This window comes from Lycium ferocissimum, chromosome 5 (genome assembly GCF_029784015.1).
Source record: "Lycium ferocissimum isolate CSIRO_LF1 chromosome 5, AGI_CSIRO_Lferr_CH_V1, whole genome shotgun sequence".
In the NCBI taxonomy this organism is placed as follows: Eukaryota; Viridiplantae; Streptophyta; class Magnoliopsida; order Solanales; family Solanaceae; genus Lycium; species Lycium ferocissimum.
The window spans coordinates 15,973,234-16,045,322 of record NC_081346.1 but is presented as its reverse complement, the minus strand read 5'-3'; the positions used below and the strand labels follow the sequence as shown (position 1 = coordinate 16,045,322).

Below are 72,089 nucleotides of genomic sequence, written 5' to 3'. Positions count from 1 at the left end.
ATGCGAAATTGAGCAGATATACCTTTCTTAATTTTACTTTTGCAATTGGTTTTACTTCTTCATCATGAATACAGTAAAAATATCTGGAAAAAATTATTAACGGTGACTATTGTAGGATTAAAGTTTTGGACCAAATAAGATAACACATTAGTACAAGTTAAGATTAACAAGACTCATGTGCAGATGTTAGACAAAATTGAAAACTAGCAGACAAAGAAACAAGAAACGATGCAAAGGTTAACCTAGTTTTATGAAGCTTTTCCTTTTCACACTAGAAACTAAGTGGGTTCTGTTAATATTTATTGTAATGTATTCTTAAATGGTAGAAGAATTTGCTTACGTGAATCGTTTTGATTACAGAGAAGGTGAAAATTGGTACTGTACACAATTGCTTCTTTGTCAGTATTGTAATATTTTCTCTTGGATGGTCGGTGATATAACTGCTGGTGATAATTATAATGTTGACCAAGTCGTTCATAGTATTAGTTATTTAAATAAATAATATTATCAATTCAAAACAATTTTATCTAATCAATTTATACTTAAGTGAATTGAGACACACATTCATTTGTGTTTGCCTTAACTTAAAATTAAAAATATTGTAATAATAAACTCAATTTTAGTGTTACCAGCTTTAAGGATATTTTTGTCATTTTAACAACAAACAAAAAAAGGTATTTATCGGCACATTCTTTCACAACACATCAACTTATTTTCAGCTTCGACACCTAAAAAGTGAATTTCACAACATGATGTTTAGAAGCTACTTAAATTCAACTAATCCAAATGAGCTCTAAGCATGATTTTCTTTGCTAAGTGAATAAATTATATTTTCATCTAGTAGTACGCACATACAAAATTTCAGCACCAAGTCTATTTTAGTCTTGGATTAAAGGAAAAAACAAACACATGCATATACCGTACTATGTACTTTCACACCAATAATTCAGCCTTTTCAGCCGATCGATTTCAGAAGCTTGTATTTCGTGAACTCCCCTTTCCTTACACATATATAGCAGTAGCTTTTTCCTTACCCTTTAAATATTTATTTAACAGTATGTGAGCACCCCTATAGTCCGCATCTGTCGTTAATTAGCAATACTATACTACTGTACCTGCAGAGAGATCGAAAAGAAACTGCGATACAACTCAAATTATTCGACTAATTAACCCATCATTAAACACATTTAATTTGTCTCTCAAATTAAATGTTTCCAGACGAACCTGTAAACAGTCTCTACTGCTTTTGTCTATGTGGGCACATGTGGCACCACATGATCTCATGATGAAAACTCCTTGCATTTACGCTTAATCAGGACGCAAGTCTGTATCTTTTGCACTTTAATATGTCGCTATAAAAAGTACTTTTGCCGAACCTAATTTGAAGGATTGGTTTTTGAAATAGTAGGTGCTATAGTTGGTTGTCGATTACATGGGGAAGATAACATTCAATTTACTTGCTAATCTTTCCATCAATGGAATAAGTTATTACTGTACTAAAATAAGTTTCCAGACTTAGACAAATATAACAAGCCTCGCTCTCATTGGCAGACTGTCACGACCCAATCAGAGGGCCATGACGGGCATCCGGAGCTAACCTACTGAGTACCTCTAAGCATACGTCTCATAATCATTTCTGGTTGGACCCCAAAGGTAGCTCATGGTTGTCATAACCTGTAGGGACATATATCACAACATGACAGTGCATCTCCATATAATCATCAACAATTATGGCCATCATCACCAGCCAACAAGGCTACCAATATATTATACAATAATATGAATCAGTGGAGCTATAAACATCTAACTGTACACACACGTCTACGAGCCTCTACATAGAATACAAATGATCATAAGGACCAATACCAAATAGACTGTAGCTTTGAAGTAAGTGGAGTGCTCCTGAGAATCCGCTGATAGAACACCTACGGGTCTGATCCGTCTCCCCTGCCTACCTGCGGGCATGAGCACAACGTCCACAAGAAGGGAAGTCGGTACGAATAATGTACCGAGTATGTAAGGTATGAATAACAACATAATATAGATATAAAAGGTAATATGGAATAAGAGAGATAACCTCGTTCATCCGGATGCCTCATAAAGCAAGGCGTGTCATGCGTGCTTAGCCTTTTTTAAATATATATATATATATATATATATATATATATATATATATATATATATATATATATATATATAATCATCATCATAACGTACCTGGCCCTTTTCAGACTCGGTGTGTAACGTACCCACTTTTCGGGATTCGGTGTGTAGTGTGCCGGCCCCTTTCGAGACTCGCCGTGTAGCGTACCCGGCCCTTTCGGGACTCAGTGTGTAATACCAACTGATCAGTGGTTGCACAATAGGTGTCGTACACGGCCGACTATAGCGCGGCTCGGTGTGAGAAAATGCATACATATATATATATATATATATATAAAGCATGCATAAATAAAGCATGCATGAGCATGAGACTAAAATAGATCCATGTTTGAATCTTTCCTCCAATTTCCTCTCCTCCAATCTTAACATCATTACAAAATAACTCATAAGCATGAGACTAAAATAAAATTTTACTTAATCACAACTTCCTTTCAATACGAGTATGCTTCCTTCTTTAAGTCCTTGGCTCTCCTATACCAGCGGCTAATTGAGACTTAACTAGCTTCCATTCTTCTTCAAATATTTGTTGTCGTCCCCACACCATTTTACTAGCCATTTCATCAGGACGATTATTTATATGGTCCTATGACATATACTCTCACAATTTAATATAAACGGTGACTTATGATTTCACGACACAGGAGATATTTTCTAGTCTCAGGTTGTACAGTTGTCATGCTATCCATAGGCATACTGTCTTCCTTTCTTTTAACGATCATTGAAATTCCTAAAAACACCCCCCCCCTTTTTTTTTAAAAAAAAAAAAAAAAAAACCCACCTCTTCTAATGCTACGATTTCTCTTTAGTAATCCTAACTGTCCCTAATACTTTTCCTTGGTCACTTGTAGGCCTTCTCACTTCTTCTGTTACCTTTTTGGGGTACATTTGCTGCATATTTAATTGTAACCAAAATTTCTCTGGTACGAGCGATTCGAATCATAGCCCGGAACACAACGTATCGCATTGACAAAACTTATTCCCTTTGATTTGCTAAGCCTTCATCATCTTGTCATGCCTCCCTTTCCATATCTGTCTCATAATATACTTGCATTTAGTCCATTTTCACTTTCCTTTAGCACATCCTTGCTATATTAGTTCATCTCGAATTTTGACTTCTTCAAGCCAGTACATTTCCTTCTTCTATACTTGGGAATATTGCAATTCTTCTAAGAAAATTCTCATATACCAGTAACATTCGAGTATTAACAGTCTTTGGTAGTCATCTGGCCGACCCTAGCGATCCTTCAACTCCTCTGTTCCATATAATGCCGGAGTTACTTTCATCGCATGGTTTGACTTATTTCTCTTTTGCTAACTGAATTCTTGTATCAAGTCAAATGTCCACATATATTGGACACAATTCAAACCACTTCCTTCCTTCATGCCTAATAGTCCCCTAGGTTAATGAATCAATGGTGACATCGAAATTCGTTAGGCTCCTTATAGAATGCCCGACTATACCATGCTCCTTGCCCGCAATTTTCCTTCATAGCTATCCTTTCACTAGTACCCTTGAGAATCCTCTCACTCTTGGTTCCCAATTCCGAGTTGGGTATGTGCCATACCAGTAAAAGTCGATACTCTCTCTCATTCATTCTCACGATTCGTCCTTTCCTTAATTTAGCTCATAGTGTCCCATAGTTTCTCTTAACTAAGTGTTTGCATCATAATCATGCGTCATAATCCTTCTAATGTCCCGCCGATTCCTGCTCTCATCATGAAATTTTAGTAAAATACGCCCTTTTCTTTCTTCCTTCGTTCATTTCTTATTTCCCTTTACGATACCATAGCTTGCTCGTATGTATGTCTATTCCTTGTATATTCGTCCTATTTCTTTTATAATCGTATCTCTATTCCAAGTCCACTGTCGTATGCCATCACTGTCTACCTTTGGCCAACCTTACTAATTTATTAAACTTCCTCTTACCGTTGACAATCACGTAACTTCCTTTAATCAATTCATAACTGCGCTTTCTCGTACTTCTGTCCTCAAGGTCCTCCTTGGTTTCCTTTACTCTTAAAGGGATCTTTCCCATTTTCCACTTACTAATATCTACCCAGAAGTTTGCAGAACATTCCACTATGAGTACAAACCCATCTTGATCTCGTATATATATATTTATATACTTCTAGGGTGGAACTTTCCTGTACTCGTTAACTTTCTTTTCCATATCAATATCTCTTTGTTATCTCTTACTAACCAATCAAATCTATAAATTGTAATACCGTATTTGAGTTCTTAATGTCAACTTTCTTTATGTTTCCAATAGGTCTCAATCCTACGAAATCTCCGATGCAACTCATTCAGCTTTCTTTAACTACTAATCATTTTTCCCTTCAGGGTTCCTCCTTTAAATTAAATTAAAATCACTCTAAAACTTCTCTTTGAAAGCGTCTCATAGTTGTTCCTTCAATCATGACTTACCAAAAGGCTAATGGTCACATTTTCCCTTTACTCTTTCTCTATAAACATGCAAACAATTCAATTTGTAAAAATTTCGGCAGAGTTTCCACTATAATTCTTGCTACCTCATTCCTGCACACAGCCCAAGAAACACATCCAATGCCCCACAGAGCAATCACAAATACCCATAATATCTTGCTCAAGTTCTTATATCAACGTCTATCCATATTAATAAAACAGGAAACATACCTTTCGAACGAACAACTTCAATTCTCAGCAATTACCTCGTAGTGGCATAATCAACGGCTTATCCGTGATCAAAACATTTGGGGTTAGAATCAGGGACATCATATCCTATGATTTAGCTCTATGGCACTATCTAAGATAAGAAAGAAAGGTCAATGGTTCCTAAATGCCCTGCAACCTCTTGTTTATAAGTGTGGCGCGCTTCACACCACTAAATAAGACTCTATTGGACACGGCTCGTAGACATTCCCTAGGACGAACTGCTCTGATACCACTTTGTCACGACCCAACCAGAGGGCCATGACGGGCACCCGGAGCTAACCTACCGAGTACCTCTAAGCATACGTCTCATAATCATTTCTGGGTGGACCCCAAAGGTAGCTCATGGTTGTCATAACCTGTAGGGACATATATCACAACATAACGGTGCATCTCTATATAATCATCAACAATTATGGCCATCATCACCAGCCGACAAGACTACCAATCTATTATACAATAATTTGAACCGGTGGAGCTATAAAACATCTAACGGTACACACACGTCTACGAGCCTCTACATAGAATACAAATGATCATAAGGACCAATACCAAATAGACTGCAGCTCCAAAGTAAGTGGAGTGCTCCTGAGAATCCGATGATAGAACACCTACGGGTCTTATCCGTCTCCCTGCCTACTTGCGAGCATGAGCGCAGCGTCCACAAGAAGGGATGTCAGTACAAATAATGTACTGAGTATATAAGGCACGAATAACAACATAATATAGATATGAAAGGTAATATGGAATAAGAGAGATAACATGTACATATGGATGCCTCATAAGGCGGGTGTCATGCATGCTTAGCCTTTAAAAAAACTTTTTCACACACACACACACACACACACACATATATATATATATATATATATATCATCATAACGTACCCGGCCTTTTCAGGACTCGGTGTGTAACGTACGCGGCCTTTTCGGGACTAGGGTGTGTAACGTACCCGGCCCTTTCGGGACTCGTATGTGCGCGTCCGCCCTTTCGGGACTCGGTGTGTAATACCAACTAATCGGTGGTTGCACAATAGGTGTACCCGGCCGACTATATATATATCGGTGTGAGAAATATATATATATATATATATATATAAGCATGAATGAGAGCCAAATAAAAGCTACAACTCTATCGGAGTGACGTAAGGTCGGTAACCTCCGATTTTTATGGAGCAATCATCATCGCTATATCTCACCTTGAAGGAACAATTATTATAAGGTGAGATCAACAACAATGAATAAAATCGAGATAATCATGAAATAAGCTCAATAATCTCATAATAGCATTAAAATCATAAGCTTTGGAATTTCTAGAATTAAGATCATCATCATCATATTCATCATAGAAAACATCTCATCTTTAGTATCATAAGAAGCTTTTAAGAATCATGAACTTCTAACTTTTGGAAGTAAGAAGGTTATGGAAACGTATATGGAGAAGGTTATGGAAACGTATATAGAATCATAACATAGGAATCATGCCTTTTGAACAAAATCATAAGATGAGATCAACATCAACAAATATAATCATAAATCTTGAAACCATCTCAGTAATCTCATAATGACATTAAAACCATAACTTTGGAATCTTCAGAAATGGGATCATCATAATCCTCATCATGGTCCTTATAGAAAACATTCGTCTTTAGCATCATAAGGATTTTGAGAATCATGAACTGCTAATATTTTCGTAAATAAGGTATTATGGAAGTCATGTATGCATTCATAGGAAAAGAATCATGCCTTTAAAAGAAAGAGGAATAGCCTTAATATACCTTTTGGTCTCCTTAACTACTCAACATTTATCCTTCCAAGCTCGTAAATCTACATGTAAACCATTCATACTATTGTTAGGCTCATTGTCACATGCTTATCTTAAGCCTTCAATTTAAATTCATTTAGAATCTGCCGAAATTCGGGCAGCATCTCCCCTGTTTATATGCCTAGCCCGAAATCACAATCCAATCACCAACAACAACAACAATACCAATATCACAACAACATTATCAACACCAATAGGCTCCATAAAACATCCCACATGATGTTTTCCAAGTTTCTCAACTAACCAACTTGTTATACGACTATTTAATAACTTTTTCTCCGTAAATAAACTGAAATTAATATTAATAAGGAGAGATTCATACCTTATTCTTGCTAGAGCAACAATATCTTCAATATTTACTTTGAATCCAAGCCAATTCCAACGGAAGACAAAACTATAATCGCGACTACACGTTACCCGGACCTCGATTAATACTCCATCACTTGAAATTACTCAAAATCCTCACTTTTATGTTGTATGTATGCTCCCTTATGTTGTTGAGTGTTTTGGGAAATTATTATGGAGAAAAATGGGGGGTTTTAACCCTTATATAGTGGGTTGAAGTCGGTGGCACTGTAGCCCTGTAGCACTGTAGCAGCGCGCGACACTGTGCGTCCGCGCAGTGCAGTCCCCTGCTCTGCCCACCTAACTTGTAACGTCCATAATTCTCTACTACGATGTGGTATTGATGAGCGGTTTATTGCATTGGAAACTAGACTTCATGAACTTCAATTTAGGCTTTTGCTTTGCTTCAAAACTCCTCATATACTAAAAGATATTCTTTCTCAAAGTTGGACCAAAATTGCCCCTCATATTTTTCCATAAAATCTAACAAACTTAATTTCCTTGATCCACTTGCACTCCAATCCTTCCGTAGCTTATTATATGAACTTAAACCCTCGTAACCATGAGATAGGTGCATACAATCTCATATATTCTTGAAGGTAACTCCAGTGTCCATATTTAAAACAATCAACACTTATGAATCTCAACGTATAAAACTACGGGGTGTAACACAGACCCAAGATTTTAAGGCCATGTTACTGCCGATCAAATAGTATAAGGGTAAAACTATTTGAAAGAACTACGATTTGTCAAGATTTGTTTACCATATTAGATTAAGTTTCTAGTTAGCGTTAGACAAATATAGAAGGCATTGCTCTCAGTGGTGGACTCAACATTTTAAGATTGTGGGTGCTCGCAACTAAAGTCGTTACCAATCAAATAGTATAAGTACAGCGCAATTATTTGAGAAATCTACGATTAGTCAAAATTCCTTTACCATATTAATATAAGTTTCTAGCCTCCTGACAAATATAGCGAGGCTCACTTTCAGTAGCGGACCCAGAAAATTTTAAGATCGTGGGTGCTCTCGACTAAAGTTACTAACAATAAAATAGTATAATTGTACAATTATTTGAGAAAACTGCGATTTCGTCAAGATTTATTTACTGGAATAATGTAATTACGTTTCTAGCCTTGAACAACATTGTAAGCCTTGTTCACATCAGTTACAGACGCGGGATTTTAAAGTAGTGGCTGGTGCTTATAGCTAATGTTGCGACCAATCATAAAGTATAAGTGTATAACTATTTAAAAAAACTGTGATTAATATTGTCACTACAGACAGAGACTTCTAGTCATATTCACAACGAGAAAACTACGGTAAATTAAAAAAGACTTCTAGTCACTAATTCACAACTGTACTCAACGACATTTTATATTTTGAAACGATAATTAATAATATCATTGCTTACTGTTGCAAATATCTTATATGCTCTACATATAACAAATTAAATAACCATCTAAAAATCTATCATCGATACTGCTACAAAGTTTCATTTTTTATGTAGTTCATGGAAGAGAGAAACAATACAAACGGGAAGAAGAAAGAAGGGAGTTGGAAAGAATAAAGAGTCGTCAAGCAAAACACAAGTGAAAAAAAGAAAAGAGGAAACAGCAACTGAAAACAATTAGAAGTAGAGAAAGTAAAATTAAAAAAAATAAAAAAAGAGAAGATCAGCGGCAAAAAAAGTTAAGCGTAGAGGGAAGAAGAGAAGTCAGCAAAAAGAAAAATAAGTAGGCTTTGGACATGAGTTGAGTGATAGTTGGAAAAAAATACAGTATAGCGTTTGAAGATAAACATATTATTTAAAAATTGAAGATGTGTTTGAATGATAATTTCAATTTAAAATTAATTTTATAAATTGGGCCTAAAAAGAAAATAATATACATACGAGACGCATAGTCATTAATTGTATCTAAAGAAGAAATAAGAAAATACAAATTTGAGGTAAAATATACGTGATTTATGAAGAAGAAATACATAACTGAACCAAATAAGTAATTGTCTATGATCCTGTGACAATTAACAAATGAAAAATACTCCACTTAGAACTTGATATTTTAATCTTTTTTAATTTTCACACTCCTAAATGAGAGTGACGATCCTTATCACATCCACGTCTAAAAAAAAGAAGGCTATCAAAATGCCAAACTTAAAGGTGATTAGGAATAAAATGAAAAAAATAATATATACAAAATAAATGATAATCCCTCCATTTCAAAATACTTGTCGTGTTTTTCATTTACACTCCCCTTAAGAAATTAATTACGAGAGATTTTTGATTATTTTATCCTTATTTATGTCTTATAACATAATCTCTCTTCATTGTATATTAATTTACTCTAATTATGTGTCATAATTGAGGTGTCTGTAATCTTCAAAAATAATTATTACTAAGAATAAATTGAAAAAAAATAATTAATTATATTTTGAACTTCTAAAATCACTTATTTTGAGATAAATAATTTTAATAAGGACGGTAAATATTTTGAGACGGAGAGTGTCAAATTCAAGAGGATCCACAGATATAGTAAGATTGGATTTTGATGTGTGCACTCTAATCCGGCGGAGTGGCACGCTGGATTATTTTTGGCTCCTTCCTTTTTTTGTTTTTGGATAAAGTTACTTTTGTAGTAAAGAGCACCTTGCTTTTTTTCGTTCTAAGTTATGCATAATGTAAGCGACTGTGATCTCAAGGATAACAAAATGTTCTTTTTTAAAAGTTTTTTTAATTACTCCCTCCGTCCCAAAAAAAATTGTCTCACTTTCCTTATTAGTTTGTCCCAAAAAAGATTGACACATTTTTATATTTAGAAACAATTTAACTTTATGAGATGATTTATAACCACAAATATCTAAGGCTTATTTTGGACCACACATTTCAAAAGTCTTCCTTTATTTGTTAAACTTTATGTCAAATCAAACTAAGACAATCTTTTTGAGACGGAGGGAGTATTATTTTAGGAAAAAGAAGAGAAAAAAGAGAAGGAAATGCTCTGCTACCTTCCGCTTCAACTATAGGAGATAGAAAGGTTATTAAGTGAGATAGACTCAACCCTGGATAACCAGATATTAGCTTCTGAATATTGAGAATTTTTCAATCCTTCTCTATTTCGTTGAAAAGAAACCTCCCCATTCCTAGTATTAATCTTTGCTAATGTTTTTAATAGTGTTAATGTAGGATTTAAGCTATATACTTTTATTTTTTTAAGCAAATACCTCTAAGTTAGCCAAAAGAGGTTTGCACAAAAGAAACTACTCTTAAAAAAAAAGCAGTAAAAATTGCAATTACTATAGGTCCTGACTATGAACTGTTGCAATTGCTTTGTTTCCTATTTCCTTGGCTAATATCATGTAACACCACCTCAAACTTTCACCAGGTACTATGAGTCTTAATGAAGGTTTTCATATTTTGAAACAAGAACAAAGATGATGTACCAGTTAGCAGCGGAAGTTTTGCACAAGATCACCACAAAAATTGCCCCAAATCTGACTTCGTCTCACTTGGAAACGGAGTACTTTTTCACGAACTAGATGTCTTTCACTTCTCTCTTTTCTTTACTGTGTGTTATTCTATTCTGTGTATCTATGGAGAATGCTGGAGTATTTTTCATATATAGAAGAGGAGGTTATGTTTTTACGGTTGATAAAGTGAAAGAAACCAACACGAGCACATTCCCATAATCTTATCCCACTATCATGTTCTTTTTGTGTTGGTAACTTCTCAAGGACTTTTTACTGTGTTAGTAACTTCTCAAGGGAAGTTAATTTTCATCTTATCACTTCAGAATAAAAAATCGGGCCGGGTCAGTCAACATGGGCGACCCGCGACCCATAACCAATATCCAACATCTCTCACTTCGCATATGGTGGACTGGACTCAAATCAGTACCATGTCAATAACACACATAATTCATACTGACAAATAGTTCGTGCGACCTGCGAGCTTCAAGAGCTATAGCATTCCAAACCTATTAAGGTTGTACAAGAGCTCCACATAGAAATCCAATCACATACGAAAGGGATTCACTACTAACACAAGGATCTTATTACTCGCAATACCCCAGACATCATTCGCTACTCCAGTAGCTAATTATCCGATCCCTCATCCTCTAAAGAGGTGAACTCGAGTTCATGTTTAACTTTATATCCACAATTACACTTGATACCGTTATGGTAAGTGTAATGGCCGGCCTGAGAATACAAGTTAAATTAATAATTTTAATTGTCTTCCCTTTCGACTCGAATCTGTCTATTCCAAATCAACTGCTTTCCTAGACATACACTTCATTACCGAATCACTCATGGCTATTAGTAACATACTAAAGTAGCAACACTGATTAAAACTTCAAGAAACAGCCAAAGGTCAAAGGGTATTCCTTTGAAAAGTTAATGTAACTTTTCGGGGTCTCACACAATGAAGAAGCAGGGATCCATTCTTCCATTAACCCATTGGTCGCTTAGCACACGTGGTATGAAACACGTGCTACATTGTTCTCACCTTATATTGGTGCGTGTGTCTCATTCTTTTACTCATTCAACACCGTACAGATCTTGATCTAGACATCTCCAAAATGTCTAACCTGAGCTTTTCTCTTCAATGATCCTCAAATCCATCTTCTTAGAGAAACTCATATCTGGCTTACAAAACAAGTCATAACATGGTGGTGGAACTCATCTCTTTACGTTACTGAATGTAAGAGGCGATTGCTCATGTGAGAGAGCCAATCTCGCGACTTGTTTGACACACTTTATCAATAAATTACATCATCTCATGCATAGAAGATATGAACACAAATTCAAGAGTCAAATATTGATGAAAATATCGTAACAACCAAGTCATTTTACAATACAGAAATATAATCATATCCTATGCAAACCTAGAGCCATAATATGTTTCTCAAACAAGTCTCTAGATATCGCCTTTGTAAAAGGATCAGCTATCATTTCTCGCGTAGGTATGTATTGTAAAGTTACTTCTCCACTTGCTACTGTGTCTCTTACAAAGTTATACTTGATGTCAATGTGTTTGGTTTTGCTGTGATACTTAGGATCCTTTGTGTATGCAATAGTGGCTTGACTATCACAATGTAAAATCATTGATCCTTGAGAATTCTTTGCTACGTCCAAATGCTCAAAGAATTTTTTTAACCAAACAGCTTCTTGTACTGTAGATGCGCAAGCCGCAAACTCAGCTTCCATAGTTGAAAGAGCCGTGCAAGTTTGTTTCTTACTTTTCCATGAAATAGCACCACCATTATCATACCCTATTTCAACCTGAGTCAAAATAGTTTACAACATCCGGGTAATTCCGGGGTTATTTAAAGTTAAGGAGTCGCCACCTAATTATTTATGGTGAATTAGGGCACCTAAAGTAATTAAAGCAATTATCTAAAGTTGATTTTTATTTTAAAGTCTACGAAACCGAAAGATTCGAGGTAAGGGTTCAACTAACCTAGAGGGAAGGTACTAGGCATCCTCTAAGTTCCATTAATAATGGTTAATCCGACCGGACTTATGATTAGTTAGGCTAAGTGTAAATATAGTATTCTAAATGTTTGGGAAATAACTTATAAATATTGCTAAAGTTTTAAAGGAGAAGGTAATAATATTAGTAGAAACAAGACTTGTAAAAAATAATAATTTGTATAAAAGAGTTTAGTTGTAAATTGGAGGAGCGGGGGGAATATATATTTGAAAATAACTCAAAAGCGGGGAAGACTTTAACTAATTTTGTTTAAGAATACGGACGAGATGGAATTTTCCCTTCCTTCTTTATTATGTTTGTTAACTATGCATAGCTGAAAATGTACGTGACTGATTTCAAGTTGGAGAGTTATTTATAAAATATACTTGAATTTATATTTGTATATTAGTAATATTTTGAGGTTTTCGATATAATAGGAATGAAAATATAATTCAAAATATGTATTCATGGCCTTACGCCTTTGAAAATCGATTGCTTTAATATAGATAGATACTAGAGGTACTATAAATAATTTAATACGACGGAAGGAAATGAAACTATGAGATTAATTATTTGTTTCCTTAAATTAGCTATTCATTATCAAAACTAAACTCCATTAATTTCGCTAAGGTTCAATCTAAATTAAGAAATAAAAAGTATTAGTCATGCCATACAAATAAGAATACACAACAAAAATGGAATAGAAGGGAAGAGGAGCAAATGGACAAGTCCATTTTGAGGAATACTGCTGCAGTCTATGTGCTATTGGGCTTTGGCCCAGAAAGTCCATTTTTTTTTGTTGCTGCGGACTGATCGGGCAGAGAGAGGATACGTTGGGCTTTTAGCCCAACACCGAATGCGGAGGAAAACGAATCCCTTGGACTCGTGTGCGATGGTCATGCATAAAGACAAAAGAAAAGGATTAGTAGACGTCTAAATATTTATACTAAGGCATAAACCATTTTACACTTAATCTAAACAAACACACAAGTTGGGCAAATGAATCACTAAGCGGTAGCGTAGCATTCAATAGAAACAATTAAGGCCCAAGGAATAACAGACAGAGAAGTCCAAAATCTATATGGGTCACTTATAAACATTCGGCCTAGGTATAGCCTATGTTCGAATCAGTAAAAAAAATCTTAAGTGTAGCAATCTGTTCTTTTAATTCAGCAGCAACTCATAGTAGCGGCTATTCCATCAAGTGTTAGTATATATATTCGTTTCAAGCACCAATTTAAGTCGCAAACCGAGGCTGCAGCTCGATCACAAGAATGTGAGAGTCAGCTCATAGCATCTGAATGCTTCTTTTAAGAGCAATACAGTAACTGATGATCAAGCTATAACAAACAATGCCAATAAGCAAACAGAGATAGCAAAATGCCAAGTAGCAGCATGATGAAACAAACAAAAAGGCCAACTATAGGCAACCATAAGCAGTACTTTGAGCCTCAGACAACAGCAGTTACATCAAAAGATAGGCCTATCAAGTGTAGAATTTGTTGGCTTAAATCAACAGCTAATCCATCAAGATATAACACTTTAAGATCAGCAAGCGTGGCAGCAAACAACATCGACAAAATGGTAAATAGGGAAACAGCAAGTTTATCCTAAAGTGTGACAGCAACATAGAAGCCTCAAAATACAGCAACAAATGGCCAGAAATGCAGCAGTTTTTGGTCCTTAGAATACAACACCAAATGGCCATAAAAACAACATTCTTTAGCCTCAAAACACAGCAACAAGTGGCCAAACTAATTGATATGGCGGACCGAATGAAATGTAATTTTGGATGTGAAATGGCCAGCTCAAGAAATGGAAAATCAGCACATTTAAATAACACGAGGAATGACCTATCTTTCTTATTTATCTTAGTTACTAGACTGAAATCAGTGGGAAAGTATTTAAGCATAATAAATTATGTGATTCAATGATAGAAGCAGGTATTCTAACACTATATCGACCAAACAGATCCTTAGAGACAAACAAAAACTAAAGCTACGAAAAGGAGGGTGATTGACTGAAAGCAGAGTAGATGGACTAGAAAAAAAAACTAAAAGAAAACAGAAACTTCATCCTCTCTTAATAACTGAGAAAAACTGTGTAAATGAGACAAAGAAAAGCATGTTTTACTCATCTAGACAACATTGACAGTTTTCAAATGACTGCAACCTTCCTAAAGCAAGGTATTGTCAATATTCTAGACAAACTAAATACTCAAACCTGAGGGTCTTATAACTCGCTGTAAACAGCAAAAGGAAAATGAGCGTGGACTATTCATTTAACTTCTAACAGGTCTGATCTTCAAAACCATACCATGTTAATACTCACAGACCCTAACAGATTCGATGTCATTCTAAAACATAATATTATGAAGCATACATCACTAATCATATAGAAATGAAACTAAACTTCTTATTACCATAACTTAACAAAGCCAATTACTAGAACTTAAACAGACAAGTCATACTACTGTACATTGAGAGAGTGTAGGCATAATCGCATGTTTTCTACTAACGAATCCTTAAAGAAATTCCAACCTTAATCACATAGCCAGTAAACTTTAATCATACGAAAAAAAGAGAAAAGGAAAAAAAGAAACAGAATCTTAAAAATGCATGGACAAGGAACATTATTTGTCTAATTCTAACAGCATTCTATAAGCTACAAAATCGAAAACACACAGAGCTTAACAAATGAGAATATAGCAGAGAGGAGGATGAAATCACCTTTGTCGGGTGCAGTGAACAGAGGTATGGAGGTCTCAAATCTACTCTCGTATTGATAGATTCAAGACTCGAGTCGACAAATAAAATGCCTTTGTCGTAGTTAGAAATTTTTGCCAAGCAGCGACGAAAGTTAATCGAATCCTCGAGAACTTAACCTTTCATCTCAAATCTCATAATTCAACAAAAGTATTTTCTGGTTTAAAATGTTCAAGACCAGATAAAAAATAACTTAAAAAGAACTTTTCAAGCCAACCCCCCCAAAAAAAAACCCCTTTCGGCTGAATGTTTAGCGATGTATTTATAGGTGTAAAGTCTAGGGTTTCAATTTGGGCGAGATCTTTTGTGAATAGCCGTTTGAAAACCCGAATCAAATCTTTAAAGTTGATCTCCTGTTCAAAAATTTCAGAAGTATTTTTGGCCCTTTACGTTGACCACATCGTTGAAGATGAGCGAGGGAGATATTGCACGAAAATGGGGTAAACAAAAGTCTGCGATGGTGAAAAGGAATTTGGGTTTTCACTGGAAATGGAGGAGAGAGGAAGAGGGTGACGAGCGTGAAGAGAGGGGAAAGGGAAAGGAGGAGGAGTGCATGGCTGTTTAATCCGAAAATGGGGATGGCAAAATCTGCCATTGCTAAGGGGCAATTGGTTCTTAGCTGGAAGAGGGAAAGAATGAGAGAGATTAGAGAGAGGGGAGGTATGCGGCTGAATTGTTGAAGAAAGAGAGAGAGATAGTTTAGGTTTAAGTGAAGTGGGCCGGGTCGGGTAGAAACAGGGATGGGCTGGTGACCGGTCTGGTTGGGCTTCATTTGGGCTACTAAAATTGGCCGAAAATTGGGCCATTTGTTTGGGTGAAAACATGGTCTTTCCTCCTTTATTTTAATCATTTTTTTGGGCTTCTAACTTAATAAATAGTACACTATATATTATGTGAAGACAAATGGTGATTAATATGTATAAAGCAAAGATTTAATAAAGCATAATTAATTTAACGAGAACAAATCCTAAAATGAAGCGATGACGAACTACTTAGAATTTGTGATAAAGTAATACTATTAATGTTGATAGTAGAATAGTGAGGATGAAAGTAATGACATTAATACTAGAAGTAGTAAAAAGAAATAAAAATACTTAGCTCGTCAATAAATTTAGAAGCCCGAGGAAATAAATTGAAATAAAGGAGGGGCAAAATTGGGTGTCAACAACCATTAAGTAAGAAAGCATAACCGGATGTCGATTTTCTATCGTTCCGGTCACCACCCCAATCAGCATTTGTGTATCCTCTCAAGTGTAAATCATTTCCACTATAACATAGTGAATAATCAACAGTTCCTTTCAGGTATCGGAAGATCCTCTTCACAGCTTTCCAATGATCTCTTCTAGGATTGGACTGATACCTGCTAACCAGACCTATGGCATAACAAATGTCAGGACGAGTACACATCATAGCGTACATCAAGCTCCCGACAGCACTAGAATATGGAACTCGAGACATGTCTTCTTTTTCTTTTTCAGTCTCTGGACACATTTCAAGGCTTAAAGTTTCACCTCTTGCTATTGGAGGATCCATGGGTTTATAACTATTCATTCGGAAGCGTTCCAAAATTTTTCTTATATAAGTTTCTTGAGATAGACTCAAAACTTTCTTGGAACGATCTCTTTGGATCTTAACACCCAATATATAGTCTGCTTCACCCATGTCTTTCATGTCGAATGACTTTAAAAGCCATGACTTGATAGTTTTCACATACTCCAAATCATTTCCGACTAATAAAATATCATCCACGTAAAGGGAAAGAATTACAAACATTCCATTGGACTTCTTCACATAGATGCAATGGTCTTCATCGATCATGGTGAAATCATATGAAATCACCTCTTTGTGAAATCTCAAATACCACTGCCTTGAAGGCTAGCCGCTTGTGCCATAAATAGATCTTTTTAATTTGCAAACTTTCTTTTCTTGGACTATAACGATGAAACCTACAGGTTGTTCCATGTAGATTTCCTCGTTTAATTCTCCATTGAGAAAAGATGTTTTCACGTCCATTTGGTGTAACTCTAGATCCAAACGTGCAACAATAGCCAAAAGTAACCGAATTGAGGTAAACTTCACAACTGGTGAAAAAGTTTCCTCATAATCTATTCCAGCTTGTTGGGTAAAACCTTTTGCGACCAATCGTGCCTTGTATCTTTCTATTGACCCGTCCGCTTTACGTTTAACCTTGAGAACCCATTTATTCCCAATAGCTCTACGCCTAGAAGGATGATCAACCAGATCCCAGACTTTGTTGGTTCTCATGGACTCCAATTCTTCTTTCATTACTTTCATCCATTCATCTTTTCCAGGACTTGCCAAAGCCTCAATCATAAAATTAGGCTCATCCAATTTTGTGGGAGACACCAGGAAAACGTAATCTTCAATCTCATAAGATCGTTTAGGTACACTTTTTCTGGTACACTTATGTTGTTGAAATTCAGATTCCTCTAAAGGATTTTGGGATTCAAAACTCCCACTTGGACCAGGAACCGATCCTTGATCTATTTGACTATCAAACATGTCCGAAGACATTGTTTGATCATCTGAATTTAACATTTTGTAAAGAGGCTCTCCTTCTTTTATTTCGCCCTTTTTGGGAAAATCATTTTCTAAAAAAGTGATATCTCGTGATTCAATTTCAGTTATACTTCCATCTTCTAATTCACCAATGAACACATACCCTTTGGAGTGTTCTGAGTATCTTATGAAGATACATTTGTTCCCTTTTGGACTCAGTTTTCCAAACTTACCAAAACGATCCTTTACATATGCAGCACAACCGCAAGGTCGTAGATCATTCAAGTTCGGTTTATGACCAGTCCATAGCTCATAGGGAGTGGAAGTAACTGATTTAGAAGGCACTTTATTTAGTATGTAGGCTACAGTCAATAACGCATCTCCTTAGAAGGAGATAGGTAAATTTGCCTGCGCCATCATAGATCTTGTCATGTCCAATAATGTTCTATTCCTCCTTTCTGCTACACCATTCTGTTGAGGTATGTAAGGAGTAGTTAACTATCTCGTAATGCCTTTTTCATTACATAATCCTTCAAACTGTTTTGATAAATATTCACGGCCTCTATCGGTTCTTAAAGTCTTTATACTTTTATCTAATTGATTCTCAACTTCATTCATATATTTTCTAAAGCATTCAAGTGTTTCAGATTTATAAGAAATCAAATAGACATAACCAAAGCGCATGAAATCATCAATAAATGTAATGAAATACAAAGCACCAGACCTTGCCCTCACATTCATTGGACTACAGCTATCAGAACGGATTAATTGCAATGGGGAGTCTGCTCTCTTAGCCTTCCCAAATGGTTTACGTGTAATCTTTCCAGCAAGACAATTTTCACAAGTTGGCATTTCAATTTTGGAGAAAGGACCTAAATGCCCTTCCTTTGCCAATCTACTCATCCGGTCTTGCCCTATGTGACCTAATCTTGCATGCCATGTAATAACATCAACATCACTGTTACTAGAATAACATGTCATTACACAACGGTCAACGTAATAGTCATAAGTTGAAGGATTACAATCTAAAACAATAAAACCATCATAACGAAGTCCAAAACCATAAAAACATTGTCTTGAGTAATTCTAACACCATTGCCACTAAACTTTAAATCGAAACCTAGATCTAGAAGAACGGACACGAGATACTAAATTACGTCGGATCTCGGAGCATATAGAACGTCATGCAACATCAAAGTTCGGCCACCACGCAAGTCCATTTTGCAAGTGCCTATCTCTTTGACTTCAAGCTTTGCATTATTTCCTACATATATCCACCTTGATCCAGGTGAGACTCGACGAAACTCCACAAACGCTTCTCGATCACGACTCACATGGTCGGTGGCCCCTGAGTCTACAATCCACACAGGATAAGATTCAGTTAGTAAAACAGTGCTAGAAACATATGTAGCACTTAGAGATGCGTTTTGAAATGCTACCTTTTTCGGCTCGGGACACTCATGAGAAAAATGCCCTGGAACATGGTAGTTGTAGCATTTCATCTTACTCTTGTCTTTCTTCTTGGAAAACCGTTTTCCCTTATTGGGATTTGGCTTGTTCCTTTTCTTGGAAGGTCCTTCTCCGGTCTCCTTACCCTTTCCGCCATTTTTCCAATTTTTCTTGCGCTTGAAGCCAGAAGACTTTGTGCCACTTGATTCTGTCACATAGGCATTAGATACAGTTTTGGCAGCACCAAGACGCTCGACATGACGGGCAACATCAGAAAATGTTTTGATGCTATCATTATGGGTTAAGTTAACCTTCAAGTGTTCCCAACTATTGGGAAGAGACCGGATCACCGCCCGAACTCGTCGCTCATCGGGGAGAGAACATGACCAAAGACTTTTGAGTTGAGCAATCATGTTAGACATCACCCTAAGGTGTTGCTTGACATTGTGATCATGACGCTTCTTGTAAGTGTCAAATTTGATAGTCGCCGTCTAAGGCGGGTCACAAAGTGGTACCCCCATAAGTCTCTCGTAAGTGTGACCACATAGCATGAGCAGTAGGGTATTCTTCACATTCGTGAATGAGATCATCAACGACAGAACTTACAATAATTTCACGTGCAGTAGAATCTTTCTTTTTCCACGCATTGTAAGTTTCCGCATCTCTTCTCGTGCCGAAAGTTGTTACCCTCTTCTGGGTGAACCAAAACATGGTTAATACCTTCTAGAGCATCTTGCTCTTCTATTACATACCACATTTTACGACTCCAGATGTCGTAATTCTCGCCATTCAGTTTTTCACCTTTGTTTAAGTCAGCAATGATACTCTTAGATGCCATATATGTTGATTGAGACAATTAAGCAAGTTCTTATTCATCAATACTTACTTTAATAAATTTATGCATGTGATATTCACACTCAAGCAATTAATTCCCATAAATGACTTCACATTTAGTATAAAATCGAAAGGTCACAAAGTTTCCGATCATCATCTACAGTCTAAATGTTTAATCAAAAATGGAAAAAATAAATCTTAGCGTGAATTTTATTTAATAACTTTCAATTATATCTCAACCCATTTAAAATAAATAAATAAACGGGATATAAAAGAAAGTTAAACAACATAACCATATATTGAAAAAGAAATTCACAATTCAAATTACAAGTTCATAATCTCCCACTCCACTTCAAGTTCGTGAACATACACCTCAAAAGGTTGACTTGGAAAGAAATCGTGATAAATATTAACTAAAATACCACTCCAAGGCTCTCGGAGGGAATCTACTAAAATTGCTAAAGCTTCCCAATCCGAGATTTCAATAAAATTAGCCAGTTCTTCTCGTTTCAACCGAAAAAGTTCAATATGTTCAGGCACTGAAGTATTAGGAGACATCTTAAAAGCTTTAAACTCTTTGAATTTCTTCTCTCCTTCCCTTCGTATAGCCCTTTGATCCCTTAGTAGATTTTGTGTCGCCCTCGGAACATTATTCCTTATGACTTCACGTCCACGGAAATGTGTCCCACGACGACGTACTCTTCTACATTGTCTCCTTGCTCGATTTCGGGAACTCCCACTTGGAGTACTTCGAGCTTGTCCCCTCGTCCACTCATGTCGAAATGGGAACAATGAAACAATAAGAATGGACATACCATTCAATATGACAACACATGCCACATTACTCGTAGAAGACAAAAAATACGTCAAGGATCATATACCAATATAATGGCATGGCTATTAGGAGGTTAAAAAAAAAATACTAAAACAGCAACCATTCTAGTCTTTAGCAACTTCATCGAATAAAGAAAATAATTTTATTATATTTAGGCAAGTTCTTTGCCCCTGATGTCACGTTAATGCCGGGTGGTTTCTCAATTGTAGAAAACTCCATACACTAATGTGTATTGAGAATATGACATGACTTTTTAAAAAAAACTTGTTGTATCTTTTTACACAATAAAGAAATACATTAATCAAGTGGGCCACTAAGTCAAAAAGACATTACTATTAAAGTGTGTCTCTGCAAATAGTACGAGTACAATAAAGTACTTCTCTTTTCCTTTTTGCTGTTCATGTCATACTCAATAGACATATAGGCCTTAGTAATTCAATAGTAACCACACGTAATTCAATGACAACCACACATTTTACTTTCTGAACACTCACCTTTTCCATAAAGTGTTGCAACTTCACTCTTTATTTATAAAGTAAAGACCACAATATATTGAAGAGCAACACTTTCTTTTTCACACCCAAACAAACAAACAAAAACACGGGAACCAATTTTAAAGCGGTTTCTTTCTCTCTCTCTTTGTTTGTAATAGATTAGCAAAAAAAAAATGCAACAATGATTCTTTTCTTAGCAAATCTTTTGTAGCGTTCTATTATATCGAAAGAAGAAAAAAAATAACAACGCAGATATTTCAAGAGAAAAAAAAATACTCAGACTGTGAACAATTAACAGTAGCTCTGATACCATTGAAGGTTTTCATATCTTGAAACAAGAACAAAGATGATGTACCTGTTAGCAGCGGAAGTTTTGCACAAGATCACCACAAAAATTGCCCTAATTAAATCTGACTTCGTCTCACTTGGAAACATAGTACTTTTTCACGAACTAGATGTCTTTCACTTCTCTCTTTTCTTTACTGTGTGTTATTCTATTCTGTGTATCTATGGAGAATCTTTGGAGTATTTTTCATATATATAGAAGAGGAGGTTATATTTTTACGGTTGATAAAGTGAAAGAAACCAACACCAGCACATTCCCATAATCTTATCCCACTATCACGTTTCTTTTTTGTGTTGGTAACTTCTCAAGGACTTTTTACTGTGTTGGTAACTTCTCAAGGGAAGTTAATTTTCATCTTATCACTTCAGAATAAAAAACCGGGCCGGGTCAGTCCACATGGGCGACCCGCGACCCGTAACCAATATCCAACACTTAAGCCAGTGAGTAACTCTCAAGAAAACAAATTAGAATCTCACACACACTAGTACATGTAGTCATGGTCTGTAGAGGTTGCATTATTTATTCTGTCATGGTAGTTTAATATGTTAAAACAGGTTACTTTCATTTTGTTCGAAATTATTAATTGATATAATTATGTTTTAAGTGACTTGATTATGTAAATATTTTATATGCAATTAAAGATAAGAAGTCCTCATGAGCAAGCTCCAGGCTAATCACTCATATGCTGCTTTGGCAAATTATCAGTGTATAGTGTAATCTATTGTGCTCAATATTTTGATGATGTACTTTCTTAGTGATAATATGCGACCAGCTATAGATTTTATTCATTCTTCTTTTCAGTACAGAGCTTCGTGCATATCCGCACTTGATTTATCCAATTAATTAAAGGAACAAAAATGACCAACAAGGGTCCGAGCCCTAAGTATGGATTTGTTAGGGAGCGTTTTAATCTCTAATTTGAGATTTCTCGACGCAAATTTAGATTTAGTCAGGCCTCAATGCGTGTACCAGATATCAAGAGAGAAACCAAAAAAAAAAAAATTTAAGGAGGAACAATAATGCTGCGTTATAATTACTTGATAATTTGATCTGTCGCTGTGCAACAAATTTTAACTACTACTTAGCACTTGAGAAAGTGTTGATATATACTTCAAAAGTCTTTTTTAATTTGAATGGAGTTTCCATCTTGTTGGAGAAACCAGTAGTGTTGAAAGTGCACTTCCATTATATAAGTGTGTGCACAATCATATGGAATTTAATGCATTCTACTAGCTGTTTGGAGAAACTTTCTCATTATCAAGTTCTATAACGAAGTCCTTTTAATGTAACAATGATTTCCTATTGAAGAATCACATAACTGAGTTCTTTGTTCGACATGTGGAAAATCGTCCAAGTTACTTTTAAGCAGATAGATTAAACTAGAATACAATTTGTAAAATTGGCAAACACTAAGAATCACATAATTTAAAAAGTTCTTCAACATCTGGAAAGTTTTAAGTTGCTTTTGTTTAGAAAATTATAAGTTTAGCAATGGAATGTACTAAATCTGGTAAAGTTGGACGGCATTATATATCACTTCATTCCTACCTGAATGATAGTAGAAAATATCTCCATCTGGAGAGAACATAAAAGTTGTTTGAGAAATATTGAGCATATGAGAAATTAAAATTCAGTTCAAACATGCATGCGTAATTAATTCAGCAAGAATTCATGTAAAATTGTTCCCAGCATTGTTGGAAGCAAGATACGGTGGGCGCCTGCAACTATAACTTGTTAAGATTAGAAGTTGCTCCTTCAGAACAATCATATAATCTTGATAATATAATTATGATATATTTCTTTTATTAATTGATTACTTGCAATGTGCAACAGAACTCAAACTTTTTTCTTTGGTTTATTTATATAAAAAAGCAAGGATTCATTCATGGATTCCAAGCAATCCTGTTTTCCCCTAGCTCCACTTTGATATCATTGTGTTTCACAATGTGCACATCTCTGATTTTCTGATTTGGTCAGTAGTAAAACAGAACTATAAACTTAAAATGGGAGGTTGACGTCACTGGTTCTATGGTGTAGTGGTTAGCACTCTGGACTTTGAATCCAGCGACCTGGGTTCGACTCCCGGTAGGACCTTTTTCTAAATATTAGTAATTTTTCGGCTAACAAACTTTTGTTTTCATATCAATGTTATACACGAAACCAGATCATTCTACAGTCCACCCCATTTTACATTAATAAATAATGGATATGATTGATACCATTATAAATTTACTCAAGATAGAATATATTAAATTTCTTATGCATATAAATAGTAATTTAATTTATATTAAATAAAAATTATATATTTTTTTTAAAAAAAAGTAGACTTAGATGAAGTGGATTTTGCATTAGCAGATTTTAAAAAAAAATAGATAAATGAAAAGGTATAGGTATATATAAATTTTATAGACATTTGTTTATTTAAAAGCTTTGACTTCCCATCTAAATGAGATCCAATTTAACGTTTTAATGTTAATTTATTTTAAATTTTAACGTTTGCTTTATGATTTTCTTTATGTTTCATTCTAAACTACTAATAACAACAATAAAAGAAGAAGAAAAGGAAAAACTAAAACCAAACTGAATACATATAATCTGAAATTCACTGAATAAAATTTTCAGAATCTCGTATATATTTTGTCTTGTCCGTTTTCCTTTTATTTTTATTTCTGTTTTTTCATTTTCTTTCTTAATTCCCTACATGCTCATTTTCCACTAAATATCAAATTCGTTTATGCGCAAGTGGAGGGGAGCACTGTAAATTCAATATATTATTACAATTGTTTTATTGTATATACTCACAAAATACTTCTTAAACAATTACACACTCAAAATTATTTTAGTTTTTATTATTCATTTATATCTCTCACCCAAGAGTATGCTCGTCAGTTTTCACCTTGGAATACTTTGGATGTCTTGTGCTTTTAGTTTATAATAATTTTGAGAATACAATTGTTTGGATTAGTTTTGTAAATAAAATTGAAAATTTAAGATTTTTTATTTTAATTAGATATTTTTAGAAGATTAAATCATAAATAACATCTATTTTATTGAACCAACACTTAAACCTAAAATATGATTAAAACTCCTCAGCTATGTCAGAATAATTAAATTATTTTAGAAAAATATACATACTATCAAATTAAAAGGACTTATTCTAAATAAAATGATTTTAATTTTTCAAAGAGTGACCGAGGGTTTTGGAAAAAAGAATATAACTACTAAAATAGATATACCACAATGAATGAAATAAGCAAGATTTTACAGCCTTCCATTTCTACAACTCCACCTTTTGTCTTCCTTCTTCCATTTTTTTTTTTTCGTTAGTCAATTAATTATTGTCTTCACATATATAGAGAATAATTAAGAAAAGAAAAGCAATGAAACCGAATATGTTAAAGATAAAATCTCTCTTCAATGTTCCTTTTGGACATAAAATTACTGCGAATCTATATAAAGGCGAAAAAGAATATAACTTATGGAATTGCACTTGTAACTTTTTGAGATTATAACATAATTACATCAAGAACCTCAAGAATTGCCTTGTATCTTCCAGTCTTTCAACAATATTTTACTCCTGCTTGAATCACGGGAAAACTCAAGGAAGCTCCTTTAAGGTCTTCATCCTAAAAGCGGACAAAATAGAAGAAGAACAAAGAAAAATCTTGTACATATACAAAATTGAAAATTTAAGGTTTTTTTATTTTAATTAGATATTTTTAGAAGATTAAATCATAAATAACATCTATTTTATTGAACAATCACTTAAACCTAAAATATGATTAAAACTCCTCATCTATGTCAGAATAATTAAATTATTTCAAAAAAATATACGTACTATCAAATTACAAGGACTTATTCTAAATAAAATGATTTTAATTTTTCAAAGAGTGACCGAGGATTTTGGAAAAAAAGAATATAACTACTAAAATAGATATACCATAATGAATGAAATAAGCAGATTTTACAACCTTCCATTTCTACAACTCCACCTTTTGTCTTCCTTCTTCCATTTTTTTCTTCATTAGTCAATTAATTATTGTCTTCACATATATAGAGAATAATTAAGAAAAGAAAAGCTATGAAACCGAATATGTTAAAGATAAAATCCCTCTTCAATGTTCCTTTTGGACATAAAATTACTACGAATCTATATAAAGGCGAAAAAGAATACAATAACTTATGGAATTGCATTTGTAACTTTTTGAGATTATAACATAATTACATCAAGGACCTTAAGAATTGCCTTGTCTCTTCCAGTCTTTCAACAATATTTTACTCCTGCTTGAATCACGGGAAAACTCAAGGAATCTCCTTTAAGGTCTTCATCCTAAAAGCGGACAAAATAGAAGAAGAACAAAGAAAAATCTTGTACATAACATTAATTTCATAAAGGGTAGATGAAACCAAAGCATATTTAATTGAATCATAGTTCCTAGACTTTTGTCGAAGCAGGGGAAGACAAAAAATACAACAATCTAAAATTCGCAATAGCACAAAAATTAAACATAAAGATGTATGATAAAACAAATCAATCTAATATTAGAAATAAAACAACAATGTAGGAAAACAAAATAATCAAACAAAAATAAATAATATTACTCCCTCGTTGGAAGAACAAAAGAACACACTATTACTCTATCATTTGGAAGAATTTAATTGAATGGTTGTTTGCAACCTTCTTTTTTCTAACTTAAATAGTAGAAGAACTTTTATGCTCTATTAATTAAGAATTAAGGAAAACGGTCACAAATGACTTATTAGGAAATGTTGAAAAAACCAAACGGATAGAAGTGGATGAAAAGGTGCAATTAAATAATTAAGAGGTGTAATTAAGCTAATTAATAGAGTGGCTTTTGAATTATTTAATAGATAGTATATTGATTTTAAAATGAGAGAAAATTCAAAAAAAGGAGAAAAAAGATAATTAGGTTTCTAGGCCATAGAGAGGTGCCACATCACCTTATCTATACCTAGCTTTATATTATATATAGATATAGATTACTTTACTACTATATAGAAATGGTAGTAAAAGTGGATCGTCGTCCGTTCCAAAAAAAAAAAAAAAAAAAAAAGGTGGGCCCCATACTAAACACCAAGCAATTAAAAAAAAATTGGAACCCATCATCTCCACCCCATATTAAAAAAATAAATAATGTCAAAAAAAAAAGTGCACCCCATATTAAAAAATCAAACAATATTCATGTAATTTTCAAAGTATCCCATTAAGTCAATAATGATGGATTCATTGTCACATGCGTATCAACTCATTAATGGGAGCAAATGAAATTATCAGAAAAAAACATGGAACCCCATATTTGCTTTTCTTCAAAAGGTTAAGTAGTCAAACCACACAATTTTCTTTCTTTTTTTATATTAGCTTGAGATCTAATCTAGTTATTGAACTGTTGTATTTGCTATTTCATCATGTCATTTATTTGTTATGTTTACTAAAATAAATATACTTAAAATATTTATATTTTAAAATAAGATAGAATTTAATTACTTTTCATTTTTATTCTTTTTCATTTTTATTCTTACTCTAATAAATGTGAAAAGAGATTAATGTCGTAAAAAAAAAAAATAATATCAAATGGAGATCAAATAATGAATAAGGTAAAATTAGTCTTAAAAAGAAATGCATAAGACTAATTGCTAAACGAGAATACTAAAAATTAAAAAATAGTTTCCTTAGAAAAAAAACCATGCAAAAGATAACATGATAAGTAAAATGAGTTAAAATTGAGAATATTTACTTAAAAAATTAAAAGAAAATAGTAGTCTTTCTTTAAAAAGTATTTCTTTTAAATAGAAAATAAAATTTCTACTTTGTTTTGTTTTCAAAAACATGTAAAATTAATTTAACAATTTGAATTAGAATTATCAAAATTTGATAAAAAATAATAAGTATCAAAATTTGATAAAAAAATAATCTTAAATATTGTTTTACTTCCTTTAAATTTATTGAGTTAAAATTGAAAGTATCAACTACAACTTAATATATATATATATATATTTATATATATATATATTAAAGAGATGAAAATGGGTTTTGTCGTCTCCCTGATTACATCTCAACCATTTGGTTGGGTTTTTACTAACAAGTGCTTCATTTGTTGTTTAAAAAGTATTAATAAATTTTTGCCACGTGGTTGTTGCTTGCTTTTCCCCTGCAATTTTTTTACTTTTGTATTCGTAGACAAACACTAATATAATAAAGTTTTGGATTATTGTTTTTTTAGCTCCTTAGATATTTTTTACACTTTCATCTCAAAATATTTATGTTATATTAATCGTGTTTATCAATATTTCTACTTTGTTTCGTTTTAAACATGTAAAATTAATTTAACAATTTGAATTAGTCAAATTATCAAATCAAAATTTGATAAAAAAATAATAAGTATTTTGACACCTTTAAGTTAATCAAAGGTTAATTATATTTTTATCTTTGAAAGCTCATACGTGCTTATAAAGTCCTAAAATTATTTTTAGGTATAGTTTTAAATATTACTTTATTGTTTTATTATTATTCAAAGAAGAAAATCTTCTCTTTAAAAAGTAATAAATATTGTAATAAATTTTTAGATGATTCTAGAGAAAGGATTGAACTTGCTAATATTGGTGAGAATAAAATACATCATTAAAATATAATAAAGTTTTGGTAAATAGGGAGTCGACGAGTTTGATCATAAACTTTGATTAAAACTCTATGTTATATTAATGATTGTTTTGAACGAATAATGAAAAGTACGAAATATATATATATATATATATATGTTAAAAAATTGAATTGAAAGTCTTGCTTTTATATATTACAAATTTACTTATGAAATTTTAATGTCAAAAAAAAAATTATATTTCTTTAATTAAAATGTCTGCTTTTACATCATTAAAAAGTATATATATATATATAAAAAGTCAAACTAATAATGTCAAAAAAAAAAAAAAAAAAAAAGCATCCCATATTAAAAAATCAAACAATATTCGTGTAATTTCTAAAGTATCCCATTAAGTCAATAATGATGGATTCATTACCATATGCGTATCAACCCATTAGTGGGAACAAATGAAATTATTGTACAACAAAACACATGGACCCCATATTATTGCTTATCTTCAAAACGTTAAGTAGCCAAACTATACAATTTACTTTTTTGTTTTAATATTAGCCTGAGATCTAATCTAGATATTGAACTGTTGTATTTGCTATTCCGCCATGTCATTTATTTGTTACGTTTACTAAAATAAATATACTTAAAATATTTATATTTTAAAATAAGATAGAATTTAATTACTTTTTCATTTTTATTCTTACTCTAATAAATGTGAAAAGAGATTAATGGCGTAAGAAAAAATAATATCAAATGAAGATCAGATAATGAATAAGGTAAATTAGTCAAATTATAATTTTAATTGACGTTTCCTTAAAAAACCATGCAAAAGACAACATGACAAGTAAAATGAGTTAAACCGAGAATATTTACCAAAAATAAAAAAAATAGTATTTCTTCGGTTAAATAGAAAATCAAATTTCTACTTTATTTCGTTTTAAACATATAAAATTAATTTAATAATTTGAATTAGAATTATCCAAATCAAAATTTGATAAAAAATAATAAGTATTTTACACTTTTAAATTAATCGAATTAAAATTTAAAGTATCAGCGATGCTTAAATATTACTATTGTTTTATCTCAAAGAGAGGAAAATAGTTTCCTTTTAAACAAGTCTTTCTTTTAAAAAGTATTAATAAATTTTTGCCGACTTTGTATTCATAGCAAACACTAATATAATAAAGTTTTAGATACGAAGACAAACTAAAATGTTATATTAATCGTGTTTTGAGCATAGTATATATATATATATATATATATATATATATATATATATATATATATATATATATATATATATATATATATATATATATTATCACTATCCAAACACAACTACATACACATAGATACACTATAATCCAAAATGCGCACGGGCATACGGCGTCTAGTATATATATAAGATGCATCAGAACTTAAGAGGTCCAATATATTTGTAGGCCATCAAGAAGACAACACTTGTGGAACCTGGCAAAGTTCACAAATAGTAGCAATTTTAGGATCCCTATTTAATGAATAGCTGAAATTTATAAAGTAACCATAGGAAAAGTATCTGAAATTTCAAATGTGAATCTAAAGTTTCAAATCAGACTTTAGTCACTTTACCAAAGATTAACTTCAGACCTCACATTTGAATGCAATTCAACTTCAGACCAAATGTCTTAATTTAGGCTTTGACGGAGCCTAATTTCAAAACCGAAAGTTTGAATTTGAACTTCTCTTTCTTAAACTTTAGACCTTCGGGTATACAGTTAGGCTTTAACAGAAATCACTTCAGATTTTAGGGTCAAGAAGAAGTAGTAACAACTTCAGTTGCAGGTTAAGTTTGCCAAAGCTAATTAAAATTAAAATAATTTCTAAAATTGTAATATATTTTAAATAGGAGGTTGGATGAGTTTGCCTTATAAATTTAAAAAAAATAAACTAACTTATTTTTAAAATTAAAATAATTTCTAAAATTGTAATATATTTTAAATAGGACTGCTATTCATTTTTATGATAGGACCTCTTTCTGAAATTCTTTTTCCGCTAGCAAAAAATATTCGTTTCTATACCAATGCAATAAACGGAGGCCAGATCATTCTACAGTATAAAGCCCATTTTGCAAAATGGTAACCCAGTAAGATGTACAAGAACTTTTTTTTGCGCGGATTGACCAATTAATTCATATATATTGGGGTGGTCTTATTTATAAAAAAAATTATCTTCATTGTTTATTTGGCCTGAGTTCAATGATTGGTGGTCAATTATAAGTTTTCGAACTTCACCTCACCGTAAAAATATCAGAGAAATTTTTTAGATTGTATTCATTTTAACCCGCTTTTTTGAGCGTTTTTGTTGATTTTTAGTGTATCTATGTTTTTTGTATTCAATTTTTAGTGTATTACTTACGTTTCACTAAAAAAAAATTTGTATGCAACAAGATGAATACAAATTTTTTGTAAAAAAAAAAAAATAAAGTGAATACAATGGCAAAATTTTGCGAGTTGAATACATTTGACATGGCCATGAGGCGATGAAAAGAATTTTTGGGCCGTATTCATGAATACAGAATTTGCGTTTTATGGCCAGATTTATAAAATTAAACCCCCAAAATGCCTTGCGTAATTCTAAGTGTGCATTTTTTTTTTTTTTAATTTTTGGCCTTCAAATTGGTGGTCGTTTTGTGCGCGGTTCGAACCTCAAAAAAAAAAAAAAAAAAAAAAAATTCGCAATGCAAAATTTGCAAAATTTTGCAAATCTGGCCATGAGGAGGAATTTGGGCCTTAAGGCAGAATTTGCAAGGCCAGATTTATAAAATTCTGCCTTGCGATTCATTTTTTTTTTTTTTTGAGAGCGCCGAGACCAACCCCAAACCTCATGGTATTATTTAAGGGCAAATGTTAAAGACTATCAATTTAATGAACAAAAATTAAAGACCACCCCAAAATAGGGACATTCCTGCGAATTGCCTGTACAAGAACGAATAGGGTCCAATAAAATATTGGGCAAGGAAAGAAAGGCAACTTTCCTTCTTCGTTTTAAAGTCATTTGAGAAGTAAACTTGAGAAAATTTTCTCTCAATGCTGAGTTCTCATCTAATAAATTATAGTAGTATATATTACTTCAGTTTTCTCCCCTGAAAGGTGCTATAAGGAATTAAGGATAACCAAATCCAATTCCTGTTTAAGTGGATGTAATGAAAAAACGTGTTACAAACATCAAAGAGTATTCTATTAGTCTATGATGAATAAATCTAAATATAATTTACAGGACACAAATTCAAATAATTATAGGGAGACTGAAGATTGTACATCCGAGCGCTTATCAGATAGTACTTTTTCTTTTACATGGAAGAGTAAACACTTGACGAACCTTTAGTGATTTTTTTAACTTCTTTTGTTCCTCCTTTTTTCTACTTTTTTCCTTTCTACAAAAAGGAAATGGTAGGAATATTAAGATAAATGAGTCGAAAATATTTGATAGGATTGAGAGTACGTGCCCAATATGTAATTGATACAATGTAGAGTTGTACTCACTAAAATATTGTAATTCTAATCCCCATTTTTCATGAAGTCTGGTAGCTATGCTACAACTCACAAGACAGGGTCTAAAAGCTCAAATAAAATTGTTTTGAAGTGCCTTGACTCAATATTTCTTGTTTTTGCTTAAGGGTATGAAAAGACACGTTACAAACGTACTTCCTCCCTCCCATAATGTTGTCACCTTAACTAAAAACAGGCATATTAAGAAACCAATAATACAATGTGAAGTTTACCAAATTACCCTCATGTAAAAAAACTTATCGAATCCAACAATCATATTAGATACTTACTACTTCTTTTGCCTCCTTACTACTCCTATCTTCCAAAGGACAAAACTTTCATTTTATGTGAAACCCAAAATTTAACATTGTGAATCCAACTTTTGGCCGATGAAATTTCAGCTGATATAAGAACTTTAACATGCCAAATTTCAACTTAAAATATTGGAGCCAAAGTTCTATTCTGATTTTAAAAAATTTGAATTTTGTGTTCATCATTTAGCTTCCCACCAAAATGTCCTCAATGTTACACCAAAAAATAAGTAAGAAAATCAAGAAGGTATTAATTGTTTTCTTCCTAATTCATCCCTAGTTAGATAAGCGAACGTTTATGTAACCAAGAAATTATATTAAAAGAAAAACTAGTCAATTTGTACATAGGTTTTCAAATCTACAAATATTATGGCGATTTATATTAGTCTTCGTACCAAAAAATTGTCAAGAAGGTATTAAAATTTCATCCCTAGTTAGATAAGCGAACGTTTATGTAACCAAGAAATTATATAGTGAGGTGTTCCTAAAATTTCATGGCTACTATAGTGAGGTGTTGTTATGTATGTATGCTGGCAATTGATATTTAGATATCATTTAGCTGTTAAAACCAAAAGCACACAAAAAATTATTTTTCTATACTTTTTATGTTAAGAAACAAAATACTTAAATTAAAAATCTCAACTGATTTTTATATATTAATTAAAAATTGAAAAGACTAATAAATTCATAATGAGTTGTACCATACCGATAAAGAATTAAAATCTAAGAAATATATGCGTTTAAGATTATTTGATAATTTAAATATTTCAAGCTTGATGTAAGAATTTTACAATTGTAGGTTATTTCATAGATTACAGTCTCATTGTGATAATATAACACTTGAATTGATTTTAAAATTTTGCAAGACTAAATCATATTACTATGAGAAATATAATTTTTTTTCCTTTTAGTTTTTTTTTCCTTTTAGATATTCATACTTGAAATTTATTATGTGCATGACATTAATGATGATTACCATAAATATTTTAATATTTTATATTTATATATAATATATTTCTTACAGAATATTATTACGCAATATTGGAGTATAGCTATTATAGAAAGGTAATTTTTCAAAGAGTGTACCACTATAATGAATGTCACTGCTGTTATAGGTAGAATGCTACTATAGAGAAGTAAAATATAACATGAAAAATCGGTTCCAGAGAAAATCAAGCCGTTATAGTGGAAAATTGTTATAACGAATGACAAATATAGAGAGGTTTGACTATATTATTATTTAATTAAGGGTATGTTAGTAAAAATACTTCTTACTTTCTAGGAGTAAGTAGATTTCTTAAGGGGTGTGCCAGAGAGTAATTAACTGTTTGCAATTAAAAAAAAAGAAAAATCATGAGAATTTGGAAATAACAGAATAAACAACTAATAAATATACGACATAATGTAATATTTATGTAAAGTGTGAACCCATACATGATATCGGTGGGAGCATTCCAAATAAATTTGGAAGTCTAACTCCTAGAGGGATGATGGAGCGAGGGATGATGGAGCCGAAGAAAGAGAGACTCGCAAATGGATCACTAAATCCCAAAATACATACGTAAAATTGCAACAGTATTAACTCATAGATATAGAGTTGAGGCCTAGTTTTTAATAGAACTAATAAAACATTTGCAGAAAGGGCCTCCAATGTTGTTGTCTTGCAATTGCATTCTCTTACCCTTGAGAGTTAACTTGGGGATATTCAATATTTTTACCATCTTTAGCCTCTCCATTTTCACTGGCCATTGATGGAATATTAACTGGATAAGCCTCAGAATTAACTTTTGTTGGCTGCTCTTGATCCACCTTCACAACGGTGGGTAATTTCTTCTCTACAACAACGTCGTTTGCTTTGCAGTTTCTGTATATTCCATACAATACCATTTGGAGCACTCCAAGTATCATTCCCGCTATGTTTGGCACCTGTGTTTTTATTATGTGCCAGATGATAAGAAACCAAACATTAGTCGCATGATATAGGCATATACCTCATAAAGGTGAATGTTAACATTGGCATAGATTATGTAATCCAATCTACTTATATACATTGACTTTTAAAATAATTGGGTCATCTAAATAATAATCATATGTGACCGTTCCTAACGAAATTAGGAAATTAAAAAATAAGCGACATTGCATGTTATAACCAAGGGAGGATTTAGAGGGTTTAATATGGGCTCACATTAACCCAATAGTATTAACTTGGGATCATCGTAACTCATATAATACTAATCTTGAATCTGATTATAACATATTAAATACATTGATAGTGTAGATTTTTTTTTTTTTACACTAGCGATGTACAGTAGTTAAACACAGGTTTAACCAAGAGTTTGGCATTGCACTTTTATCTACTAGTATTTAACACAGGGCACTATTAGAAAGTTGGAGGGAGCGATAATAATTACCGCGACATAGACGTCCCTCAAAAGCAAACCATATAAAAACCACATTACCGCACTAAGTGCAAGAGCTAATGACAAGTTAAATGGCATAAATTCCACACTTTTGGTCCGTATTACCCGTCCCTGCAATTTTAGAAAAAAAATTGACAGAATTAAATGGTGTTAGATAAATGTTAGGGACTAAAGACCTAAATTATCCGAATGAACGTAACTATAAAAGAATCAAATCAAAGAGATAAACTTTATTAGTAAAGGTCTTTAATTAGTTACCATAATGCTTAGAGGTGCTACAAATACACTAGTAGAAAAGGCCACGCAAATCCATCCAGTAACTTCAGCTCGTTTTGGTCCTTTGCATAAAATTTGAGTGAGGAAAAGAATCAATCCAAAGGCACCGAAATTCAACACTAGGACAAGTCCTAATGTTTTCATCTGCAACATAATTCCAAATTTCATAATTTATAAAATCATATAACCATTTTAAAAAAACACAAATGAACATATGGAATTTGTATATACCCTTGCTTTTCTTGTGGCATAAGTAAAATAAATAGCAACGTAAATAGTCTCGGCAATGCAGCCAAAGGAGTTGATGGTGATGAGAAGGGTTAAATTAGTTTTAACCATTGCATAGTAAATCCAAAGCATTGCGCTAAATAATCCAACAACATATGGTAATGAATGGAACCCTTCTGCTGATTTCTTCTTAACGATCCTATAAAATGTTGGTCTGCAAAATCAAATGTTACAAAATATGAGTTTTTAATAAGCCAACTCTATATTTTTCTGGCCAAAAAATAAAGCTTATGTCTAATTCTGGAGAAACAACTTACACTGGGGCAATAAACACCATGAAGGAGACTATGTTACCTGCAACATTGTCACAATAGAAAGGCATTAATTACTCTCGTTTTTCTATTTTTGAGGTGTTAATAATTTTATTCGTAATAGTTAGTTAAGATAATATTCCTCCAACTAGAATGTAAAATAACACAAAATAGAACCAACTTGCTTGAAAAGAGTAAAAAGGCACATAAATATATATGCTAGAAATTTTACCCAAAAGGCCAAAGGTGAAGATCAAAGGATGATTATGGGAGACACTGGCCATCTGTTCTTCTTCTCCTCCTTTCAAAGCTAGGAAGATAGAGGAGTAAAATCTAAAGGCTACCCTCTAGGTAAATAATTGATCTTGTTGATAATTAATAGCAGTGATGGTCACATATTTATAGTGAAGGATTAATTGAATGTTTACTAGAACATGAAGAGTTTATGCACAGGTGGCATAGAATAGTTACTTTAGCACGACAAAATGCTGACACCATATATTAGCGCCCACTAACTGGGAAAAAAATAAACTAGCTGGAAATTTCCAATCTCCTCCTCAACTCTACCAAAACAAATTTCAAAAATTAGTTTAAGTAACTTACACTAGTTTAAAGATTTTACAATTCAAATATCATATTTCAAGAAACTTACCTATAGATATTCTTTGGATGACCCGATGGTGTAAAAGATTATTTATACCAGCGATGTATAAAAACTTAAACTCTTAAAAATTAGATTTTACGTTCTATACATTGAAGGTGTAAAAAAATACTTATAAATCATATCACGTATAAGGTAATTATAAATATAATAATTTAAACGCATTAATTGATAACTTAATAAAAAGGACAAATAATCTACAATTACTAGTTAAATTTAAGTAATACTATAAAATATCTTTACGATATCGATGCATGTAACTTAATTAATTCGAAAAAGGAATGGAACATAGCATTTCGTGGCTGTCTATTTTTGGAGGACTGAACTTTTAGTCCATGCACTTTCAGCAGAGGTGTACTTTTTTAAAGAAAATTTCAGAATTCATGTTAAGTATGGAAATACCAAGTCAAAGAAATGAATTAAATGTGTTGAGACACAGAAGAGCTGGACAAACAAATGGACCGAGTGTGTGGCGAATGATCAATATCAGGTTGATTTGCCGATTAACACAAGTATTCCTTTTTTTTTTTTGTAGCTAGATTGCTATACTACTATGTAAATTTGGTCTCTATTTTAACTATTCTGCATATATTTTCTTTGGGTCAGATAAAATATTAGACTGTGTCGTCTAACGTCTACAAAATTTTATACCTTAGTCTTAACATTTATTGATAAGATTTTCAGTCTGCAAATAAGTCGTTTGATCAGGACATAAACGTCTTGGAATTGCCTATTATTAAGATGCATATATAAAATGAACGTGCTCTTCTATGAGTCACGCATTGTCCTCACTTCTCTGACTAGCTAGATTTCCATACTTAACATGATTTTCTTATTTTTTTTGCTAAGTGAACAAATTTCAGTCTAGAGAAAGAGAACGCATGCATATATACTGTACTACTTATTTATTGACCGTCAAATTAAATGGACAGGTATTACACTATTTTTTATTTTTTATAGCAATAATTCAGCACTTTCCGCCCATTCCAGATTCTTGTATGTCGTGAACTACCCTCTCTTTTTCCTACTTCAGGTGCTCAAACACATAGCAGTAGCTTTTTCGTTTAAATATTTATTTAACTGTACGTGAACTCTCCTATAGCCCGCATCTGGCATTAGCAAAGTACTATACAATACTATAATGTACGTGCGATACAACTCTAATTATTCGACTACTTAACCTGTATATTGAACACATTAATTTGTCCTCAAATTATGTGTTCCAGACGAACATGTAATTTGTCATCAGCAAAAGTGTATTGCGCTTTATCTCTATTGCTTTTTGACTGTCACCTCACACCTGTTATCACCCGATTCATAAGTCACAAGTCCCACATGATCTCATGATGAAAACTCCTTGCATTACACCTCTAACGTTAGAAACTCAGAAACGCTATCCCTTCTTTTTATCTTCTTATACATAAAAGATTGGGAATAGCTTGAACAAATTAGGTTGGATTGGTTTTTGAAATAGTAGGTGCTATATAGTTGGATGTCGATTACATGAACAAGATAACATTCAATTTACTTGGTAATCTTTCCATCAATAGAAAAAGATATCCAGATTTGTTTACCCTATTAAAATAAGTTTCTAGCCTTAGACAAAGTGACAAACATTGTAACGTTTGATTTCAGTGGAGGATGCAGAATTTTAAAGTCCTGTTACAAGAAAATGGACATTATAACTAATAAATTAATCCCAATAGCTCACAAGGTGTCAGATTGTCTAAGATCATTATACTGTCACACTGAGCATGGACAACATAATAATATGAGGCCTAACATCAGGTAAATAAAGAATTGGAATGACTCTAATAGCATAATAAGAAAAGAGCATTATACCTAACTAACTCAATCCCAAAAGTTGGCTCCTGAGATATGGATTCTTCAAGATTATATAAAGAGATTACACCATCCCCACACCGATGTGGGACTTCACACACAATTAAACTTGCTTTCAATTACATAGTACAGGTGTATTGTTGAGAGTACAAATCAGGATATACCGAATATACAAGAGGATAAACAACATATACAGGATATACAGCCGAATATACAAAGCCTGCAGAATCCTAAGAACGATCAAAGTCTAGGGTCGGTTACTAGATTTGTAGTTGTATTCCATCTCTTGTATTATTAGCTTAAGGATGAGTCTAAGACTAGTATTGTTTATCTAGAATAGGACTTTTATCTTACACTTGTAGTAGGTTAAGTCCTCTCTTATGTTTTATTCCTATAAATGGAGCATGTTGTATACGATTGATTCATCCATCAATAACACAAGTTTTCCCTAAGCAAGCTTGAGAATTCTACATGGTATCAGAGCATTAGAACTCTTCTCGCTGCTTCAGTTGTGAAATCTCAAAAATTGTTCTCCTTTATACCTATTTACAATGGCTCCAATAACACCTACTACCAATACTCTCTCAACTTCATTATTACACCACTTTATTGTCTCATGTTCAATCAAACTTAAGCCAACAAACTATTTGATTTGGAGGACAGATGTTGCAACTCATTCAGATGATGAGATTGACATATCTCATCAAAGAAGTTGCACCTGCACCACTATATGTAAAAACTGCTGAAATCAATTCTGAGAAGGCAAGTGAAACTAGTTCTAAGACAATATCTGACAGTAGCAGTGAAGAAGACTGGGAAGAAAAATATGTCTTACTTAGGAGTTGGATTGCAGGAACACTGACAGAAGAGAGCATGTACCTCATAGTAGGTTGCTCTACTGCTAAACAGATGTGGGAATACTTGGAGGAAGCGTATCTCCATGCAACCAAAGACAAGGTATTTCAACTTAGACAATAATTGCAGAATGTTAAGTTGGGATCCAAAAAGATTGATGATTACATCAAGGAGTTTAAAAGCATCTGTGATGGACTTGCAGCCATACACAAGCCTGTAGATGAAGATAGCAAAGTAATCAATTTTGCTAGAGGCCCAAAATATAAGACTTTCATAACTGTCATGTTAGGTAAGGCACCTTACCCCACTCTAAATCAGTTTTTCAATGCACTCAGAGACTTTGACATGAGAGAAGATGATGATAATGAAGTGTCTCCGCAGAACTTTAACATGGCATTCTCTGCTCAAAGAGGTAGAGAAAGAGGAAACTACTCTCAAAGAGGCAGAGGAAATAGTAATTTTAACTCAAGGGGAAGAGGTTTCAGGCCTGCTGATCAAGGAAACAACAATTAGAATAATCAAAATACTCAAGTTGGAAATCAGAACAAGGGAAAAGATGTATCTGAGTCATGTCAGATTTGTGGAAGAAACAACCACACTGCTCTAAACTGTTTCTACGAGTGGGATTACTTATACCAAGCTGCAGATGAATTGCCACAAGCATTGAGTGCTGTGAACCTGCAGAACACCTCCAATACTGATTATGCTATGTATATGGATTCAGGAGCAACTACTCACTTAACAAATAACTCAGGTAATTTATCTGAACTTAAAGATTATAATGGTTCTGATAAGATCATAGTTGGCAATGGATCTCAGTTAGATATTACTCATGTTGGAAACACAACTAGAGCAGGTTTGAAACTAGTACCAAAGATCACTAAGAACTTACTTTCAGCCAGTAAAATTGTAAAGGATAACTCATGCACTCTTGAATTTGATGAGTCTAATTTTGTTGTTAAGGACAAGAAGACAAGGAATCTACTGGCCAAGGGATCTAAGAAGGAAGGACTCTATGCTTTGGAGGATAACAATCTTTTTGCCTTAACTGCTACACAAGAACTGAAGAAATCAGATACTATTTGGCATGTTAGATTAGGACATCCTAGTTTAAAGTCTTTACAAATTTTGAGTAGAAATAGTTGCATTGATGTTAGTAGTTGGAATAAAGTGTCTACTAGTTGTTCTAGTTGTCAGTTGGGAAAAGGTTGTAAAATACTATTTGGTTTGAGAAATAAAATTGAGAAAGAACCTTTGCTAAAAATTCACTGTGATCATTGGGGTCCTGCTCCTGTTGAATCATCTTAGCATATGAAATTTATGTGGTGTTTGTAGATGATAACACAAGGTATACATGGATTTATCCACTGAAAAAAAAGAAATCAAAATTCTTCGAAACATTTCTCAAATTTCAGAAAATGGTAAAAAGAATTCTCAAAGGCTATAAAAATGTTTCAGTGTGATGGAGGTGGTGAGTTCATAAAAATAGAATTCATTAAGCATTTGGAAGATTGTGGAATCATCAGACACATCTCTTGTCCTAACACACCAAAACAGAATGGAATTGCTGAAAGAAAACACAAGCACATAGTTGGAACTAGACTAACTTTACTGTTTCATGCCAAGTTGCCTTTGTTTTTATGGTAGAAGCATTTTTTACCGTTGTATTTCTTATCAATAGATTACATCATCAGTGTTAAAAATGGAAACACCTTTTCTTAAGTTGTTTGGTGCACAACCTGACTATAACAATTTGAAGGTGTTTGGGTGTAGGTGTTTTCCATATCTAAAAGGTAGCACAAAGTTCAGTCCAAAAACTTATCCTTGTGTGTTTATAGGATATAACAGTTTGCATAAAGGATATAGATGTTATCATCCTCCAACAAGAAGGGTATATGTCTCTAGACAAGTGATCTTTGATGAATCTTTACTACCCTATGTGCACTCAGATCAAAAACAGGCAACACCTGATGTATCAACACATTTAGCTACTTTTACTAAAATTTTCTCTAGGTTGCGCGCACAAAATCTAGGAGAAACATCATCTAGTAATACTGATGTTGCAAATGCTGACACTATCACTCTTGGGGAAGTGTTGCCAACTACTAATGAAACTCAACAAGATTCACATGTTCTTTCTGATTTAGAGGATATGATGCAAACTACTACAACAGTTGATAGTGAAACCACACCCTGTCCAAAAATATCTGATGATCATATCAGTGGTGAATTAAGTGATATTCTGATGTACAAATTGATCCAGGTGCTGTACAGGAAGGTGTTTTGTTTGTATATGATCCCCAAGGCATACAATTGGAGATTAATCTTTCAAGATGGTTCAACACTTCAAATCAACCACCAGAAGTGGCAAGTGGTGATGTTGATCATGTTTCACATCAAGACAAGGTTGATCATGTTCCAGATCAAGTCACTTCAGCTGCAGATCTTCCAACTGCTGAAGAACAAAAGCATCACATGGTGACTAGGCACAAGGCCAAGACATTTCCCATAACGCATGTCTCTCTTACTGCTAGTAGAGTACACACATACAAGGAACCAACAAGCATTAAAGAAGCTTTGAGGTGTCCACAATGGCTTACAGCAATACAAGAGGAGATTGATGCTTTGCATAGCAACAAAACTTGGACACTGGTGCCCAAAACTGCAGGAATGAACATAGTTAGATCAAAATGGGTGTTCAAAACCAAGTTAAAAGCAAATGGAACCATAGACATGTATAAAGCAAGACTAGTTGCTAGGGGTTTCTCTCAGTTCGAAGGAATTGATTTTGAAGAAACTTTCAGTCCTGTCATTAAAGGTACAACCATAAGAGTGGTATTGTCAGTTGTTGTTTCAAAATGGAATATCAGGCAGCTAGATTCCAAAAATGCATTTTTGCATGGTCATTTACAAGAAGAAGTGTATATGAGTCAACCTATAGGATTCATTGATCTCAAGTATCATAACCATGTTTGTCTACTTAAGAAAGCATTATATGAACTCAAACAGGCACCTAGAGCCTAGTTTGATAGGTTCAATTTGCATCTACTTCATCTAGGATTCATATGCAGTAAAACGGACTCCTCCTTGTTTACACTTCATTGTAAGAAAGGCATAATTCTGTTGTTATTGTATGTAGATGATATTATAATACCTAGGAAGTAATCCTGAACATGTCTCAGATGTTGTTACAAAGCTAGGAAAAGAGTTTGCAATGAAGGATCTTGATTCTCTCCATTTTTTCTTGGGAATTGAGGTGAGTACTTCTCAGGAGGAATTCATTTGAGTCAGAGTAAATATGCAGCTGAACTTCTTCACAAAACTGATATGACATTGGCAAAGGCAATGCACGAACCTCTAGCTCAGAAGCATGGTTTGCAAGAAACAACAGGCAGTCCTGTTGATGCTTCTTTGTATAAGAGCATTGTGGGGAGTCTTCAGTACTTAACACTCACCAGGCCTGATATCACTCATGCACTAAACTTAGTTAGTCAGTTTATGCCGAGTCCAAATAGTGAGCATCTTCAAGGTATCAAAAGAATACTCAGATATGTCAAAGGTACTCTGCAACATGGGCTCAGAATCATTTCACAATCATCTTGCAGACTGTATAGTTATTCAGATGCAGATTGGGGTGGTTGTGCTACCATTAGGAGATCAACTACAGGATACAACATTTATCTTGGTGCAACTGTATTTCTTAGGCATCTAAGAAACAATCAACAATGGCAAGGTCAAGTGTTGAAGCTGAATATAGAGCATTGGCATCTACTGCAGCTGAAATGACATGGATCATCTATTTTCTTCATAACATTGGAGTATATGTAAAAACAATTCCTATATTGTTTTGTGATAATTTAAGTGCTCTATACATGACTGTTAATCCAATGATGCATGTAAGAACCAAGCATGTGGAAATGGACTATCATTTTGTTAGAGAAAAGGTGGGAGGATAATTGATTACACAGTTTGTAAGGTCCAAGGATCAGTTAGCTGATATACATACAAAGGCATTGGCAAAGCAAGTGTTTATTGGTTTCAGAAGGAAGCTAGGAGTGATTGTTCCACCACTCACTAGCTTGAGGGGAAGTGTTGAGAGTACAGATCAGGATATACCGAATATACAGGAGGATATACAGGATATACAACTGAATATACAGAGCCTACAGAATCCTAAGAAGGATCAAGTCTTGGGTCGGGTACTTGACTTGTAGTTGTATTCCATCTCTTGTATTATTAGCTTAAGGATGAGTCTAAGACTAGTATTGTTTATCTAGAAAAGGACTCTTGTACTACACTTGTAGTAGGTTAAGTCTTCTCTTATGTTTTACTCCTATAAATGGAGCCTGTTGTATACGATTGATTCATCCATCAATAATACAAGTTTTCCCTGAGCAAGCTTGAGAATTCTACATGTATAACTATTTGAGAAAGCTACGATTAATAGTATCATTACAAACAAAGACTTCTAGTCATGAGCTATTTTTTTTTTTTTCCGGTAGAAAGTTTCCTCAAGGGGATATATTGATCATAAGCCAAAAAAGTATCAAGAGGAGTATTGCTCCTGCATATTACACCGGAGAGACCTATGTCCATGCCAAAAGGAAATTAAACCAAGGGAGGAGGGTCTCCTATATACAGTTTAATTTATGGGGTCGCATAAATAGGGACTACGGTTAATATTTTCATTACGAAAAATAAAAATCTAGTCACTGATCCACACTTGTACTTGATGACTTATCATATTTTGAAAATGATGAATATATAGTAGTATCATTGTTTACAATTGTAATTTATTATCTTACGTTCTACATAAAAACTAAAAAACTATTTAACAATTCATCACTCATATTAATCTACGAGTTCATTTTTTATGTAGTTCGCGGTCATGGATGAGAAATCTCGCTCTGTAGATGCAGTGCCAACAGGAAGAATAAGAGTCGACTTGAAAAGCAAAAAACAACTGAAAAAACTAAAAGAAAAATCAGCAACCGAAAGGAATAAGAAACAATGGAATTGGAGAAAAGAAGAGAAGATCAGCAAAACAAAAGAATGGAACCCTGGCACTCAGCGCCACTGCAAGTTTTTCGCTTCTCCATTAAACCAAATCATTCATCAGAAGTTTTTGTTTATTATGTGCTCCCCTAATTCCTAAATATCATATCGAGTTTTTACTATTTTCATATAAACTATATATAGTTTGCTTCAGACTTAATAGGTACTGCACCTCTATTATTTTTCTGTAAGTATAAACACTATTGATCCTCCTACGACAGGAGAAAAAGAAAAAATCCAATACAATATAGTAACATTGGATTTAGATATGTGTATTCCGATGGACCGAAGTGGGTGCGCCTTGTTATTATTAGAGGTGATAAAATTAACTCATGAAAATATGATGGGTTCAACCCGTTCATTTGTTAGTTCGACCTATTTTGACCTGACAAATTCACCCCATCTGAAAGTTGGATTAATTTGGGCTTATATGTAGTTCAAATTGATCATGAAAAATCTTGTCTCAAAATATTATAAAAATAATTATTAGATAATTAAACAAACTATAAGAAAAAAAAAAATAATTATACAAAAACATGCTTTATATTTAAAAAATAATAAATTATTTTTAAATTATTTTTTATTTTTTAAAAATCATTTTTTAAAAAAATATTTTTTTATTTTTTTAAAAAAATATTTTTTTTAAATTTTTTTTTTATTTTTTTTTAAATTAATATTTTTTTTTTGCTCAAAAACTTATGTTATGAAAGTTGATGAAATTAAACAAACTTAAAAAGTTTGCTATAAGAAAAATGTAAAAAAAGCTTAAAATCCGCTCTTGGTAATGTCTTAAAAGCTATTCTCATGTATAAAGTTCATGTTAGATTTCGTAAAATTAATACAACTACAACAACATTGTATATAACTTTGATACAACATTCAAGACTTAAAATAATCGCTCAAATTTTTGTGTATGAAATGTGTATATCTTGATCAAGGCTTAAACATTATGCTTAAAATTTTATGCATGAGAATGGTATGAAATGTGTATATCTTCCTCAAGACTTAGAATTTCATTCACATTGTTTGTATATAAATTTCATATTAGGTATTTTAAAATTAATACAACTACAACAACATTGTAACAATTTTCATACAATATTCAAAGGCTTAAAAGTTTTAGCTCAAAATTTTGTATAATGAAAATATATTAAAAATTTTGCTCACACATACACATTTCATACAACTTTCATTAAATATTAATTTTTTAAGTCATTGAGCAAAAAAAAAAAAAAAATTAATATTTAAAAAAATATATATAAAAATATTTTTTTAAAAATAAAAATATTTTTTTAAAAAAATATTTTTTTTTATAAAAAATATATATTTTTCACGGAAAAAAAAATAAAAAAACGAAAAATATATGAAAATCCGTCATGTTTTGTAATATAGTTATGTTTTGTAAATAAGGAAACTATTTTTTCGTAAATATTTCTCCCCAATACGTATATATACGTAGTTTTCCCTTTATTAATTCTGCATAATTTAACCCATTCAACGTAACCAGTCCATTTGACTCCGGCAGTTATTACTGGCTCCATCTCTTCTTCTTCTTCTTCTTTTTTTTGGGTAAAATTCTTTTTGTAGTAGAGAGCACCTTAACTTTTTTGGTTCTTAAATATGCTCAATGTAAGAGGTTGTGAATTGTAAGAATTAAGTAGGATTTACGTTATATATATTAATAGTATGATGTCTTTTTAGATTGTCAATATAATTTAACATGTTATAGCACGTTATATATATATATACCATTTATGAAGAAATTAAAGCATAGAGTTACCTATATTTAATTATTTGTTAAACAATCTGATTAATTGCGTAAATATTTTATCTTCAGCTTAAGATAAGAAGTCTTCGTCATGATCAAGCTGTAGGCTAATCACTGATATGCTGCTTTGGCATATTACCACCGTATATTGTAATCTATTGTGCCTAATGTTATATGAAAGTATAAATTTTCTTAGTGATAGTCTGGGACCAGTTATAGATTTTCGCTTGTTGCATATCCGCATTTCATTTAGCCAATTAATTTATATAATATTAAATAATGGATAAGCTTACTCCTACGAATCACCAGAGTTAATGGGAACAACAATCTCTAAATAAGCTATTGTTCTCAATGAAATGACTGACTTTCCCTTTTTTGAGATTGAGACAAAGTTCATCTCAAAAAGATTCTTGAGTAAATAAAAAATATCTTGATCTTTAAATAAGTCATTTTCAGTTAGCTACTGTTTTTTTTATCAAAGCCCCCACTACTGTCTCTAAATAGTGATTAAAAGGAGCAAAAAGAAGTACTAACATTAATATTTTGCTGCGTTATAATTACTAAATAATTTGAGCTGTCACTGTACAACAAATTGTAACTACCACTTAGTACTTGAGAAAGTGATGGTATATACTTTGAAAGTCTTTTTAATTTCTTTGGAGTTGCCATCTTGTTGGAGAAACCAGTAGTGCTGAAAACGGACTTCCATTATACGAGTGTGTACACAATAATGTGAATTTTAATATATTCTACTTGCTGTTTGGAGGAACTTTCTTATTAACAAGTACTATAAGAAAGTCTTTTTAATGTAACAATCATTTCCCATTTAAGAATCACATAACAGAGTTCTTAATTCGACATCTGGAAAATTGTTCAAGTTACTTTTAATCTGATAGACTAAAGAACACAATTTCGTAAAATTGGCAAACACTAAGAATCACACAAAAAAGTTCTTCAACATCTGGAAGTTTAGTTTCTTTTGTTTAGAAAATTATAAGTTTAATAATAGAATGTACTAAATTTGGTCAAGTTGTCACTTCATTCCTACTTGAATGATTCTATTAGAAAATATCTCCATCTGGAGAGAACATAAAGGTCGTTTGAGAAATATTCAGCATATAAGAAATTAAAATTAAGTTCAAACTTGCAGGCGCAATTAATTTTAGCCAACAAGATCTAATTAAGCAAAAATTGTTCAGTTACAAGATGTACTAAACCAAAATACTTTACATTCATGTCCAAAATTACTCCTAGTATAGTTGTGCTTGAGTAGTACTATACAAAGAGTAAGAATTCTGGACTTCCAACATTATGCAGTCCAAGTTTCAATGCATGCTCCTTCAGTTTTTCAAGTATTTTCAGTCAGTTTGGAGAATAAATAATTCACTGAAAGACAAAAAAACAAAAAAAATCACTAAAACTCGACTTATATATTCTTCTTCCCAATGCTACGTGCATATAGGTATGCGATTCGTCTAACTTAGTGATAATTGATGATTAACAGAGAACAAATAAGACATAGAAAAGTGAAGCATTAAAATAGAAATCATTGCTAGTAGTAACGATTTGTCAAAAAAAAAAAATTAGCTTTGAAAAAAGAGATAAACTCCGAAGCAAGATGTAATGGTGGTAGTAACATTAACTTGTAAGGATATATTAGGAGTTACTCCGTTACAGACAAACCATACCATAAGATAATATAATTACAAGATATATATTCCTTTTATTGATTGATTACTTGCCATAGCAACGGAACTCAAACTTTCTTTTTAGTTGTATCTGTATCAAATTAAGGTTCAAAAGTTAAAGATTCCAAGTAAATATATCCTGACTACCCATCACTCCACTTTAATATCATTGTATATTTCAATGTGCGTCAAGCATATCTGAAGTTTTGGAGACTTAATTACTGAAGTAGCTGGCTAATAATAGTCCAATACAAAATGAGAATGAGCAGATGACGTCACTGGTTCTATGGTGTAGTGGTTAGCACTCTGGACTTTGAATCCAGCGACCTGGGTTCGACTCCCGGTAGGACCTCGTTTTTAATTCTTTTATGCTAGCAAACCATTTTTTTTTATACCATTGTTATACACTGAAGTCCATATGCTTCTACAGTCAAAACCCTTGACCATTTTGCGAAAAATTATAAGCCCCCACAAATGCACAAGAACGAAAAAGGTCCAATAAAATTTTGGGCCACAAAAAAGCCAACATTGGTGAGACATGACCTTAGTGCACAAATTGCATTTTTAGGATAGTCCATATACTTCTAGAAATATTTCAAAACCCTTATTGACAAAACATAATAATATATTATGAAACATGACGGATTTTCATATATTTTTCGTTTTTTAATATTTTTTTTTTCCGTAAAAATATAATTTTTTTAAAAAAAATAAAATATTTTAATGTTTAAAAAAAAAAAAAAAAAATTGGCTCAAAGGCTTAAAATTTTGGGCCACAAAAAAAGCTGTATGAAAAATGTATGAAATGTGTATGTGTGAACTGAAATTTTTAATGTAATTTTCATACACAAAATTGTGAGCGTAACTTTAAACCTTGAATATTTTGAAAAAATAGTTGTATTAATTTTCCGAAACCTAATATGAACTTTATATATGAAAAATGTGATTGAAATTCTAAGTCTTGAGCGAGATATACACATTTCATACCATTCTCATGCATAAAATTTTGAGCGTAATGTTTAAGCCTTGATCGAGATATACACATTTCTTACGTTCTTCATACATAATATTTGAGCGAACTTTTTAAGCTTTGAGCAAGATATACACATTTCATGCACAAAAATTTGAGCGATTATTTTAAGTCTTGAATGTTGTATCAAAGTTGTATACAATGTTGTTGTAGTTGTTAATTTTACAAAAATCTAACATGAACTTTAACTCGAAAATGTGAAAAATTTTAAGACTTGAGCGAGATACAAATTTCATACTATTTTCATACACACAGCTCTTTTGAGCGGATTTTTTAAGCCTTGAACGAGATATACACATTTCATACCTTCTTCATACCGTTTTCATACACTAAATCTTGAGCGAACATTTTAAGCCTTGAGCGAGATATACACATTTCATACATAAATTTTTGAGCGAAAAAATTATTTTTTTTAAAAATATTTTTTATTTATTTTATTTTTAAAAAGCATATTTTGTATAGGGTTTGTAATGTTATATTTTCTAAATATAAAACTATCGTCACGTTTCGTAAATACACACATCCTTAAGGTGTATATATACGTAGTTGTCCCTTTTAGGATCCCTATTTAAAGAATAATCGAAGTTCTCTTTTTTACACGGATTGGCCCTCAAAAGCACTGGTCTTTAATTTTTGTCCCTGAAATTGGTGGTCATTAATTTTTGCCCTTTTCCTAATACCCTAAGGTTCGGGGTTCGAACCCCCTCAAGAAAAAAAAAGACATTTTTTAATTGCATGCAAACTCTGCTTGAAGGTTGTCCGAATCGAAGTACCTTGCAATTTTTTTTTTTAATTTTTAACTGAGCGGGGTTCGAACCCGAAATCAAAAAAAATTTAGCGAAGGACAAAAATTAAAGATTCCAAATTTGAGGGACAAAATTAAAGACCACCCCAAAATAAGGACATTCGTGCGAATTGTCCATTGAAGTTTACCAAGTTTTTTGAAGTTTAGTTATCTCAAAGTCATTTAAGTTCAAGCAAGGCTAATGAGTTGGGCTCTGTTAAATTTTAACTTCTTGAATTGTGTGAATTTGAGCTTTCACTTTGGCACAACCCAATTCAGACTTGAAGATCTTTCGAAAAAGAAGAAGAAGAAGAAACGAAGAAGCACAAATTGTTTAAACTTTAAAAAATATATTGTAAATAGGGAAAAAAACATTACTAGGCAGTATTTAAAAAATATTTGCATACTAGTAGCAGCATTAGTTAGTTATCATTGCATGACAACTAAATATTAACACATAAAATAACTCCCAAATAAAAATCCCTAAATTTATGTTGGATCCTATTTTTCCTGTCAAAGTTTTATCTCCCACAACAGCCATTCCATTCTCTTTTGGCATTTCCTTTTCTCATGTCTTTCCTTCTTATTTTCTTTTTATACATGCAACTTCTTCCTTTTGTTCCTTTCTTTGAATATTAACATTTTATTTTAACATGTTATAGCTTTAATCGGTGGTACTTGCATATTTTCTATTTCAATAATATATGTAACAAAACATGTATTAGTGGTATGTATTAAGTATAATGCACACATGCTAATTATTATTATTATTATCATTATATACTCACACATACACACATACCATGTATATCTTTATTATACCATATGGTTATATATGTTATACCATGCATATTTAATCATACCACGTATGTATTTATATGTTATACCATGCATATTTTATTATACCACATATGTATTTATATGTTATCTCATGTATACTTTTATTATACCATGTATATACATTGTATAACATATACTATAACCAAACTGAAAACAAGGATCATTAATGGTAAACTAATTTCTTAAATAGTGGAGAAAATAATGATGAAAGAGAAAAGATTAGGATTATTAGTCGTATAGTCATTTTTTAATTAGTGAAAAAGATGATGATGAAAGAGAAAATGATACGATTAATCAAGATTTAAAATGAATTTCTTAATTAGTGGTCCTTCTTTATCAGTGAGTTATCTTAAGACACTACAAGAAAAAAAAAAATTGTTGGCAACAATTTTTTTTTTTTTTTGTCATAGATTGATTATTGTTAGAAAAAAAAAAATTGTTTCATAAACTTTTCCCAACGGCTGTTATTACAACGACGTGCAACAACTTTTTTTTTTTTGTCAAAAGTACTTTTTGCAACAATAATCAATACTATGACAACAAAATTAAATTGTTTGGCAACAAAAAAGTTCATCTTGCCAATAATAAAACTAAGTTGTTACCAAATATCAATTTTTTATTGCCATTTCTATACTTTCTTGTAGTGAGAATTAAGATTTGCTAAATTCGTAAAAAAATCTGTCATTTTAGAAATAAGCAAAAAGTACTATCATTTATGATTATACTCTTAGAGAAGTGATTTATCATGTAAAAATTTCTTGTAAATATGGGTGTTAAAAGAGACTACATGGTCTCATTGCTACGGGGGACCTCTTTCTACATTTTTTTGTTTCCTACTAGCAAAGTTTCGTATTTAAACCATTGTTATACACGAAGGTCAGATCATTCTACAGTCCAAAGCCCATTTTACAAAATTACAAGCCCAATAAGATGCAATACAAACGAAAAAGGTCCAATAAGATTTTGGGCCAGAAAGAAGGCAACCGCCCTTGCTCGTTTTAAAGTCATATGAGAAACTTTTCCACTTCTTAATTCTCATATAAGAAATTATGGAATATGTATAATCACTTCTCATTTTGCTCCCCTAAAAGGTGGTATAAGGATGTTAAGTAACACAATTCCTGACATAAATATACCTAATTTAATCAATATGATTCATATAATTTTGTATTTAAGTGAATGTAGTAAAAGAACTTGTTACAAACATCAAAGTTTACAATAATATGAGCAAATCTAAATGTAAGCTAGAGGACAGAAATTCAAATAATTTCAGGGAGACTGAAGATTGTACATCCAAGTAGCCGATAGTTCTTGTTTCTTCTACATGGGAGACTAACCACTTGACAAACCTTTAGATAAAGCAATTTTTATGAAGTCCTCTTTTAATTTATTTTGTTCTTCCTTTTTTTCTCCTACTTTTTCCTTTCTGCAAAAAGAATAAAATGGTGGATGAAAATGTGAATAATTAGTGAAGAAAAATAAAAGAGTCGAGAGCATTTGCCAGGATTAAAATTACGTACCCTATAGGTAATTGTTACAAGGAAGGTAAGAGTTGTAATCACTAATTAAAATGTAACTTTAATCCCCATTTTTTATGAAGTCTAGTAGCAATGTTGCAACTCGCAAGACGAAGTCTAGAAACTAAAATACAATTGTTTTAAGTGCCTCGACCCAATATCTCTTGTTTTTACTTGGGGTACAAAGAGATACTTTAAAACTATTAGTTTTTGGGACACCAGAAAATAAGTACAAAAATTATTTATTTTCCGTGTATAACATTCCCCTTCCTCTCAAGTATTAAACACACCCTAAAAGAAGAACGAAAAGACAAGAGAAGGCAAATAGATGAAATGAAATGATGGTAGTTAATTTATTTTTATTTTTATTGGCACCTTAGACGTGAGTGCGCGACCATAGTTAAGAATTGAGGAAAATGAAAATAGGTAGTGTCCTGTAAAGTTACAAAGTTGAACGTAACAATAACTTTCTACTATATAGAAGCATGGGTTTACCCTTAGGATCGTCGACATGGTTGCTTTTAAGTCATTTCTACTATACTAATAAAGGTTACTTTTGTCATTTCGAGGAGCTGATGAATATAAGTAGTATCTAATAATTCTACGTGGCGTTCAGTTCTTCTCCTACCGCATAGTTTTAGCCTAAGAGGAAAGGTACATAGAGGAGATTCTTCTCTTTGTCATTCGCCTTGTTCTTCGCTTTCGGTCGCTATTCCAATTTACAGGTTAGCTCCTCCTCCAATTTTTTTTTGCCAAATCTTCCCCCCCCCCCCCCTTCAATATGTGTGGGTGATGATCTTTCATCTCAATTTTAGATTTTAGTCATCTGAATTTTAGAATTTATATTTTCAGTCTGATTTGAACTTATGGGGTGGAAGACAACGAATTGATGTTGCTTAAACTGAGTGTGGAAATATGACCCTTACAACAACAACAATAACATACCCAGGGGAATCCCACAATGTGGGGTCGGCGAGGTCGGGGAGGATAAAGCGTATGCAGACCTTACCCCCACCTTGGAAGGTAGGCAGGCTGTTTCCGAAAAAACCCCGGCTCAAAAGAGAACAATGGAAAACAAGGCAAAAGAGTCAGATACGGGCAAGCATATCAAAGCAATGCGAAAATGAGAAATAACAAAGAGCGAAGAAGTCATGATAAAACGGCATGGAAAGACAAGACCTGAGTGGAAATATGACCCTTCTTTGCATCTAATTGTGATGATGGACAAGAAGTTTGGAAGTGTACACCTTCTGGGAATTCGGAACAGATTCAATGTTCTCTTGAAAAGGTAATCTATTTGTTTGATATTCTCAATTTAACCAATCTTATACCTGTACTTACCTTTCGTCACTCTACATTTAATGTGGGAATATGTAGTGATCGTTTTAGTTGTAGAAATATGGACTTCACTTGAACTCAACCAACGTAAGTGTGCTAAAATTACTGATAAATTTAGTTATTTGTTAAATGATATTCAGATTTACAATTTGTCCAAATTCTGATAATTTCTAAACTAAAGAGGGTGTACGAAAAGCTGGTTTGAGGTGTGTGTGTTTTGGGGAACTCTGTTTAGGTTTATTATCCGTGGTATCAAGTACTTACAACTATAGCACCAAGATGTAGGACATAGTGTATGCTAAAACACAAGTAATGTGGTTAAGAAGAGACAGATCAAATGTAATTTTCGTGAATTTTTACGCAAATTTATGCTCCACGTCGAAAGTACCGGGTTCATATTAACCCGATACCAAAATTCTGCATCCGTCTCTCTGATTAACCCCTGGCTTTTAATCATGTTAAGGCTTGGAATTAAGGTCTAGCATTACTCAACTTTAATTGCCGTTGTTCTAGCTCTTTATGCTTTCGGTAGAGCAATACATTTGCAAAAAATAATACCGTTAACATAAAATGTTTGTGGTAAACTTTATTATTGATAAACTTTTTGCTAAAATGAATTGGAGAACGTAATAGTGATATAAGTTGAAGTTCAAACTTAATTGGAACTAAAATCCCTATCCACTAATCTGATACGTTTACTCTATTATTTTTTGAAGAAACCTTATCATTGTTTGTGTTCCCAACAACCTCATGTAAATACATACTAATAGTGTGCAGAGGTTTTCAAATCCCAAAAGTTGAACTTAGCGGTTCACCATTTGGATAATACTCCACCACACCACCTGCTATCCAAAATACATCATTGTTACTTATTGGAGAATAGAGCTTAGTAGACAAATAGCTAATGCATAACAGTTGAATTGAGAACATTTTTTTTACTTATTATAGAAGAGCCGGTGGATCGACATGGTTGTTTGAGGGTATTAAAGTTCTAATTAAGGGCAATTATGACTTTTAAGAACAATTTATATTACGTGCCCTTGAACTTGCAATTGGGTTCGCCATGTTTCTCCATCACCTTTCGATGCGGGTGTTCATCTCTCTTCTTCCTTAAAACACACCAAGAAAAATTGATTTCTCCATAAGTTTTTAATCTCATTGAGTTCTTATCTTCTTATTTTAGGATAGTTTTCGAAATTTTGCAATTTCAAGGCAAAAGCTTTTCCTCTAATCTTCTTAAGCTTTCTCCTCAAGTTTTCCGATCTGAAACGGGCTCGTGGTTATTATTTTTCTTTTTCGTCATTAATTTGTTCCTTTTGTGATATTTTCTACCAAAGGGAAAAGGGTTTCTTTACTTCGCTCAAGTGGTATTTTAGGATTTGCGATTTAATTCATGAAAGAGGAATAGCTTCAAATTGATTGTGATGAATCCCAAATACGCAGAAATTAATATACGATAGAGAACCAAAAAAGAGCTTAGCTTAAAGGGTTTAAAGTAATAAACTTACCTTGAGTAAGAACCCTATTCACGGCTTCATTAGGGTACTATATAATGTTTTTTGGTTTTAGTTTTCTTTGGTTTAAAAGAGTAGCAACAACCATTTGTTGTTCTGGTTCAATTTATAGAAAAAAGTAACCTTTTTCTTTAGCTATATGTGTGGATGTTGAAGTTATTTGCCGACCCCATTCGATCTCCTACTTTAGCTTCTAAGATAATTCCAACATCTTCCATTACCATTCTTAATATCAAATAGCTGGTCCATTCTTCAATATAAAAAAGATGAGTGATGCAAACAATCACTTTAAGTTTCGTAATATTTGGAATCATCCTATTAGAATTAGACAATGAACCCGGATGAATTAACTCTTCGAATACAAAATCAAAGAAGCCGTGCGTGTTGTTATACCCTATTTTAACCTAAGTCAAAATAGTTTACAACATCCGGGTAATTCCGGGATTAATTAAAGTTAAGAGTCGCCACCTAATTATTTATGGTGAATTAGGGCACCTAAGGTAATTAAAGTAATTATCTAAAGTTGATTTGTTTTTAAAGTCTACGAAACCAAAAAGGTCTAGGTAAGAGTTCAAATTATCCTAGAGGGAAGGGGTTAAGCATTCTCTAGGATCCGTTAACTACGGTTTACCGACCAGACTTAGAGTTAATTAGGCTAAGTGTAGATATATCATTCTAAATGTTTAGAAAATAACTTATAAATATTGCTAAAATTTTAAAGTAAAATGTAATAATGTTATCAAAAATAAGATTTGCCAAAAAAAGGAATAATTTGTATAAAAGAGTTTATTTATAAATAAACTGAAGAAAACCCAAAATGGTGCAATATTTTATAGATATTTAAAAAAATAAATTACGCGGATTAACAAATTAAAACAGGGATTTGTAAAGTTAATTTTGATAAATGTCTAAAGGTTTTATAGAAAGAATATCAGGTCGATATAAACTGTACAAAAATTGTTTTAACGAATACGTATTTCAAATGTTGGACATTTTCCTTATTTCTCAAAATAGGTTAACTAAGTGTAAAAATTTATGACGTTTCCAATTTCTAAAATAGTAAAAGTGAATCATGATTCTTTTACCCCAAAATATATAGTCATGTTACTTGGAAAATCCGTCATTCTAAAATAAATATTATAGATTATAAATCATTTTATCCTAAAAAGAGGAATGAAGCCTATGGGGGGTAATTGCCATTTTCTCTACCATCGTACTAACCTACTAATTCTGCTAAGGTTCATCTAATCTAAGCAAATAAAACAACTAAAGTGTTAGTCATGTAATTTGCAAATCAAATACATAAATAAAAAATGAAATAGAAGAGTAAAACAAAAAATGATTTAAGTGGGCTCAGCCCATTTTAGGTGTACCTTTCGTTCATCTTTGTTGGGCTTCGGCCGAGGTTTGGACAGATTTCCTCGGGTGGCTGATGGGGCTGACTCGAGAGAGATTTCGATGGGCTTTGCCCAATACCAAATGCGGGAGATGATGAGTCCCCCGGACTCGCACGCGGTGGTCATGCATAAAAACAAAAGAAAAGGATTAGTATGCACTCAACGAACAAGGTAAAATATGTAAAATATGAACTTAAATAGATCAGTAGAAGATGTATATAATACGTGCATTTGAGTATACTTCGTATATATACATGATTCAGCTACTATATACTTGTGACATAGGCAAACAAGGATTAACGTCATTTTTTTTTACACAACACATAGAAGCGAATAGAATAGGCATGCTGATAGCTCTTATTAGATTCTGCAACTTAATCTCGTACTACTCCACTCGATTTAATCAAGTGAACACCTAAAGAAGGAATATTATTTATTTAACATCACTCAAATAAGTAAATGAATATTACGTTAAGCTTTCTTCCTAAACCCGAAGATACATGGACATAGCTATAGATTAACTCAAATGTGAGGCATGTGTGAAGCAATCTACACCAAACTAGACCTCTATCTTGAAACTCATTAGATAATCGTTCGATATCCTACAATCCCCTTTTTGCATAATAAAGTTATCACCAATCCATAAGAATTGAAACATACATAAACATCTACTTATGTGAAGTCAAGATTTGAGCTATATCAATACCTAAGGATACCTTACAAGTAAGTGACTTAAAATTTTCAATCATTTGATCTTGATACTTACGAACTTGATTTTCGATTTCGTATATAGTAACACCTCTAGGAACAAGTTTATACAGGTGCTTGAATATAAATTGCTAGAGAATCTTTTTGAAACTTGTAGTATAAAGTATAGACTCAACACATATAAACTAAACAAGTTCGCACGATCAATTTCTTCGAACAACGTGGAAGTAGAAAATTTGAATATACTTTTCTAGAGGAATCTCTAAATTCTTACTATGTAGTGACTCGACAATAATGAACTTAGTTAGTTCCCATTCATCAACTTTTCGAATATTTAAAATGTTCTCGAAGCTTTAGGATCGCTTTGGAATGTACAAAAGATTACTACCACAACTTCACCGCTCGAACTAGCCGATCATGACCACGCTTAGTACCAGTAGATGTTGACATTACAAAAAAATCAAGGAAAGAAAATACGGAGATAAAACAAGTAAATAAAAGTTAAGCAAAACAGATAAATAAAAGATGAAACAATGGTACCAAATGGACAAAATAATTCGAGCTTTTTGAACTTGAATACCATTCAAGAAATGTATTCCCCGAGAATGACTAGTTGATGAACTTGAAGAGAATAGAGATAAATAGATTTTATGAAAGCCTATTCAAGGTCTAGTTTGAACGAGAGCATGCATTCTTTCTTAGAGACAAGATTCCATATTCAGATGAATCAAAGCTTATACGTGATTGCTAATAAAAAACTGACGCGCAAAATATGGACTTGAGACCAAATAAAGCCAACAACCCACATAGGCATGCCGTATAATTATTTTATTATGTATAAACCCAAATGAAGGAACCCTTATGTAAACTTCCTAACATGATACAAGTATCGACAAGGAAATGCTCGACATCAACACATTAGATGTCAAAATATCAATGCAAGCATCAAATATACAACATTAATATACTCCGAAGGCGTGATTTTACACTAGAAAACTCTAAGTCATGCTTTTATTTCACAATATTCATTTCGTATAACCAAAGGAAAGAAAAAACGAGAGGAAATTTTAAAGTTTAAGATTCACCGACGGTCTTTACTACCTTAAATTCACTACGGAAGCTATGCTAAGCTAAACCAAGACTATACCAGTGGATGGATTATTATCTAAATGAATAAAATTAGAACTAAACTAATCTACCTGCATCAAGAACACACAACAATACTCCAAACCGAATCGAAAAGAGAGAAAAAAGGTAATGCGACACCGAATTGCCGTTCATGTTAAATTAACCGGGACGAATTAAGGCCTCGAATCAACTCTCTCATTATGAATGGATCCGAAACTAGAGTCGAATGAGTTCAACTACCTTTGTCGTGGCTAAAGTTCACCGAAAAAGGAAAATCTTTGCGGGGAATGAGAGTATTTTCAAGGTATTAAGCAACGACTAAAAAAAATCAACCTTATAATAACAATTTGATACTGAATCTGTCCTCCATTCTTCCCCCCCTTTCGGCTATGGACTTAAGGTCCTTTTTATAGTAGTAAAATTAGGGCTTCCCTCGTTTTGGGCGGGATTTTGAAATCCAAAATTTGAAATTGAGTCAACATGGCCGTTTGAATTGAAAGTTGAAAATACCATTGGATTCAGACAGAAGAATCGAAAAGGACCAAATGGGCAGAGAATCTTACTTGAAAATGGCCAAGAGAAAAGTAAAAATGGATAAAGTATAAATTACCTTGTGTATTTATGTTAATGCAGAGGTGAGAAATTTGCTTGGTATGGACATACAAACCTCTGATTTTGAGATATGAAAAGTCGAATCTTTTCTAAAAGGGAAGAAAAGCCAAAACCCCTTTTTAGCATTGCAAGGGTGAAGAAGGTGACAAGGAAATTTTGTTGCACGAAAATGGCATGGCAAAGTCCCGCATCGTCAAGGGGAATGAACCCTTTTCTCAAAATGAAGGAGAGATGAGAGAGAGAGAGAGAGAGAGAGGTCATTTAACGAGAAAAAGGATTTTAGGTTTAGACGAATTGAAAAGGGGCATTAGTTCGATGGGCCGGTCTTAAAAGGGTAGTAATGTTCTTAGGGCCGTTGACGGTCGGTTCGGTTGGCCGGGTAGTTTTGAAAATATTTGTGGGCGATTTTCGTTTTTTTTAGAAAAAGGTCGGTTAATCGTTGGGCTAATAATTTGGCCGAAAATTTATTGATCCTTCCTCCTTTGTTTAATTCCTTTGTGGCTTCTAATTTAATAAATAGTACAATATATACTATGTGAAGATAACTAATAATTAATATGTAAAAAAAAATAAGAATTTGTGATAAAGTAATGCTAGTAATGTTGAAAATAAAAGTAGCGAAAATAAAGTATTTAGCTCGTCGATAAGTTTAGAAGCCCGAGTATATATAAATTAAATAAAGGAGGGACAAAATTGGGTGTCAACACGTTTGCATTGTTTCCTTAATATGAACCTGAATTGCGTGTGTCACCTTAGCTTGAAAACTGGGATGACAAGAAAGAACCGATTTTATAGGAAACGAAGAATCTTGGATAGACAAAGAGGATTCATGCCAAGTTGTTCCGGCCTGCCCTCACATATGAGGTCTTACAAAGACTAATGATCCGAGAAGATTGGAACTTTTCTTCTTTGCCTTTTGGAGACAGATTCCATGCAACATTTTAGAAGTTCTACAAATTTTTAGCTCCATGTATTTGCAGCTAAATTGAGTATTTGATAGCGTACATGGTTTATAACCTTTTCCCTGTTGTTGGCTTTATATACCACATGATTTTCATTGACTTAAACTTTCTATTTACTATGTAAGCTGTGAAAATATCTCTTAGCCTGGCAAGAGAGAAAACTGCTAATTGCTAAAAAGTAACTTCTGAGTTTCTAATTTTGTAACCTAGAAACTTGGAAGTACAAAGCTTATGAATAATTATAATTATCCTTTTAAGATAAGAATAAATAAGGAAGTCGGATAGATTCTAGGCTAAAGTCTAGGCTAAATAGGGTAAGTTATGACCTTGGAAGTTAACGTCTCCTTAGAAAACCCTTTGTTATTCTTATGTAGATTGGACAAAATAAGATTATCTTTCTATAATGTTGTTATTCTGAGGTAATAATGAATTGGATTATTATACTCTTTGTAATTTTTCATATATTAGGCTAAAAGGATTCGCTTTTGTATCAGGGTATCTCAGCCACTGTCAAGCAACATGCGTTCACATCATTTCATGTCTTTGAGCTCCGCTCACGATGACAATCCCTTGAAAGCTCTATCTACCACAGATGTACTCACTGGTTAAGAACATGGTTAAATCCAGGTTCATTTTATCTTTTACTTGCACGAATGTATTTGTATAAATCTAATATGTCACGTGCAAATAAAAATGCAAACTTTTCATGATTTTCATTAAAAGTATTTCGAAGGTGTTGAAGCTCCCGTTCAACCGATCATCTTTTAACGCGAGACAATCATTATTTATGATAAAGTTTCACGATTAACTCGCCTCCGAGGATCTACCGTTTATTGTCTTGTGGCTCGGGAGGCTTGGTTCGGTTTAATTTCGAGCTCGCGGGTATGGTATTTTGTCCGAAATGCAACGTACGTTACCACTAAACTGGATTGGTACCAGAGAAATTTTGGAAACCACACCTGGAAACCGAAGCCAAAGTCTGGGTTGAAATTGAAGATGATTTGGAATGGTAGAAGATAAATCTACTTCAAGCTTTGCAGATTCATTCATTTACTTACAACATTACTAGAATGATTGTACGTAATGTGTTAGTGTTGTCTTCTTTCATAACTATATAGTTGGGAGTTAATTGATATGGGTTGCTAGAACCTGTTAATGAAAGTTGTTGCTTGGATTTGAACCAAACTTTTCGTTTTAAATACCTGTGTTGGGCCCGTGCTTGCACGGGCATATCACATCTAGTATTGATTAAAAGAGTGATAGAAACAGTAGAATAATTAAAGGGACAACTAATTAGTTAAGAACTAACGATATATTTAGTAAGGTGTAAAAGAATTGATTAGTATGTAGCCTTTGTCTCAGCGTAAAAAGGGATAAGCTTATCTCGTTTCTAAGCAGTCATTTTCAGTACATTGCAGCCCTATTTTTGTTCCAGTCTTGGCCGCAATTATATATTTTATTTGTTTGAACTGTTTTCTCTTGTAATGATTGAAGACTGCTTATTTGAAAGGAAAAAAACAAACAGATTAACGGTTAAAAAACCACAATTGTATTATTGGGCTTGACTCGACTAAAAGCTGCTTGTTTTTTGTTTTTGGCACTTGGCATCATATTAATCTCTATGTTAATAATTCCAGTTAATTAATTCAACTTTGTAAGTATCTTCTTTGAATAGTATACTAATTTTTCTGGGACACCTTTCCTCTTGCGTCAACTCATATGGCCGTCTTTGTATACTATACTACTTAAAATTAAAAAGTTGTTCAACTTTCCAATACGCTGGTGATTCATGCTTGGCTAGCTCCAAAATTGAAAGATATTTGTCTTTTTCTAATTTAATCATCTTTTCTTTTTGGTTTTTGTACAATGTTAGATAGTTACAGCACTGTACCAAACTGTAGTGCTAATATAATTGCCATGTTGTATTTTATAATTTAGACAAGTAGGTAGGCAAAAGGACTCACATCGATATTATAAATACAATGTGGAGCTGAATCACATCACCCCTTCCTTTTCTTTTTCCTTTTCCAGTTCCATCAATGTTATGTTCTCAGTGGTATTATAACTTTCAGAAATTTTTAGAAATAAGACTAGTTGGCTGTTAGTTTTCACGGCTATAGATGACAGTACTAGAGTATGTAACAAAGATCTGCCAATTATTGATAATTCGGTTAGATCATTGCTCGCTTACTGCTTAATTGAGAGAAAAAATTATAAATATATATAGAAAGAATAGAATAGAATATAGTTAATTAGCTTATTGCGTGAGTGTATGCGTTGGCTATAGTCATCTTATTCTCTCCCCCGAGTCATAATAGGGGATAGTAAGACGCAATGATCTGACCTTGTAGTCGATAAATTTAGTTGACAATTATAAAGTTTTAGGTCCAAATTTTATTGAAGGCAAAAATATAAGGTGATTCTTTTTCATTTGTTCAATTTTGATAGACAGAGTTATTCAATACTTGTGCAGGTGAGAGATAACAAATATCTCTTAAAATCAGTCGGAGTATAGGATAATAGAAAAAGAAAGGTGCTAGTAATAGCATTGCTCCACTTAGAAGGACCCACGTCCCAGTAGTCATGGATGGAGTCGTGTTGGAACTAATTGGATCTCCTGTGTTTTTCCTCTGGAGTGACCTAGCTAGCATCCATATGGTTTGTTGTGAATGCCACAAAATAATAGAGCTAACAGGCTTGAACTTGGCCGACATATATGCAGATGAACTCCAACAGTGAATTTGGAATAATATGTGGGGTTGCTTGTGCAGATAGACCTCCACTGTGTTTGGTCCCCACGATAACTCCTCTTTATTCACATCTCCAGCTGCTTAAATTTATTTTTAACTCTTATATATATCATCTCATACGACACGTTTTTTAAAACCAATATTCTAATGGTATTTTGACATATTTGAAACTATTTCTTTCTTGAGTTTATATAAATTTTGTACTCGGTCAAAAATTGTGAAATTGAACAGAAAAAATATTAGTTATGATACATTATTAATTAGGTTATTCGTCTTTGCCATGAGCGAGTCGGTCATCTCAAAAAAAGCTGTTTTGTATTAGGATTGCCGGGTTTGACGATTTCAAATCACGTTTAAATCACAAGCCTGGATACGCATTAATATTTTAAGTTGTATTTTCTGTTGTAAACATAAAAACCCTACAATTTGTGAAAACTATCAAATCATTTTCAATTCTTATACAATTTTACCAAATTAGCAATTCATAGTTCATAACAAAATTAATACACTATTAGAAGGCCTTTTTAAAAAATACAACATCAATTGATCAAGTTTAGTTCAATAAAAACGAAAATTTAACATGAATAGTAATGTAACTACTCTTTAATATAATCCTCCACACAGATTTAACAATCTCTTCACGCCGAAAAGCATGCACATTTAAATAATTATTAAAAATATTTACTAACTTATGAGTCTTTTTTTACAAAATATAAACTTATGAGTCAAGTTTTATATTTAGAATTTTTGAAACCATGAGATGAAATGCATGTCCAAACATTGGTTTCATCTCATGATTTCAAACCGCATGTCCAAACGCCTACTTAGTATGTTACTGGTAATAATTATTCACATTTAAAATTTACACAGTGAACAAATAATGCTAAATATCTGTACAGTTTTACTAACTTATCTTTAATTTTATTTTTGAATTCTTAATTGAGTACTAAATAGAAACATTTACTTTGATGTAACCAAAATGTGTGAATCAATATTTACATTTATCAAAGATGAAAACTCGTAACGTGCTTCTTTTTAATAAGCCAAGGAAGTCACATTAGAAGAGTTAGGGATCTTTGGTTCAAAGACAAGTAATATATGAATTAATAATATAAGGATTATTTTTGTTGGGTGTTTGTTCATTGCATCAAAATTGGACACAAAAGATACCATTTGAATATATATTTATTTTTAAAATTTAAGAAATAATTTGTTACAACTATATCCTTAAATGCTTGGCCTTTTACAGGTATTTTGGAACAAAATAAAGCTAATTTTGTCATTTTAATTTTTTATCCATGAATAAGTTATCCCATGATGTTGGTGGTGGCCCTGGTGGGATAAGATAATACACCTTTGGTGTATTAAATAATCCATATATTGATTATACATGCCCCAAAATATCATCCAAACGTAATATAAAATAATATCATATCTAATACCATAATTATTTTAGCTAAGACCTCCCGCCAAACGTGCTCTTAATAAAAGAGGCGAAAAGTGTGGGTTTTATTTAAGTAGTTCAAATTCCCATGTTTTGTCTACCTTCCTCCTCCTTCTCCTCGTTCAATCATTTCAATTCCAACTCACACTTAGGGCCTTGTGTAATTGGAATGGGTGTAATTGGGTGTAACTGCGCCCGTTTTGCGTAATTACACAAGCTAGGTGTAAATTGGGTGTACTGTTGTGTAACACCGATGTGGCCGAGAATGAGTGTAATTACACCACCGTACAGGGTTACCTTTTAGTTTATTTCTTTTTAATTTCTTTTCTTTTTAAATTTATTTTATTTTAATTTATTTTCTTTTCTAATTTATTTTTTATTTCTATTATTTAATTTATTTTTTATTTTTTATTTTTACTTTTTAAATATTTTTATTTTTAAAAATATTTTTTTTATAGTATTTATATTTCATTTCTTTTCTTCTCATGTTCCACGTAATTGCTCATATTTTTTTTTTTTTAATTTTTAATTTTATTCATTTAAGCATAACCGTATTAATATTCTAATTTTTGAAACTACATCTCTTAATATTAGAAAGAATGAGTCATTAACAAACTTAACATATACCGTATCTAATACCGTTATATTATATTTTCCCCTTTCTTTTGAAATACTTACGTTACGTTGAAAACTTACGTAACGTTGGAATTTGACATAAGAGTATTATATTTTTTTTTTCTTTTGGATTTTGAATTTGGGTTATATTTTTTATTTTAAAAATATTTGCTTTAGATTATTGACTCGTTATTTCACATCACGTTGTTTATTTTTCATTTACAGTTGATAGAATTATTGTCAAACATTTGAATAATGTTATGGCATTAAATTTATAAATATTCTTTTTTTGTCAAACATCTAATCCCATGATGTTCTCACAAAAAATGTATGCTTTTAAGTTTTATAATCAATTAAAATTAAAATATTATTAATTTGAAATTATTTATCAATTATTTTTCACAATATTAGTTACAAATATATGATTATTAAATAACATATTTTCAAGAAACAATGTATTATTAAATAACTAATTTAATATCATTTATAAAGGCACATATTTTTTAAATATTAATTTTAAATTTTTTATAATCAAATGTTATTTTTAAATTAAACTAATGGCAGAATTACATTAGCAACCAAAAATGTAATTCTAATCAGTAATTACATTACGACAAACAAAGAGAGAGAGATCAAGTAATTTAGGTTGTGTAATTACTAGGGTAGTAATTACACCAATTCCAATTACCAGGTGGCTTTCCAAACAGGCTCAACTATTTCTAATACTTGTCCAACACTCTTCTTTCAGTTAATAAGCAATAAACAACTTGGTTCATCTCTACTTATATATAGTAGTAGTAGTAGTAATTATTCAAAATTCAGTGCCACCATGTGGCCGGGATCTGACGTAATAATGTCCCCGCGTGGCTGACTGAGTCGAAGTAATTTAATAATAATAATAAAGCCGCCTCTCCTGTTTTGGTTTCCTTTTTCTCAATTGGCGTTGTACTAGTGCAACATATTGTCTCTTTATTCTAATTGGATTAAGAGAGAAGAAAGAGATACTAATAGAATACTAAAAGAGAGAGAGAGATGTATGGGGTGGGTCCAGATTCCGGTGGTGCTGCCTCCGATCAAACCGGATTTCTACGGACTTATCAGGCCTGGAAAGGCAGCAATGTAAGTTTCTTCATCTTCTATTCTATTGACTATTACTGGGATCTCTGATTTTCTTTTCCAACTTCATTATGATAGGATTCTCTTTTTTCAGGCTTGATTCATTTATTATTATTATTATTATTATTATTTGGTCTTTCAACTGCTTGAAAAGCTGTAATACTATTGGAATTGAATCCCCCAAGGTAGAGAGGGTCTGGGGAGGGTAGTGTGCACTCAGACTTTACCCCTACCTTGGAAGGTAGAGAGGCTATTTCCGATAGACCCTATGCTCAAGGAAAAATATTGCGAAGCAATTCGAGAAAAAAATAAATAAAGAAAGAAAGTGAAGAAACCACGACAAAATACTAAAGAAACAGTAACTATAACAAAATAGAAGTCGAAGAACTTAGCATTTAATATCTGAAAGTTTTGGAATTATTTCGTAATACACTGTAAATGTTAGCTTTAGAATGATTAAAAAAAGTCGAGAGATAGATGCAGTTTGGAGAGGTGACTCTTTTAAGAGCATTGGCTCTATGGCTTCTAAGCTCCATTTTACAAATGCTGATTGCGTTATATCTTCCGTTTAGTCATAGCCAGGACTTTGGAGTCTCTTTCTGTCTTGCTTTAAATTTTGTTTTAGGGTGTGATAGCATGGAGTGGAGTTTAGTGGATGCAGTGCCATTTGGTTTAAAGATAAGATTATATTAATAATTGAAAAATGGAAGTATGAGAAAAGAGATGAGAATGCAACTAATTTTCCTCTTGGAATAGTTGTTGCTATGAAACTGCACATATTCCTGCAGTTTTAAGGGTTTAGTGTTCATTGGACTCTGAAGTGCGGCGAATCATTTGGTGGTAAGGGTTTCATTTTTCAGTGTAGGTAAGGGTTTGGTAGTTGATTCAGAGTTTGAGAAGTCTCTTTGAAGGAAACAAAAGTAGCAAGAATTGCTCTAAGATGCCTTAGTCATCTCTTACAATTACCTGCGAAATTCCAGGAGTGATTAATTGGTGTAAAATTGACTCTAATAATAGAATACACATTAAAGAGGCATTTGTAGACTCCAAATCCAAGCCTTTCTTATTCCTATGAGATACTTTGTCAAATTTAAGTTGCCATTACCATACTCAACCCAAAAAAGATAGTGAAAGTAACTATTTCACGAATTTTCAGCAAAATATGGCAAACCAGGTAAATACAAATACCTTTAAGAAGCAACCCCAGAAAGAAAGATAGAAAGGAAAAAAGAAGCAAATAAGGAAAAGAATTCAATACACTAATTAAAGCTCTACAAAACTTTGAGATGCCTCAATATTCTGGTTGCCAATAAAAAGAAGCAACTACCCAAAGTTCAAGCATCATCACAATATACTCGCTTATGTTCCTCAAGGGGATATCAATGGTGGATGAAAATGTGAGATAGTGTTATTAACGGATGATTTTCCCTTTGCTCTCTGCAGTAAAGAGCAACATGTACTGTTGACATGCTCTTCAAATTAGATGAACATTTATTGCTACATTTTGATATTTCATTGTAATAACAGAGCTTCTTAAGTCGATATTTCGTGATTCTGCAATACTTTTTCTTGACATTATTGCCTCTTGATTGTGCAGAAATTTATTCTTCAAGGAAGGTTTATCTTTGGACCTGACGTAAGGTCGCTCTTTATGACCATCTTCCTTATAGTGGCCCCAATTGCTGTTTTTTGTGTCTTTGTTGCGAGGAAAATGGTGGATGATTTTGCTGGTGACTGGGGGTGGTCGATCATGGTTGTAGCTGTTGTTTTCACAGTATATGTAAGTGTTTATTTTTTTGCTTCCACTGACAACATGATTTCTGAAGTATGTAACCTGCAATAGTTGGATGGCTACGTTGGCCATTTAAGTACCATGATGTTGGATCATTCTAAAAACTTGACTACTTCCCCTAATAGTTTGACTACCTGTTCTTTGTTTGTGCAAATGTTGTGTGTTTTACTCCGGCTATTGCTTTCTCCTGGTTGCATGATTTTCATTCAATTTGGGTATTGGATGATGAAGGATGATGAAGTGAGTAGTCTTGGAACTGATAGGTGATGAACATCTTTATTCTGCACCAGTAGCTGGAGCGGACATGGTTATATATGGCAGAAAGCCTTTGTGATTGTGATGATTTAAGAATTCTCATTTTGGTTGTAATGGATCTTCGGCATTTATTAACTTTGTACCTTAGAGACATTTTAAAGTAAGAATTTTATCCGAAGATATTGCCAAGGACTTGGCATTTTCGATAAGCCTGTAAAAAAGTGTTGGATCAATAATTATGTCAAATGCCTCTGCTCAAAACAAGGTTGAAGATATCATGGCCAGACAGTGCAGATTACTTTGAAGATGTGTTGGGTCAAACATTTCGTTCATGTTCTGCCAGTTTTTCTGGTTGCACAAACTGAACCATTGCCCTCAACAGATATGGATGTTGTTTCCTAAAGAGTGTTTACAAGACTCTATTGCTATTTTTGATCAACAATTGAAATTTTCTGAGCAAAAAGGGCATCGTGTATTCAAACAGAGTGAAAGTCCTCTTACAGAGAGAGCATGATGGAATTAGCTAGGGAGGAGTGAGCTGATAGGTTTTGGCCCTATATGGTAAACAAGGTTTATGCTTTGCCAAGCTAGGAAGGGAATAGGCACGTATGTTTGTGAAGGTAGAGCGGTGGTGCGACCCTTGTGCAAGTCCATGTCTGATAAGTTGGGAGAATCAAGCTGGTCTGCTGCTGCAATAGAGATAAAAATGACGAAGTTATAAAAAATGGGTGAGGATTGTCTAGTGGCATCTTAGGAAGTAAAGTATCACTGATACTCTCTGGTGACAAAAGATAAGATTTATAAATCTTTGCATATCTGGGGGTCAATGCTCTCCAGCTAAAGTAGGCTCTGTAGGTGTTTCGAGATGAGGCATTGTGTGAAGACCCAGCAATGAGAGTTCTGAATTGGGAAGTCCTTGTTATCTGGTGAACTGGCTGGAGTTCAAAATTTTTTCCTTCTTTCTCTTCTTCATTTTAGAAGTAGGGCATTTCTATTGCCATCAGTTTTAAAAGTTTGTACTTCATTCTCAAAGAATGACACTTGAAAGATGCTTGACCAGTTTACTTGGGTGAATGATATTTGAAGAGATTCAACTAATTCCATGAGGAACCTAAGGAATCTGGTGGGCAAGAATTACAGTCAAATACTGTATTGGCCACACTTTAGCGCTTCTGTGATACTGCCCTTTCATTACCTTGCTATGAGCTATGCTACTCGGACACTCCTAAAATGCTGCTGCGCCACTGATACGCACCTGTCAGCATTTTTGAAGATTGAGCAACATAGGCTATGAGGAGTGCATCAAACTTCTCTTAAAGCATTACTCCTTGCATCTCGTCTCGTTTTGCATTAGTCAGTTCATCATGGAAAATGTGAAGTTGCTTGAATATTCGCTGCCGTACAAAGGAGGGAAACTAGGTTCTTATCGTCTTATGCTTACCTTTTAGATATCACAAAAGGGGATGACTTTTGTTTTCCCCAAGTAAGGAATCTTCTCATTTCTTAGTAAGGACAAAGTTTACAACGTTTCAGGCTGAACTCTATAAACGAAGAAACTTTTGTTTTTACGGTTTTGTCTTTTACTTTACGGCTACAAAAGTATGTAGATTATGAGTCAAACCATAAAGTAATCAACATTTTTCTTTCCAAAGGTTTTAGTGCTTCTTCTGCTGACTTCTGGAAGAGATCCCGGTATAATTCCTCGCAACCTTCATCCTCCAGAACCGGAAAACTTTGAAGGGAGTACTCAAGCTGGACCTGGTCAAACTCCACAATTACGTTTGCCCCGCATCAAGGATGTGAATGTCAATGGAATAACTGTGAAAACCAAGTATTGTGACACCTGCATGTTGTACAGGCCTCCGCGTTGTTCACACTGTTCAATTTGTAACAACTGTGTGGAACGTTTTGACCATCACTGCCCGTGGGTCGGACAATGTATTGGATTGGTGAGTATCTCATTTTAAAATACAGTCATCTTAATTTTCCATGATAGGCTGTCTCAAAGAAATGGTTTTTCACTTAGCTCTTGATCCTACAATGCATTCATAGCATCCCACTTCAGTTAGCCTCTCAATCTATGGTAATTTGTATTATAGCATGGTGGTCACTGGTCATTGATTCTATTTTCCCATTTAGTTCTCAAATTAGTTTGCAGAATGAAGGTAAATTGTATATTTCTCTTATCTAAGTTCCTTTTTTCTTATTCTTAAATTTCTCAGGCAGTGGGGTAGTCTACACTTCCGCATGTACAACTAAGTTCGTCTTTGTGAGAAACCCTGTTCTAAATAACTGGGCAATCACATGCTCCTCCCAAAAGAAACTTCTGCAATTTATATTTTCTTCTTCTTCTTCTTCTTTTTTTTTTTATTTTTTTTTTATTTTTTTACCCCCTAAAATCCATAAAACTCCTTTTGGTCATAAGAATATTTCCTCCCTAAGGTATTAAGTTAGAACAGCATATGAAAGAGCTATCAGTTTGTCCATTTACATTTTTTCTTCCATTCACTCTTCAGGTTAAGGGTACTGGTCAATTGTTGAGTGATGTGAATCATATAAATTCTTCATAGCGGGTGTTACCATTCTTACAATGAAGCAGATTCGATATTTTCTTTTGCACCGAGAATTTACGTAACAAAACGGATGTGTTGGTTTTTAAGGTTTTAATCCAGTAAACATTTTAGTTTCCAGAATGAGTGGAGTTTGCTGGAATGTGCTCTCTTTTTATTTCATTAGTTCAGTCAATGAAATTTTAAGATATACCTTTTCTGATTGTGATGATTCAGTACATTTCCTCGTTGTCTTCACCCAGTGAGAGAATCTTGCTCTTAAAGCTGTGGAGTACACTCGAGACATGTCTTAGACTCTAGGTTTTATAGTTGTCCTGGCAGACATTATGCGTCAGAGCGAAGTTTTACTTCTGTAATGCCTGAGCATTCAGAGAAAGTTTCTGTAATGTTACTGCCGTAGCTTTCTAACTCTAGCCATATTATGTTTGTTGGTGCAGCGGAATTACCGTTTCTTCTTCATGTTTGTCTTCTCAACAACTCTTCTTTGCTTATACGTGCATGGCTTTTGCTGGGTCTATATTAAAAGGATCATGGATGGTGAACAGACATCAATCTGGAAGGCAATGGCCAAGACTCCTGCTTCTATTGTGCTAATCGTTTATACATTTATATCAGTTTGGTTTGTTGGTGGCTTGACCGTCTTCCATCTGTATCTTATTGGCACAAATCAGGTAATGTTACGTCCTTTTAATCCCCTTCTTTTTCCCATGCAAAGAGTCAAACTTACTCTCATGCTCTAGTTCTCTAACATGTTGATAGCTTCCAATTTCGGGGATTGGATTACAACTTCTTTTGACATTTGAATCTTCTCTGTGCTTGCAGTCAACATATGAGAACTTCAGATACCGGTATGATCGTCGAGTCAACCCTTTTAGCAAAGGAGTAGTTCACAACTTCTTAGAGATATTCTGTACTAGTATACCTCCTTCCAAGAACAACTTCCGGGCCAAAGTGGCGAGAGAACCTGGAATACCACCTCGTGAAGTTGGTGGTGGTTTTGTTAGTCCAAACTTGGAGAAAACAATGAATGATTTAGAAAGGGGAAGGAAGCCTTCTTGGCATGAACAAGGGACGGGAGCAAATGAATTTGAAGAACAGCCTAGAAACGATAATCAGTTAGATAAGGACGAAGAGCTAACTGGTGCCACATTGCCAGATGGGCGTAGTATACTACATCCGAGGCGCTCTAGTTGGGGAAGAAGAAGTGGAACCTTGGAAATACCACCTGATGTAGTTGCTATGGCATCGGCAATTGGAGACTCAAATAGGATAACTGTCAGCCATGGTGCTTTCTCAACTGAAAACCAGCAATAGTGGTTGACCAGGGTGTTGTTTAAGTTATTGTAAAAGAACTGACAATTGTAAAGATGATAAGCCAGTGTTGATAGAGCTTATGGGTGGGATCAACCATTGTGAAATTAATCTTCCAGGCTTCTTTGTGTGTATATTATTTTCTCCTTTTTTTCTTTTTTTTTTTCTTCCTGTTTTTGTGTGAAGGCAACCGAAATTCTTTGCAGTGTGTTTATTTTGCAAAGGATCCTAAGAAGAAATTATTATTGCTATTCATGGTCTTCCCATTGCCAAGTTCTCATACTCATCAAGTTTTCTTACGTTCCCATCTCTTTTCTCATTTGGCGCAGTTGAGTTATTAACTTGTTATAGATTCCCAAGCCATGATCCAGTCATTTAATAGGAATTGAACAGCCTATAATAAAATTCTTCCAGATCTGAACAAAGGGATAACAGAAGTAATTCAATTTCATTTGATAACTTCCATGTTTTTGTTTGTTTTAGATAATCAACGCACGAAAGCAAAAAACATCTGTGGCATAAGCTTTTGTAAATTTGAACACACATTTAGCCTGAAATATTTTAAAAGAATTCACTAGTTCGGGATATAGGTGTATGAATGGCCTTGCAAATGAAGGGGAGGATGTGAGTAAAAATAAGAGCATATCTCTGCATTTAGTAATTTATGACATCAGTAACACCACAGGAACTGTATTGAGCAACAAGAAAAATTAACTACATGTTTCTTTCAAATTTCTTTGAGGAATCAAAAAGATCATTGTATCCATTTTATAAGGCCAATCTTCCTTCAGTGCATGCTCTGGAATCGTTTCATTATGACCATGCTCAGCTCCATGTAGCGTTGTGCACAATAACTTAAACAATTAGATTCGCTGGAACTGAACTTGCTTCCAGGAGTACCAGTGACGCATTTGTCCCAGCAGGAACTTGTAAGCTTTGCAACTACTTCATTGACCATGGCCCTTTCCTTCTCTTGCTGCATAAAGGAAGAAATCAGGTCCAAATATTAAAAAGGAAAAGCAGACGGCAACACTTAAACCGAGAACTGGCATCTTGCTAAATACTATATTCAAGTTGAGGCAACTAAATCAAATCAAGCAGCTAAGTCATTCAATCTTCTT

General features: G+C 33.0%; 3 protein-coding genes, 2 long non-coding RNA genes and 2 other non-coding genes across 7 annotated transcripts in view; 5 read left to right on the top strand and 2 right to left on the bottom strand.

The window, feature by feature from the left end:
* Positions 1 to 23,754: 23,754 nt before the first annotated feature.
* Positions 23,755 to 23,826, top strand: TRNAQ-UUG (transfer RNA glutamine (anticodon UUG)). Its single transcript has one exon. It is a non-coding gene; the product is annotated as a tRNA-Gln (tRNA).
* Positions 23,827 to 33,559: 9,733 nt separating this feature from the next.
* Positions 33,560 to 35,772, bottom strand: LOC132058248 (bidirectional sugar transporter N3-like). The gene is made up of 6 exons (XM_059450800.1): positions 35,649 to 35,772; positions 35,423 to 35,459; positions 35,109 to 35,319; positions 34,860 to 35,021; positions 34,593 to 34,712; positions 33,560 to 34,107 (listed from the first exon to the last, which is right to left on the bottom strand). The coding sequence occupies exons 1-6, from the start codon at positions 35,698 to 35,700 to the stop codon at positions 33,859 to 33,861; spliced, it is 831 nt and encodes a 276-aa protein (XP_059306783.1). The 5' UTR covers positions 35,701 to 35,772; the 3' UTR covers positions 33,560 to 33,858.
* Positions 35,773 to 47,565: 11,793 nt separating this feature from the next.
* On the top strand, positions 47,566 to 47,637 carry TRNAQ-UUG (transfer RNA glutamine (anticodon UUG)). Its single transcript has one exon. It is a non-coding gene; the product is annotated as a tRNA-Gln (tRNA).
* Positions 47,638 to 52,148: 4,511 nt separating this feature from the next.
* Positions 52,149 to 52,433, top strand: LOC132056216 (uncharacterized). Its single transcript, XR_009414745.1, has 2 exons — positions 52,149 to 52,181; positions 52,309 to 52,433. It is a non-coding gene; the product is annotated as an uncharacterized LOC132056216 (long non-coding RNA).
* Positions 52,434 to 58,904: 6,471 nt separating this feature from the next.
* On the top strand, positions 58,905 to 59,837 carry LOC132056215 (uncharacterized). Its single transcript, XR_009414744.1, has 2 exons — positions 58,905 to 59,161; positions 59,610 to 59,837. It is a non-coding gene; the product is annotated as an uncharacterized LOC132056215 (long non-coding RNA).
* A 4,801-nt stretch (positions 59,838 to 64,638) lies between these two features.
* LOC132056211 (probable protein S-acyltransferase 7) lies at positions 64,639 to 71,250 on the top strand. The gene is made up of 5 exons (XM_059448305.1): positions 64,639 to 65,043; positions 66,638 to 66,820; positions 68,740 to 69,036; positions 70,095 to 70,328; positions 70,480 to 71,250. Exons 1-5 carry the CDS (start codon positions 64,957 to 64,959, stop codon positions 70,969 to 70,971), a joined length of 1,293 nt encoding a protein of 430 aa, XP_059304288.1. The 5' UTR covers positions 64,639 to 64,956; the 3' UTR covers positions 70,972 to 71,250.
* A 343-nt stretch (positions 71,251 to 71,593) lies between these two features.
* Positions 71,594 to 72,089, bottom strand: part of LOC132056212 (mitochondrial import inner membrane translocase subunit TIM8-like) — a 2,349-nt gene continuing 1,853 nt past the window's right edge. The window contains exon 2 of the mRNA XM_059448307.1: positions 71,594 to 71,944. Coding sequence (XP_059304290.1) covers positions 71,756 to 71,944 — 189 coding nt within the window. The 3' untranslated portion in view covers positions 71,594 to 71,755. The remainder of the gene's footprint in view (positions 71,945 to 72,089) is intronic.

Excerpts from the sequence above, each read along its gene's own strand:
- LOC132058248 (XM_059450800.1), bottom strand. The coding sequence starts at position 35,700 with ATGGCCAGTGTCTCCCATAATCATCCTTTGATCTTCACCTTTGGCCTT. Across the intron at positions 35,320-35,422 it reads ATGGTGTTTATTGCCCCAGT|ACCAACATTTTATAGGATCG; the intron begins GTAAGTTGTTTC and ends TTGATTTTGCAG. Across the intron at positions 35,022-35,108 it reads ATGCCACAAGAAAAGCAAGG|ATGAAAACATTAGGACTTGT; the intron begins GTATATACAAAT and ends ATTATGTTGCAG.
- LOC132056211 (XM_059448305.1), top strand. The coding sequence starts at position 64,957 with ATGTATGGGGTGGGTCCAGATTCCGGTGGTGCTGCCTCCGATCAAACC. Across the intron at positions 69,037-70,094 it reads TCGGACAATGTATTGGATTG|CGGAATTACCGTTTCTTCTT; the intron begins GTGAGTATCTCA and ends TTGTTGGTGCAG. Across the intron at positions 70,329-70,479 it reads ATCTTATTGGCACAAATCAG|TCAACATATGAGAACTTCAG; the intron begins GTAATGTTACGT and ends CTGTGCTTGCAG.